The 70,904-nt window shown below is 40.9% G+C and overlaps 6 protein-coding genes across 7 annotated transcripts in view; all 6 read left to right on the top strand.

The window, feature by feature from the left end:
• Window positions 1–3,891, top strand: part of gtpbp8 (GTP binding protein 8 (putative)) — a 9,112-nt gene extending 5,221 nt beyond the window's left edge. The window contains exons 5-8 of the mRNA XM_040027430.1: window positions 1–119; window positions 791–890; window positions 3,247–3,365; window positions 3,651–3,891. The exon at window positions 1–119 is cut by the window's left edge and continues 12 nt beyond it. Coding sequence (XP_039883364.1) covers window positions 1–119; window positions 791–890; window positions 3,247–3,365; window positions 3,651–3,741 — 429 coding nt within the window. The 3' untranslated portion in view covers window positions 3,742–3,891. The remainder of the gene's footprint in view (window positions 120–790; window positions 891–3,246; window positions 3,366–3,650) is intronic.
• Window positions 3,892–15,645: 11,754 nt separating this feature from the next.
• Window positions 15,646–22,499, top strand: LOC120731360 (ileal sodium/bile acid cotransporter-like). The gene is made up of 6 exons (XM_040028372.1): window positions 15,646–16,344; window positions 16,805–16,923; window positions 17,891–17,979; window positions 18,418–18,593; window positions 18,682–18,839; window positions 22,321–22,499. The coding sequence occupies exons 1-6, from the start codon at window positions 15,947–15,949 to the stop codon at window positions 22,497–22,499; spliced, it is 1,119 nt and encodes a 372-aa protein (XP_039884306.1). The 5' UTR covers window positions 15,646–15,946.
• Window positions 22,500–26,192: 3,693 nt separating this feature from the next.
• Window positions 26,193–34,846, top strand: LOC120730861 (ileal sodium/bile acid cotransporter-like). The gene is made up of 6 exons (XM_040027429.1): window positions 26,193–26,656; window positions 27,077–27,195; window positions 27,340–27,428; window positions 27,634–27,809; window positions 27,897–28,054; window positions 33,740–34,846. The coding sequence occupies exons 1-6, from the start codon at window positions 26,259–26,261 to the stop codon at window positions 33,925–33,927; spliced, it is 1,128 nt and encodes a 375-aa protein (XP_039883363.1). The 5' UTR covers window positions 26,193–26,258; the 3' UTR covers window positions 33,928–34,846.
• Window positions 34,847–36,468: 1,622 nt separating this feature from the next.
• LOC120730860 (ileal sodium/bile acid cotransporter-like) lies at window positions 36,469–38,194 on the top strand. The gene is made up of 4 exons (XM_040027428.1): window positions 36,469–36,952; window positions 37,411–37,529; window positions 37,674–37,762; window positions 37,968–38,194. The coding sequence occupies exons 1-4, from the start codon at window positions 36,555–36,557 to the stop codon at window positions 38,145–38,147; spliced, it is 786 nt and encodes a 261-aa protein (XP_039883362.1). The 5' UTR covers window positions 36,469–36,554; the 3' UTR covers window positions 38,148–38,194.
• Window positions 38,195–43,707: 5,513 nt separating this feature from the next.
• On the top strand, window positions 43,708–62,042 carry si:dkey-3d4.3 (leucine-zipper-like transcriptional regulator 1 homolog). 2 transcript variants are annotated; one of them, XM_040027426.1, is made up of 8 exons: window positions 43,708–43,794; window positions 51,369–51,564; window positions 52,183–52,265; window positions 52,365–52,443; window positions 54,401–54,447; window positions 54,915–55,035; window positions 55,557–55,740; window positions 60,597–62,042. In XM_040027426.1, exons 2-8 carry the CDS (start codon window positions 51,402–51,404, stop codon window positions 61,207–61,209), a joined length of 1,290 nt encoding a protein of 429 aa, XP_039883360.1. In that variant the 5' UTR covers window positions 43,708–43,794; window positions 51,369–51,401; the 3' UTR covers window positions 61,210–62,042. The 2 variants fall into 2 exon arrangements, with proteins under 2 accessions (XP_039883360.1, XP_039883361.1); XM_040027427.1 differs by lacking the exon at window positions 43,708–43,794 and having other exon boundaries at window positions 51,418–51,560.
• Window positions 62,043–67,340: 5,298 nt separating this feature from the next.
• The window catches only part of inhbb (inhibin subunit beta B), a 10,302-nt gene continuing 6,738 nt past the window's right edge, over window positions 67,341–70,904 (top strand). The window contains exon 1 of the mRNA XM_040027425.1: window positions 67,341–68,358. Within this exon, the coding sequence (XP_039883359.1) occupies window positions 67,971–68,358 (388 nt within the window). The 5' untranslated portion in view covers window positions 67,341–67,970. The remainder of the gene's footprint in view (window positions 68,359–70,904) is intronic.

The following is a 70,904-nucleotide window of genomic DNA, read 5'->3' as shown; positions in this document are numbered from 1 at the left end:
AAGATGAACTTCTTCAGAGTGGGCAAAGCCTTCACCATCGTGGACATGCCAGGGTATGGACACAAGGCACCCAGAGATTTTGTGGATATGGTAGAGCCTTACCTCTACACACGGAAAAAGTAAGTGATGAAGAGCTGATGAAAGACTTGTTTGTGTTGTTTATTCATGATGTCTATGATGGAGCAATACTGAGGATTTCCTCTGACAGTTAGCCAAAGAAATCATGCTATGAAACTATCCTGAGGGGTTGAGGTAAGTAAGGAAAAGTTGTTTATTGCAGTGAAAAACCAGTTTGGCTAATGCTACCTGCTAATATAAGCCTGTTTAGTTTGCTTTGTAGTGATTGGTCATTGCTGTTGTGATGTTTTTGGCAACAAAGACATGTTCACAAAAATCAGCGCTTTTCTTTCCAAGCTCTTTAGAGTACTATGACCTGGATGACTGAGAACTTTCACAGACAATATATACAAAACTTAAAAGGTGGTTGACAACCAACATTTTAAAAAGGAAAATGTTTAACATTAGTAGTCTTAAGCTTTTAAATGCAGTCTCTTATATTAATTTGATCCTTCCCGCTTATTTAGGAGTTCGTAATAAGTATAAACTAACACTGAAACTAATAAAAACTAAATGGATGTTCACCAGGTCTCAGGTGACACATCTAGGTTTGCGGTGAGCTTAAATGTCACTCAGCGTTTGTGCTCCTGTCTTTCTGATGGTGAGCGACCATGTCTTCCTGGTGCGAACCTGGTGTTCACTAAAAAACCTTGTGTAACATGTCTTCTTTCAGCCTCGTGAGGACCTTCCTGTTGGTCGATGGCAGCGTCGGTCTGCAGAAGGCTGACCTGATTGCCTTGGAGATGTGTGAGGAGACCCGATGTCCGTATGTGGTAGGACTCTGGCTTAATTTCAGTTTTGTAATCATCAGGATGATTTGGTGCGAAAAAAGGTTTTAAGATCTTGCGGTTTGTAGAACAAGTGAAGCCTGGTTAGTTGATTGAAAGTAACTAAATTTAATCAGCTTTCCATCCATCTTCATCCGAGGCCTGGTCGCAGCAGCCTAAGCCGGCACACAATGCACCCGACCCCTATGGCGCCTCCTGGAGGATAGGCCCATGTCTCCTCTTCGGGCTGTGCCCGGCCGGGCCCCTTAATCACCTTTCATGTGGAATATTTTGTGGAATTAATGGTAAATGGCCTGTATTTGTATAGCGCTTTACTAGTCCCTAAGGACCCCAAAGCACTTTACACATCCAGTCATCCACCCATACACACACACATTCACACACTGGTGATGGCAAGCCACATTGTAGCCACAGCCACCCTGGGGCGCACTGACAGAGGCGAGGCTGCCGGACACTGGCGCCACCGGGCCCTCTGACCACCACCAGTAGGCAACGGGTGAAGTGTCTTGCCCAAGGACACAACGACTGAGACTGTCCAAGCCGGGGCTCGAACCAGCAACCTTCCGATTACAAGGCGAACTCCCAACTCTTGAGCCACGATCAAGAGGGTCTCTTTGGGTTTGCGCTCTTTGGTGGAGTTGTTGAACACTAACCAATCAATCAGCTTTATTCGCCACATGCAGGTTGCCCTGCAGTGGAATGGACCCGCCCCCGACCTTACACACACAACACAGACATCCCATGGGGATACAGGTCGGAGATCGGTAACATTACAGAAAACCACTGAAATGTACACTACAATGGGAAAGTACAAGAGGAAAAAAAGAGACCTCTACTCATGCTGGGCTCCTATGGGAGGACAGCATGAGAACAGGAAACAAAAAAACTCCTCTGCACAGAAAGCACATTGGTTGAGCAAACACAGCAGCCATCCTGCCACTGCGCCGCCACTCCAGCGTGGGTCCAGACCCGCCGTGTTCTCCAGGAGGAAACAAGCATCGAAGTGCCTCCCCCTCCGCCTTACATGTGGCTCATTCTTCTTCTCAGTCCTTCATCATTATGTCCACACTGAATTAATGCTGAACGTTCCCACTCAGCTATTTAAAAACTGGCCGTTAAAATGAAGCAGCCCCGCTCGCTGCGCACTCTGCGGTCAATTATTCATGTTCTGAGCTGATTAAACACTGCAACACATTAAGGCTGTGACAGCACAGTCGAAGACAGTTTCAAACTTAAAACTGATATTTCTGTGAAGTTGAAAAAGAAATGGGGAGTGTACACACTTTAAATATGATTACATGGAAGTAGTGGTTGCAAATGATCGGATTCTTTTAATGATTTACAAGGCAAAGGACAGACTTGTCAGTGAAGTTTATTGCGTGTCACATGGTAGTAGGTGGCAGGAGGTCTACGTTCTCTTGCCGATAGATTTTCTTTACAGCTTTTACAGTCAAGGCTGCACCCATTTTAGACTCACCGGGTTCCTCGTTCATTTCTTTGAACTGCAGGAGAACAACAACGAAGTGAATCCTTTAAAATGCTGATCAGGGAGTGCAGTGTTTTTAAGAGACCACCAGGTGTCAGAGCTAGTCTGCTTTGTTAGTTCAAGATGATAGAAGGAAGCATAAAGTGAAAGAGATCCTTGCTAAGGGAGGGTCCATGTAAGGTACCAGTATTTATATAGTGCTTTTCCAGTCTTACTGGGCACTCAATACAGTTTAGAATAAAAAACTATTCTAACCGTGCTTTCGTGCCATTCCAAGCGCTTTCATTTGCCACTTTAAAAGTGCCGGTTAACCTAACGTGCATGCATTTGGCCTGTGTGAGGGTGTCTACATCCAAAGAAAAAAACCACAGGGACATTGGTCAGACTTCACTCAGAGACCACAACCTGGATTTTAACCCAGGATCCTCTGGTTGAGAGGTGACAGTGCTAACACTTCTGCACTAGCTTAAAGTTATCAGTGGATCAGGATCATCTGATTCATAACTTATTTATAACCTTGATCACAAAGAAAAGTTTGAAGCCTAATCTTAAAAGAAGAGAAATTAGAGACTGTTTCTGTGTCCTGAATCCAAACTGGGAGCTGGTTCCACAGCAGAGGGCCTTGTCTCCCATTCTAGTTTTAGAAACTATGTAAGTCAAGTAGGCCGACAGACTGAGATAAGTGGAATAATATGGCACAATTAAGTATTTAGAATATGATGGAGCCGGATTCTTCACAACTCTTAGCCCCGTTAGTATTCTTCTTGCAGTTTTGGATTTACTGAAGGCTTTTTGGGGGAGCCACGGGGACATCCTGTCTGTGCGCTTTTCTGAGGGTTGTACTTTATTGTTCAGATGGTGGTGACAAAGATCGACAAATGTGGGAGTGGCACTCTGCTGACAAATTTGCTGAACCTTCAGGATGTGGTAAAGACAGAGACGACGAGCTGCTTCCCTCAACCGTTTCTTATTAGGTAACTGTCTCACTTCCTCTCACAGACCAAGACTCACACAGTGGGTTTCTTAGTGATGAAAAAATATAAACAGAGCCCTCAATGAGTCTTCTTCCTTTGAAGCTTGAGTGATACTTCCTGGATTTCTATTGTTACATTAAACCTGACTCTGACACATATGTTTTCATTAATTATTGTTTTTGTTCAAACTCAGTGCCTGAAAGCTGATAGTTTTACAGTATAACAATACTTCACAGCATAATAAAATGTCTATATTTCTCCCTTTTTGTGTTCTTTGTGAAACAGCTCAATCCAGTTTGGGGGGATTTACCTGCTGAGATGCTTCATCGCTCATGTAACAGGCAGCATCAGGTTAAAGGAGACGTCACAGAGCTGAAAAGAGGCCGACTCGGTCTCACTGAGAGGGGCAAACGGGCTTCTCTGCTACATTTCTTTAAAAAAACAAAAAAACAACAACAACAACAAAACCTGATATCCAAAAAACTGCTTCAGAGGCTTTTATTTTCTAATAAAATGTGAAAGACTCTCTGGTTTGCTTATCTTCTTACTTTCTAGTTTGACAGACTGTCAAGTCCAGTTTCAGACACTTTACTGCTCTGAATTTGTGTTTTGTGTCTTTAGATTGGAACTCTCAATATTAGGTTGAAAGAAATCTCAGTGCAAGTGAGGAAAGCCACTGTTAGGCTTAATGAAAATAAACATATAGAGATGATGACAATTATTGCCATGGTTATGAAAACCAACTTCACATCATCTAACCAAGTCAGGAACACTATTTAGGAGGTAGTAGGATCACTGTCAAGTTTCCTTCATGATTGCTGTAAACTCTGTTTATTTCTAATGTACAAACCACTGGTTACACTCAATAATGGGAAGGAGAATTTACTGAAAATTTACTGAGGATATCGCTAGTACTTATGTAATTATTAGGGCTGAAAAATGCTAAAAACAATAATTAAAAAACAAATTTGCACCCACACCTACTGAGGGTCTGCGTCTCAGAAAATGATCATAGTATAAGGGTAATATTTTGCATGGCTTCATTAAATATACTGAAGCTGTATGCAGAATATCAGAATTCTCAGGGTCAGATTGGAGGCGATTATTTTTTGATGAAATTATTATTTTTTTTTACATTTATTCTTACATGATGCTGCCAGATGTCTCATTACAATCCCACTTCTCTGTACTGCAAGTGTTTTTATTCAGTTTGTTTTTAAAAATTATGTTTTGTCTTATCCAGAGAGTGTTGTCTAATGAGGTTGGCATGTAGAAGGATACAAAGGGCGAATGTTTGACGGTGGGACTTAGAGTTTCCATGCTGCACCTTGAATGGGCTTTTGCATGGGAAGGCTTTGCGTTGCATAAGGAAAGATGACCGTTTTGGTTAAATATTGAGTGAACGCCATGTCACAGTTGACTTTCCAGTATACAACTATGACTAAGACAATGTCATAACTATAGCCAACAATTGTGAAATACTTCTACATATACAATGTTAATGTCAGGAATTCACTGTTAATTCAAACATAATAAAAAAGGAACCTTATATAACGAGTTGAATGCATTATAATGAATTATATCATTCACAGAACTTGGCTAAACTTTAATATAGCAAGTAAGTGATTATACAACACCATAAAACAGTGAGACTGGCAGCCATTAAGATAATCCTGGACATAAACATTTTAAAGGTTTTCCAGTTTAAGCATAGGCCTAACCTCAGGCCTGTTTTTTCTGTTGATTAAAAAAAAATAAAAACCTCTTAACTAAAAATAAAAATCTAAAACTCATGATGCCTTGATCTCTGTTATACCCTCTTACATTTACCTTTATTTTACCAGGACGTTCCACTGAGATTGAAATCTCTTTTACAAGGCTTGGCAGCTTTGCAAATTTAGATCGTTGGGGTTTAAAATGTCTAAATTTATTGCTGTGTTTCTATTCCTGAAGGTTTTTATCTGTTCCTACTTTTACTCTGACACAGTGAGAAAAGGTGCAAGAACAGACCAATAACTGTTGAACATGTGAATAAAATTTGTTATATTGTTAGAAAAAATCTAAAAGAATCAAACCTTCTCTCCTAATATCACCCCGTTAGAGACCCCCCTTGTTCTAAAGAAATTATTCAATGACTCATCTTCTAGCTGCTGATGTGATCTTGTCCTTTGGAAAACATACGTCTGAATTTAGAGAGAAGTGTTGCAAAAGCTCATCAAAATAACTTACAAGAGTTATCCTATGCTCACAACATGTTGCTGAAGTACTGATTACAAGGAGCTGTTTAAGAATGGGAATCATATCAGAGTCCACAATCTGTTTTCATCAGAAAGCTGAAACTAATGAACTAATTTTGAAAAAGATCAGAATGACAATTGCTCAGACTGGTTTGATTTGTATCCACAAGGCCACATGTAAAAATAATAATTAAAAAAAATACAAATCTTCAGTTTTTAAATGCTGAAATCATAATATGATTGAAAAATTAATAACTATTACAGACAGAACTATTTATTCCCCTTCTTTTTGAGAAAATAGATTGTCATTCATTATAATGTGGGAATAGCCCATTGTTCCGTTTCATTACGCAAGTTTGTACTCTGATAAAATCTAAACAGTAGTTTCGTCTAATTTGTTTTATGTAACATTTCTAACATTAAATCAATTCTTTACAGTTAAACCAGTTAAAGTATCACAATAACACAATAACCGTGGGCCAAGGATTGAACTCTGTTTAAAGTAATTAAACAGAGAGGAAGACAGAAGTTCTTTTCTATCATGTGTTTGTTCTAAAAATGCAACAGTCCCAACATAGCACAGAAGTTTTTCTGAACCACACACCTACTACACAATCGAGCTCTGATTCAGTGTTACAAAACTGCTTTAAGCTTCATGAACAAATAAACAACTAACTTACAAAAAGCAAAACAACAACCAATACCCAGAAAGTTGGTTGTGTTCATCTGGACGTAGCAAACCCCAAAACATGTTGCGTCAGAAATTGGCCCACCCCAAGGATCCTGGCACATACAGAATAATATAGTGTGCACTGTTAAGTGCCAGGAGGCTTGCCATGATTTATACATTAGGGAAACCAAACAACCTCTGGCTAAACGGATAGCACAACACATCAGGGCAGGTCTCTGCAGTCTATTTACACCTACAGGCCAGTAGCCACTTTTTCAATGATGAGGATGTACACATCAGGACAGGGAGGAACGCTGGTTTGAGCAATATCTAAAGAATTGGGGAATGGCTGCAATCACAGCATTGTAAGATGGTAAAAGATGTACCATTAGGCCCCCTCCTTAATTCAGAGATGGTCTTTTCCCTTTTCATGTAAATGGTGCTAAAATCCATTTATCATTGGCCATTGACCAAAGGTTGTTGATCAATGGTCATGTCAGTTTGCATATTAATGATCAAGAAAGTGACCTCACAGTCCATTATTTATGGAAATCTGCAGTCTGCTGAGACATCACCTGGATGAGTAACAAAACGTTTCCTCCACTGAAAACACTACGGCCACATGAACAGAATCAACTTTTTGGAAATTCCTTATCTGGATGACTGAGACAACAACAGAATACTTTTGACTGGGAGGTTGAAGATGGCACAACATGGTACAAATCCGTAAATCCATAAACTTTTCACAGGAACTACTATGCAAAAGACCAGGGCCATAAACTCAACGCAAACTCAACATCTGTTGAGCTAGTTGGCTTCTCCCCAAGCGAGATGAATTCTTATCGCTCTTTTTTCTTTTTTTTAACAGTAGAGCAGTAACTACGGTGTGAATCCTATCAGATTAAATTGTTATCTGCAGACAGATTTGTGGAGATATGACCCAACAAGCCTTCACACGCTCGTTCACATCAGGAGAGAAACCATACTTAAAGTTTACTGCAGTCAGAACGAAGGACAAGTCAGATTGAGCAGAAAAGATAACAGCTGACCCGGATAAAGACTGATAAGACGCCCTCTGAAGACAAACTGTTTTACACTACAGTGGATATGATCCCCTTCCTCATAGCTGATCTGCACACATACCTTTACACTTTATGAGCCGTGAAAACTTTAAAGGTGCCCTATTAAAGTAGTAGGGCTAAAAAGCAGAAGAGATATTATGTATATTTACATACGCCCACTTTATACAAAAACTCATATTCAGCAACATCATTACTCAACTATATGTTACAGTTTATTAAAACACTGGTGCGATCAAAAAAATCCTCCCTCACATGGTAACTTTTGGGCATTTTCAGTGATTTACTGTAAGTGTTCTTTTTTCACAGAGGAATGATTGCACGTCATACATGTTTAATTAACTGAAAAAGTTAGTTTAAATTTAATTTGGGTTTTACCTAATCCACACAGGCTCAAAATTATACATACATGTTTGAATATATACATATGCGATATAATATATAGATATGTATTTTATTAGGTTGTGTTGAAATTTATACAGTGTCTTTTATCTTGGCATGGCCGAGATCTATTAAATTTTTGTTAGTGATAGCCAAACCTTTTATTTTTTTCCACCAGTTACATTTAAAGTTTGAGCTTCAAAAGAAACGATTAAAGATTTAAATCTTTCAGCTGCTGATGTGATCTTGTCCTTTGGAAAACTGAAGCATAGATTAAGAGAGACGTTTTGTAAAAGCTCATCAACATAACTCTCTCACTAGATCCTGACAAAAAGTTGCTGAAGAAGTGATTACAAAGAGGGGTTTAAGAATGGGTATCATATCAGACTCCATAATCTGTTTTCATTAAAAAGCGGATATTAGAAACTACAACTGGCCAGCATAAAACAGATTTATTTGACAGCAATCACTAAATTGACCAATACTCAGAACAATGGAAAAGTCCAAGGCACTCAATGATGGTCTAAGAATGAGAATTGAGCTGAGACTCACACAAGTTAGTAAGGTCTCTTGGAGCCATTCCTAGACAACTGACAACATTTTAAAAAACTAAACTAAAATAAAATGTAACTACAAGTTATATCAGACACTGCTTTGTTTTAATTATCAGTGTTTGCTTTGAAGACTCCCAAAAAGTTGATTCTACTCTGGACGTCCTCTTTTCAGTGGGAGAAATGTTTCGTCGCTAATCCAAGTGACTCTTTCAGTCTCAGCTGAATGCAGGTTTCCCCAAAATTATAAACAGTACGTTTGAATAATGACTGAACCCGCTGACAAATAATAGGCTGTGAGGCCAGTTTATCTCTATCAAGAAAAGGAGAAATTAGGTTTTGATTTCATTTGTTTGTTTGTTTCTCTCACTGAAAATTCTACGTCCAGATGAACAGATTAAACTTTTTGTGATTTCCTTACCTGGATGATTGAGCATGCATGGAAACTTTGAAAACTGTTTACTCAGTTTTACTTTATGGGTTATTTTTCAGGGAGTCTCATAAAAATGTAACACATCAATAACAACTTCTCTCACTAGCAGTTGCACATTCAGTTTCTCCCTGCTATTTCCAAGAGCTTCCTTTAAAAACAATGGCTAACCGAAGTAAAGGTTTCATGCGTCATTGTATTTTTAATGACTTTAGTCATTAAACTCATTAAACTAAAGTGCCACCTGGAGCTTCACTTTTTGAACGACAGTACAATGACACTAGTCACTGGGTTCACCAGAGCATGCTGGTGATTTTGTACTCAGGTTTTTATCCACCTTATGAGCCCACCACTACAAAACATAATTTATCCATTGATCATTACCGCCATTTACTAGTACATACTGTTGCTGCAGTACTGTTTGCCTGTTCATGCTATTATCTGTTAAATGAAAATTATACCATACTATAAGCGTCTGGACTTTGTTAAGTTTCTTATATCATGTATTGATGTATTCCCGAGGTCCACTATGGGAAACTGTTGTGGAGAAATGGTTTTCAGGTTCAGTGAGATTCCTGTCTGAAAAGGTCTTCACCCATTTTTCCTGACCGTCATTGGTTGTGAAGTCTTCCTGTTCTTGTCTGTATTGTGTAGATTTTGACTGTGAAGTACAAGTTTTCGTATGCATCCATTGGAGTATGAATGTGTGTGAATGTTAGCTATGAAGCACTTACAAAAGTGTGCTTGTGTGAATGGGTGAATGCACAAGTTGTGTAAAGCGCTTTGAGTGCTCAGATGAGTAGAAAAGCGCTATATAAGAACCAGTTCATTTACCATGAATGAAGCTAGGACAGCCACTGATGTTTCTTCATTAGTGACAGTTTTCTTGCGTCGACATTTTGGCAAATCCATCACTGAACCAGTGTTGGATTTACAGTTAGCAAAACAGTTTGCTAACTGTAGCATGGGAGATGGGGGGTCTCGTAGGGTGTCTTGCATTGAAATCTGCTGCAATGACCCGGTTACTGCGTTCACCAGATATCAACACAATTTTGATCCGCTCCTCACGTGTTAACCTCTTCGACATGTCAATGGCTGTGAACAAAGAGAAACTTGTAAATAACTCATGAAAGAATAAAGTTAAATTGAAACCAAGCAATATTGTTTTTCTTGTGACATTACCAATAAGTTTGATGTGTCACATGGCCCTCTTCCTATTGAAAAAACAAAGTGGTATCCAAGATGGCCGACTTCTAAATTGCCACCATGGTCACCACCCATCTTGAGGAGTTTGCCCCCTCACATATACTAATGTGCCACAAACAGAACTTTCACCAACCATTCCCATGTTATAACGATGTATCCATATAAATGGCCCACCCTGTAAATCCGTTGGGTATCTTTCTTTGCCTTTAGACAATAATTCTGATGGCAATGGCAAAAGAACCAAACGGGACAGGGGACAGGTGAAAAAAAAGAATAAGAAAAAAAAAGAAATCCCAGCAGTGGCTGGACAAAGCTGGACTGAAGGACAGCACAGAGACACTAATCATGGCAGCACAGGAACAAGCTCTAAGTACAAGATCCAAAGAGGTTGGGGTCTATCACACCAGGCAAGACCCCCGGTGCAGGCTTTGTAAAGATGCCCCTGCGACAATCAGCACATAACAGCAGGGTGCAAGATGCTAGCAGCAGGCCATACATGGAGTGCTATAACCAGAGGTGGAAAGAGTACTCAAAATTTGTACTCAAGTACAAGTACTGTTACACTGGTTAAATTGTACTCAATTACAAGTAAAAGTACTGGTGTTAAAAATACTTGAGTAAAAGTGCAAAGTACTCTTCTCAAAAACTACTCAGAATATTAATTACTTGTTAACAGACTGATGTTTTATTCTGCCATCAATAGCAGGCATTCAACTCGATTCACCAGTATAATGTTCAAAGCACATTTCTCAGATGAACAAGGTATAGAAAGGTAACTTGTTTTGTAAATAAATGTAGATATAAAAGAAGGAATTTTGTTTGTTAAAAGAATGACAAAAATGTTTCTGAACATGCGTCCAACCATTTAAACTTTCCCCCATACACTGAACAACAGGCAGGTAAGTGTCTTAAACTCTTAGCATTTCTGTCACACTCCACTATCAGAACCTTTTGTTCCGTTTCAGCAAGAGCTGCTTTTCTAAATTGACAGAGGCTATCTGGCTTTGTTTGGCTGTGAAGAGTAAACCAGTACAGCTAAAAAGTTGTTCACACACAGCAGAAGCAAGCAGAGCTGTGTTCAGCTTAAGAGAGAGGTTTTTGATTGCTGAGAAGGAGTGCAGCAGCTCCATGGTGTCTGTGGCACAAGCAAGATAACCATCAAGCTCAACTGCACTTTGCAGCCTTCTGGAGATTGGTCTGGAGAAGAATTCATCTTCATCAGATGACTCTCTTTGCTGATCCTCACTCCCATGCTCTATCGTTTCAAGATGTTGTTTGATGTATGTTAAGGCTGTAATTGCAAGTAGATAATACTTAGAGAGCAAAATATGTGTATTTAGCAAATCTAATTTAAGAAAAGGGATCACATACACAAAAATCCTGCCCATACAGCTAACAAATAAAAACAATCCACATTATGTTCTTTAAAAAAATATATCATATTGGGAAACATATAACCCTACTGATCAAGAGCCATGTCACTATGATAGGCCTATATCAGGCCAATGATACTGATCAACTGATCCATCAATCTGGCTCTGGTACATGTCAGCTGAGAGCTGGAAGATTAATTTGAGATGCAGCTCAGCACTATGTTCCAGTTTTTTTTGTTTGTTTTTTTAAATATAGGCCAGCTGATTGTAGGCCTGTGAGTTTTAAATGACTACAAATTTAATTTATTGTAATGACGGTGGTTGTCCAAATAATAAGCTAAAACATTCCTACGAATTGTAGCTCAATTATGCATGTGCACACACATGCACGTTAGCTAGCTCCATCTTATTTTAATATCAGGCTAACCAATGGCGGTGACAATATCTTAGCCAAACTAATAACCTTAACACACATGAAAAATAAGAAAGCAATATTGTACACGTATAGTTCAGTGAAACCTCTTACCTCAAGTTTTAAATGACTACAAATTTAATTTATTGTAATGATGGTGGTTGTCCAAATAATAAGCTAAAACATTCCTACGAATGAGGTCAAACAAAGCTTGCACTGCATCTGGACGCTGTCCCCTTTTCTCCCTCTGTACATGAAAAATTCCTCCAGGTACGGCCACGGGGGGCACTCGTCCTCCGTCTTTTCTACGTCGTTTTCATGGTTGACAGTGTTTTGATTTGATAAATTTAAATTTGATATACCTTTATTAGTCCCACAAAGGGAAATTTCATAAGGCTGCCGACCTATTGCACGCAATGGCGGCGCCATCTTACCCTCCGACCATACATACATTACACAAAACATCACATGGGGAAGACAGGTCAGAGAGGTATAACAATGGAAAATGCACCACATGAGGAAAGATAAGGAGAAAAAAATAACTCCCCCCAGACTGAGCTCCAACAGGGAGATCAGTTTGAGAACAGAAAAAAAACCACCTCTGCACATAGCACATGAAAAAAACTCTTAATACACCAAAGAAACACATGACAAGCGACAGGGGTGGGTAAAGGGTGAGAGACAGCCGAATTAGACAGTACATCCGGGCCTGCGTGCGCTGGTCTCCTTGATCCCCGTCAGCATCGGAAGAGAATAAGTGTCGAAGGCGTTTGGAAAGCGAGGGGGGATGAGTGTGTGCATATCAGTGTATATGTGTGCGTGTCCAGAGTTCAGCTGAGACAGTGTCCTTCGCCCTGCTAGGCTAAGTAAACAGTCTTCCAGCCAACCCAGGTGGCCAGCATGGAATGGGAAGGAACAGACTAAACACAGTCGTTATCAGGGTGTTATTGTTCGGCTCCAGCCTTGAGACCGCAACTGGCGCCAAAGGGGGTATCCGCATAAGTGATAGTGATTTTTACTTTAGTGCGAACAGCTCATATGAATTTCAAAGCAGTTCTACAGTCCAACACTGGTCTTTCAATCTCCCGCGAGCTTCGCCATACTTGTGTTCTGTGATGTTGTCATTTCTTGTGCTCAAGGAGACGATTTCTGAGAACTCACGGCAGTGTGCCTCCCCGAGATGTCATCCAATTTAGAGATGATATTTCGGGCTAGCCCTTCTGAGATGTATCCAGTCTGCAGTCAGAGATCTTATTCAGCAGCCGTAGCCTCTCCAAGATCTTATCCGTGCTGACTCAATGAGCCCATTTTGAGAAACTCACACCTCTCCCATCGTTCCAATCCCAGCGGGCAGCCTTGTGGGGGTTTGAACAGCCGGTTCCGCTTTCTTAATTCTTCGATAAGTCAGGGCCAAGCCAGCTCCGATCAGCCAGAACCCTGTTACCATGGTTCCGAATAGGTAGATATCTTCAGCACTCAGGCTCACCCAAGCTCAAACTTCTCGTTGAGAAAGGGGTGTCAATTGCATTTAGTGACCAGTTGATCCAATCCATAATTCCTCTTTTAGGTTTTAGAGAACAGACTGTGAGAGAATATTCCAGGGAAAAGTAAGTAAAAACACAAGACAAGACAAGGACATAAGAAGCTAAGCAGGGAAGATAAGGGAGAGGAGGAGGAGGAGGAGAGGAGAAAAGTGCGACCGCCTTCGTCAAGAGCAAGAGCAGGGTCCTCTGTCTTCATTTTGGCTTCTTTGTCTCCAAATCGTCCGTCTATAAAGTAGTTTATACTCCACCATTTAGCACCTCTAGACACCTGTGCCTGCTGCTGCAGCGGAGTTTATTCTTTGCTTACGTCTTAAATTGGCGGGGTCGCTATTGCACAGCGTTATTGGCTGCAAAAATGCAGATGAAAGGTTTGAATATTAATTCAAATTGTGGGCGTACTCAGTAGCGACTTTTGATTTTATAAGTAGCCAAGCAGATTACATGGTGTAAGTTGTACTCAAGTATGAGTAAAATTACACACTTGAAAAATTACTCATAAAAGTACAAGTACCCAAAAAATCTACTTAATTACAATAAAGTGAGTATTTGTAATTCGTTACGTCCACCCCTGGCTATAACGAACTGATCGGCATAGTATACAGGAATATCTGTATGGCCTGGAAGTCACGAGGTCAAAATAGGACACTCCCCATAGGGTGGTCAATAGATGTAGCTATACTACATTAGCCTGTGGTAGAGAACCCAAGCTTGAAGGATAGAGTGCCTGAAGGGGCAAGATGGGATTTTTTTGTAATTTTATTTATCATTTTAGCCCATTGCTAGGTAGGAATGTCCTCATGTTCTAGGCAACATGATGGGATTAAAATAAAACATTTATTAATCAGATTTGTAAATATAAACATGGTCTTATTTTGATTAAATTAAACTGATGGGGTGGTGTTGTGGTGCAAAAATGCAAAAACATACTACTTTGGTCCTACTTTTGCTGTCATGCATAAATGAGTTATTGTGGATATAAATTACATTTTACTACCATGAAATGAAAATACCACTGTTGTTTAATAGGATGTTATATGTGCATAAATCATTTTAGTGTCTTGGCCTGGCAACCACGTGGCATCCACTCTGTAGATAAGAGCCTTTAGGGGCCTAAAATGTACCTGTGTGCCAAGTTCAGTTGCTCAACTGTGTTAAGGGAGTTGGTGGATAAAGTAGCAAACACACAGACAGACAGACACTTCATGTGTTAAAGTGAGATGCACTAATGTCAGGATTTAGCATGGAAATGCTTAGTTCCTCAATAACCCGCAATATATTTATATGTAAAACATTCAGTTCAGTTCAAGAATGAAAGTTAGACATTGACATGACCATTATGGACTGATATGGGCATCCAGAGAGGATTTAAAAAGGTATTGCGTTGGTGTGTTTTAGGTTTCTAACCTCATGATGTCTCATGTACAGTACATTACATAGTGAGTGCTTAAAATGAAGACTTTACTAAAATGAAACAACACATGATCTGATTAATATGAAGGAAACCCCTGTGAAAGAATCATAAATTACATAAACTAGTCTGAAAAATAAATGATAGATGAAAAATAATAATAATGGATTGCATTTATATAGCGCTTTTCGGGACCCTCAAAGCGCTTTACAATACCACTATTCATTCACTCTCACATTCATACACTGGTGAAGGCAGCTACAGTTGTAGCCACAGCTGCCCTGGGGCAGACTGACAGAAGCAAGGCTGCCATATCGCCCCATCGGACCCTTTGGCCATCACCAGTAGGCGGTAGGTGAAGTGTCTTGCCCAAGGACACAACGACCGAGACTGCAAAGTTGCATAAAGTCAGTTAGGAAGGCAATAAAATATATATGGAAAATAAAGCCACCAATTAGAGAACAGCCCAGGGATCTCCTGGTGGGTTTAAACATGCTCATGTGGCAGATTTCTTTTCTTCTTTTATTAGGTAAACTGTTTTTATGTTGATGATGCTGGTACTATCCTTGTGATAGCTCTTAAATTTCTATCAGGACACTTTGACTTTTTATTGTTTCCACACCTGGTATATTGACATGAAGTGTCCGTAAACATTTTCATCCTTCTTTCATGTTTTATTGTTTTACAGCATCTTGATTCTCTATATAATTAGACCTATGGCACATAAAAAAAAAGTAAAATCAAAATGCAAAAATGAATGACACCACAGACAAATCACCTCTAGCCCACCCCCAATTTATGTGCTCTTTTCCTAACAATGCAAAAAATATTTCTACACTTTCTTTTATGATTGTGTAAGCTGCATGCCTTTATATTGGGAATGTTATGGGAATTGTGCAAAGAACATGTGCTCTGTGGCTTTTCCTGCATGATGATGCTTGATGACATGAGAGTCCAATAAAAATTTAAAACCCACGTGGCTGTAAAAACTGGAGCCAAGGTCCAATGGCATTTCATATTTCATTGGGATTTTCTTTTTTATATGCATGTGTTTTGAACGCTGACCCCATAAAACATAGACTATTGGTTAATTTTTTATCTTTCGGCCCAATTTTATTTGGCTTTGGAACCGTGGGCATAAAGGGCAGTGATCCAAGCTCACTCCATCTCTTTGTCAGGTCCATTTTCCTGGACAGGGGGAGAAACTGGACTCGTCTCATTTCAAGGACCCTAGCCCCAAAGTGTGTGCAAGTTTTAAGGATCTGCTGATATTCTTCTTCTGCAACAACAATGTCCACGCTGAAGCCAACCACCATGCTGCCAGCTATCTGTGACAATGCTGCCACAGCCTGCTCGGGCACAGACTGCCTTGTTCCTCCCAGTAACTTCAATGCCACCCTGGGAGTAGTGATGAGCACGGTGCTCACCATCATGCTCGCAATGGTCATGTTCTCCATGGGCTGCACAGTGGAGGCTGCAAAGCTGTGGGGCCACATTAAGAAGCCATGGGGCATTATCATTGGCTTCCTCTGCCAGTTTGGCATTATGCCTTTCACAGCTTTTGCCTTGTCACTGGCTTTTGGGGTCCAGGCTGTGCAGGCAGTGGTCATCATCATCATGGGCTGCTGTCCAGGTGGCTCAAACTCCAACATCATCTGCTACTGGTTGGAAGGAGACATGGACCTCAGGTGAGACAGCGGGCAGGTTCAATGCTATTTTTTCTTTTTCCCTTAATGTTAAAGAGCAGACTTCCCTGAGCCTTTTTCAGCTGGTGGTTTCTCCCTGTTAAAAAAGGAACCTTCTTTTTTCCCTGCTATCACCAAGTGCTGCTCTTAGAGGACCACTATGTCTACTCTATGATAACTATTTGTTTCTCTTGTGTATGTAAACTAAATAGAATATTTTCATGTTTTTTGGATCCCAGAACACTCTTAAGCTATATTAAGGAAGACTTTCTTGTTGTGTAGCTACCTGGCAGGAGAACACAATAGAATTAATGTGTCATAAGTTTTTATTGGTTTAGAGTTTTATTTACATTTATTCAATGTTAATGCACTATTTAAATAAAACAGATTGTGTTAGTGTGTATAAGCACAGCTAGGGACAAATGCAGAAATCTCATCAGTGTCCAAATCCTTCGCTCCTCAGTATCAGTATGACAACCTGCTCCTCTCTCCTGGCCTTGGGGATGATGCCTCTCTGTCTTTTAATCTACACCAGCGTATGGACATCCAGTGACACCATCAAGATCCCATATGACAGTATCGGTAAGGAAAGCTTTCAAAGAACTGAAACACCTGTAAGAATTTCAAACAGGTGCCTTTAAGAATGTGTATTATCAGGATGTAACTGTGAAGGCTGTTCCTGCCTCTAAGGCAGTGGTTCTCAAAGTGTGTGGAGCACCCCACTGGTGGGGCACAAGTGACCTGGCAGAAAGGTTATGCGGAACTAACATCAGAATCACTTTTATGGTGGAACAAAGACATTTGTGGCAGCTAGGTTAATATTATGCACATCCACTGCATCCCCTGAAAAGCTGCAGCCGCGTGTGCAAGTCTGTCGGCTGTCGACTTACACATGCGGCTGCAGCTTTTTGGCTACAGCCTACACACATCAACAGTACCTAGTTCATTCTGTTTTAAGCTGGTGAGGTGTGTTTGCGGATGGCGCTCAGGTATGTTCACCTGCCCCGCAGACCACGCCCCGCCAAAGCTCTGCTATCAAAAGCAGGCTCACTGCAGCCACCATTAGTGAGTAGTATTAAACTCTCATTTAAATGATATATTTTTCATCTCTGTTCACAAGTTTCTGGATTCCGTTTTTTTAACTTAGACTGAACATTATTTTTCCATGTCTGATAATGTTCACATTCTGTTTAACTTGTTGCTTTTTTGAAGAAGTGGTGCAGACTAATGAAGCAGTCTAGTGACAAAAGTTACAAGTTGTGAAACTGGGTGATTGGGACCCACACCCAGTTTCACACCTTGGCTCAGGCGATTAGAGGATCATCAGGGGGTCCTTTTGTCCCTCTGTGGGGGGATACTCCCACTAGGTTTATATCTGGGACTCCCCACCATTTGACCTTAGAACTGAAGAAGCTTGTCGGATGAGAGGTGAAATGTCTTCAAGTAACTTAAAGAAGTCCAGACGCTTTTCTTTGCAAACTCCTTTGACTACGATGACCTGGATGACTGAGTACCTTCACAGACACAATCTACTATTTTGCATCATCAGGTATCACTCTGGCAGCCCTAATCATCCCGATTGCTGTGGGAATGTACGTAAAGCGCAGGTGGCCTGAGGTGGCAAAAAAGATTCTGAAGGTAGGAATACTCTACAGCACAGGTGTCAAACTCCAGGCCACGAGGGCCGGTGTCCTGTAGGCTTTAGATGTTTCCTTGATCCAACACAGCTGATTTAAATGGCTAAATGACCTCAACATTTCTTGAAGTTCTCCAGAGGCCTGGTAATGAACTAATCATTTGAATCAGATGTGTAGACCCAGGGAGATATCTTAAACCTGCAGGACACCGGCCCTCTAGGCCTGGAGTTTGACACCCCTGCTCTGCAGTTTATTGAATATAATACTACAGGTTTAATGTTTTCACTTATAACATCTTGTGCCTCTGTGACATGTTTCTTTTTAGAAATAGCATTTCCATCATACATACTGGGGGGGGATGTGATATTTCCATTCTATAGTGCCTGACCAGTTAAATCACCTGGACTGGGTTTTAATGGAGTGTTTATGTTGTGCACAGGTTGGATCCATTGTTGGCTTGGTTCTCATTATTATTATAGCTGTGGTTGGAGGAGTCCTCTACCAGTCGTCCTGGACCATTGCTCCCTCCCTGTGGATAATTGGCACCATCTACCCCTTTATTGGATTGAGCCTTGGGTTCTTCCTGGCTCGCTTTGTGGGTCAACCCTGGTACAGGTGAGGTGACAGCAAAATGTTTCTGACACAGCTACATTTAAAATTTGACTTATTGATGAGGTTCGTCATTGTTCTTTTATTTGTTCAGATGTCGAACCATTGCACTGGAGACAGGTTTCCAGAATGCCCAGTTGTGCAGCACTATCGTCCAGCTGTCCTTCAGCCCAGAGGAGCTGGAAATCATGTTTGCCTTCCCCCTCATCTACAGCATCTTCCAGCTGGTGTCAGCACTCGTCTTTGTGGGATGTAAGACCTTAAAACAAACAACACATACATTGGCCATTTTCTCCTGCATTGCTTGACTTTTTTTTAGTTCTTGGTCAGTGAATGCAGCTTCCTTATTTTCCTTCTTTTCCTCCATTGTGATGTTTTTTTGCTGTGTTGAGTCAACAGATTGAGCCAGGTGCTGTGCCATATAAGGATTAAATGTTTAACCCAAGTTTAACCAGTAATAGAGTTGCAGCATGCTTCATGCTTCTCTGGTGGTTTATCTGTGTCAGAGATCAAGTATCATAACACCTATGACAGCAGCGGTGATGCCCAACTAGCTGCCACACAAATATCAGCTACAGGTACCCCTTTAAAAAGGGCCAAAGGGGCTGCCATTCCCTGATGGAATGAGCTCTCACTCCGTGGGGCAAAGCAAGACCTTCGGTGCTGTACGCCAGTGAGCTTGCTTCTATAATCCAGTGGGACAGCCTTTGTCTGCTTCACCAATCCAGCCAGAGGTAGAGCTCTGTGTAAATATACAGCTGGTAACATAAACACACATTCTGAGTGCTCTCAATGTGGGTACGTAGCACACACACTGGACAAAGAGAATGCATCCTCCTCTGCTCCTCAGATGCAAAAGGAGGGAAGCAAAAGCTCAGCAACTCAAACTCCATTCAGTTATAAGATGCAGGCTTGACCTTGGGAAAATAGGCAGCATTCGGACGCAATACGACCTTATGGCCATCAGGAGAGAACACTGTGCAAGAGGGATGCACTGCAACGCATGTAGGTCACCCACTTACTTTGCTGAAGCCAAAGTGAGAACTGATGCAGTCTTATATGAGAGAAATTTCATATCCACAGACTCAATGGGTTCAAAAGGGGGGCTACATATGCCTCCAGCACTAAAGAAAAGTCCCAAGCAGGGACACTGGACTTAAGCACAGGTCTCAGCCAACAAACCCCTTTCAGAAAAGGTATGGTGAGGGGATGTGCACCTGGTGTCACCCCGTCAAAGCCAAAATGACAAGCAGATATAGCTGCTAAATAAACCTTAATCGTTGAAAATGAAAGGACCTTATCCAGCAGCTCCTGCAGGAATTTCAAAACATTCACAAAAGAGCACTGGAATGGGACAGTGTGGCGGTCCTGGCATCATTGCTCAAAGGCTCGCCATTTCTAACAGTACAAGCCTCTAGTGGATGAGGCCGTAGTGTTCTGAATTGTCGCTATCACACTAGGTAGCAGACCCTTAGCAATCAAGTTTGACCTCTCAGCAGGTAAGCATGAAGACGCCACAGATCCGGGCGCAAATGAATTATTTCTCCTCCCACCTGAGAGAAGAGGTCCCTGCGGAGACTAAGTTGACTAAGTTGCCAAGGACTCACTGCTAGCAGGCTGATTATCTCTGAATACCAAGACCCTGTGGGCCACCAAGGGGCCACTACAATCAGTCAGAGAGACTGCCGACGCAATCTCTCTAAAATTGGAGATATCATTTCCACTGGGGGAAATGCATACAGGAGCATGACTGGCCATTGGTGCGCTAGCGCGTCCATGCCCAAGGTTGCATTGTGAACGATTATTGAGAAGAACAGGGGGCAGTGAATATTTACCCTGGAGGCAAAAAAAGATCTACCTGTGCATTGCCAAACAGATCCCAAATCTGAGCCACTATCAAAGGGTGCAACCTCCATTCCTTCACCAGAGTACCCCCCTTGGGGGAAATGAACACTGCACCATAACAGCAGAGAGCGAGACAGCTTTAATAGGGGAAGGGAGGGTGTCCCTCCCTGACTGTTTATGTAAGAGACTATTGTTGAATTGTCCTTCCTGTATAAGACATGCTGGCCCTCCAGGACTGGACGGAAATGTTTGAGAGCTAAGAACACTGCTAACAGCTCTAAGTGGTTGATGTGAAGATCACGCAGGGCTGCGGAGCAGATCCCTCTCACTGATGCACCCTCGCACAGCGCTCCCCACCCCCTTAGGGAAGCATCTGTGGACACCACCTTGCAAAACAACCCCCTCCCATCTGAGAGCCCTGATGCAGTAGCCTGGGCTCCCTCCAGGGATAGAGAACTAGCATGCACGATGCGGTTACCATCAGCCTCCTCCAGAGATGACGCGATGCACACAGGTGGTGAGAGAGAGTCCAGCATTGAAACACTCTCATCTTTACCAGTCCAAGTGGCACTACAGTGATCATAGATGCCATCGTGCCCAACAAATGTAATATCGTCTGGAAACGCAGTCTCTGTCCCAGATGAAACTGAGCGAAGCTGTGATGAAACGCAGCCACGCAGCCAGGTGCAAGCGTGTCACTGAGGCAACTGAGCAGCCAGCTGGCTGACCTGCAGCATCAATGGCGGGGCGTTGTGTGTCTGTGTCTTTAGCACTGATGCACTGATGCTCTAACATCTATGAACAATTTTAAGTGCAACATCTTCATGAATTTTTATGTCACCCAGGAGTTTTTTTGTTTAGTGGGATGTTTTATTTGCTGTTATTTTTCATCCCTCACTTTTCCTTTCAATTCTACTCTCTTTAGTTTGCAAACCAAAAGGTTCTGTGTTGGGTTTAGGTAATTACAAGTACTTTAAGTAATTTAGAGAGAAAGACTTTGGTTTGGGTTAAAACAAACCCCCTAAAAATAGTAATCCTTCACATTTACCTGTGATGAGATGGACCTAACACAATCTCACTAATGCCATACCCCAGTGCAAATCGGAACACATCCGAAGGAAAGACTTTGCTTAAATTAGCAATGCCTGTGTGTTTGAGAAGATGGGGCTACTTAATGTCACAGACGTGAGAATAGCCTTGAATAAACATAGGTTTTAATGTGTGAAAATGTGGAGTGAGGGGATGGATGGAAGTTAGAGTTCACATTGTTGAAAATGATATGGAGGGCCGTCTTCTGCAGAATACCTTGAAATTTTCACTTTTCTTTCAGTCCTGGGCACCAAACATTTGAGAACAGTGGTTTACAGATTATCATAGATGCTTACTAATTTTGAAACTGAACAGAAAAGAAGACGTAGGATGCTTCATATATTGTTGGAGGCAAGCTACAGTTGTAGGCCACAAGCTGCCCTGGGGCAGACTGACAGAAGCGAGGGGCTGCCATATCGCGCCATCGGCCCCTCTGGCCAACACCAGTAGGCAAGTAGGGTAAAGTGTCTTGCCCAAGGACACAACGACCAGGACAGAGAACCCAGGGATCGAACCGGTGACCTTCCGGTTACAGATGCGATTCCCAACCCCCTGAGCCACGGTCGCCACCGGAGCCACGGTCGCCTGTGTGTTTGAGAAGATGGGGCTACTTAATGTCACAGACGTGAGAATAGCCTTGAATAAACATAGGTTTTAATGTGTGAAAATGAATAGAAAAGCATTTATGGCATCTTGCATAGATGCTTTGTCACTGAAGTCCTGTTTATTCCACTTTTAAAGGTTTTGTCCAAAGGTGTTTGCTCACTGGTTCTGAATCTATGGTTTGTTTCCTGTCCAGGCTTCCAGCTTTACAAAAGATTTTGTGGTGGTGGTTCGTCTGCAAACAGTGACGCTCCGTACTTGGAAGGTCACAATCCTGATCTAGAAGAACAAAAGTACCGCCCACGGGAAAATGGTGGCTTTGAGGGCGATGAGAGCAACAACAGGGATGTGAAGGATAAAAGCACTGAGCTGTGATATTGCAGCCCTGAAAACCAGAGATGTTCGGTTGTTGGTATGAGCAATAAGAACTGCATCACTGAACACACCATTCAGACTCTACTGTGAAGACACAATGCACTCTGCAGGCTGTATGTGCACCACACTAAACCATTTGGAAAAGTTTTAGCTGAACAGGGTTGCACAAATTTCTTCCCCGGGACAGTCAGTATCTAACTTCAAGTGGGAACGTGGTGGGGACCAACTGCTGAATTATGTGTTATTTACTTTTATTCATATGTAAATATTTAGAACCACTTTGCCTGTACATTGTTAGTGTCTCTTAATGAGTGCTTCAGTGGTGGAAAACAGGGTGGTTTTTTGTTGTTGTTGTTGTTTTTTGTAATGTGACAGTCATAATTTATTTGATATTACTGTTATTTCAATAGCAACAAGAACACAGTGATGACAATAAAGAACAAAATGCAATATACTGATGTAGTTACAGCGTAAGAAAAATCTATGTGAGATCCAGTCATGTAAAAGGTGCTGTGGAGTTGTTTTTTTGTTTTTTTCAAAGTGTGTGATTGAAACGACCCTGCCTCATGAAGTGACACTGAGGTACAGTTACCGCAGAAGGATAACTCAGATGTGGGTGGTGGTACATACAAATAATCTGAAGAAACACCAATTTAAAAAACTGAGTGCAACTGTACTTGCTTTGGCAGAGGGGTTGGCAGTTAAATAAATGCAATGGACAAGAAGTAGAAATCAAGTAGGATGTAGAAAACCCAAAAGTATACAGATCAGTTTAAGTTACACAAATACAAGAAAAAATGTAAATAGATTGCTATAACATTAAAGAAAAATGTGACATTTCTTATATAAAAAAAAATATGGTTACCAATAAAGCTGTTAGCATGAATTAACTGTGTAACAGCTCCATAAAAGTAGATAAAGATAAACAGATTTTTATTATTGTTGTTATCTAAACAAGCATATTTGTTGGATGTTATTTATGCCCTGCCGGGCACACATGGGGCGGCGTAACCGAATGTGCAGCTTAGTATACAGGAACATCTGTGCCAAATATGGCCTAGAAGTCCCGTGGTCAAAATAGGACATACCCCGTAGGGTGGTCGAGAATAACCAAGCCAAGATCCTGTTGGACTTCCAGATACAAACAGACAAAGTGATTACGGCTAACCAATTGGACACAGAAGTGGTGGATAAGCAGATTAAGATGGCTGTAGTGATAGATGTAGCTATCCTAAATGACAGCAACATTAGAAAGAAGGAACACAAGAAGCTTGAGAAATACCAAGAGCTGAGAAAAGAACTCAAGGAGATGTGGAGGGTGAAGGCAACATTAATCAGATTTGTAAATCCACCATATAGATATACCTGTAGAGGCCTAAAATGTACCTGTGTGCCAAGTTTGGTTGCTCAACTCTTGATTGTGTAGAGGGAGTTGGTGGATAAAGCAGCAAACACACAGACAGACATTTCATGTGTTAATATGAGATGCACCAGATTTAGCATGGAAATGTTTACTTCCTCAAGAATCTGTATTATGTTTATATGTAAAACATTTAATTTAGTTCACAAATGAAAGTTAAATATTGGTATCACCATTATGGACTGATATGGGCATCCAGAGAGGATAAAAAAAGGTATTACGTTGATGTGTTTTAGGTTTCTAAGCTCATGATGACTCATGTACAGTACACTACACAGCAAGTGCTTAAAATGAAAACTTTAATAAAATGAAACAACACGTGATCTGATTAATTTGAAGGAAACCCCTGTGAAGAAATCATGAATTACATAAACTAGTCTGCAAAATAAATGATAGATGATAAATGATAGGTAATGGCAAAGTTGCATGAAGTGAATTAGGAAGGAGATAAAGACTTTAATAAACTAAAACAACACAGGTTGTACTCAGTGGTTAAGAAAAGCGGTAGAAGCACTTAACAGGACAGTCAGAAAAACTCACGACCACACTGGTACTGGGAATTCCACAGTGCTTGTCCTTTAGTGCACATTCTCTACATCTACCTTACAAGGCCCGCTTATCATACATGAAGCACAACCTGTGTTCCTACAACACAGTGTTCCTACAACATTGCAAGTAGTTAAAGAGGTGAAAGACTTAAGGTCCGTCCGGTCCATACGCTCACGTGCAAGAACGTTGCTCTCACTGCAAAGGGAGGGCATTGGTGCATACTTATGAAGTTACTAACCCTTACCTTGCATTGTCTTAAAGAGAAACCACACCATTGTGACTGTTACAACATGTTCTCATTAATTTGAACAAAACCCCTGTGAAAGAATCATAAATTACATAAACCAGTCTGGAAAATGGCAAAGTTGCATAACGTTAGTTAGGAAGAAGATATAATATATGAAAAATAAAACCACTAATCAGGGAACAGCCCTGGGATCTCCTGCTGGGTTTAAACACACTCACGTGGTGGATTTGTTTTTTTTTTTTAAATTAGGGAGGCTGTTTTTATATTAACAGCATTTCAGATTAAAAATTAACTCATGTTCAAAATGGTTGATCATGCAGACTTTGGGGTGTTAATTAAAGATTATGTCACCATGAAATGATGAGCTTTTTCCTCCATGCCTAGTCTCCTGTACAGAACAGAATGCATTCAGCTTGTCAAATTTACATACATTTTCGATCGCTACAGTGTGACTCTGCAGTGCTGTGCTGTATGTTTGTAAGTTTTCTCCCCAACAAACACAACAATGGCTACGAAACATTTTGAACCGTCAAAGGCAACTGCGGTACCACCCATAAGGCAGAGGAAGACGCTAACCATCGCACAAAAGGTTGGACTTCCGGACATGCTAAAGGAAGGTAGAAGTTACCGTATTTTCCGGATTATAAGGCACACCGGATTATAAGGCGCGTTAAGCGAAACAAAACAGATAAGTCAAACTTAACTCATTCTTCTTGCTTCCTCTACTTGATTCATTGATGTTGAATTCTCTGGCAGCCGCTCTATTCACGTTCTGCACCTGAAACAGGGTTTGGTCTTTGGTTTCATTCTATAATACTGGACTTATTTTTCTACAAAGGTTTGAACTTTGAGGGTGTTTAAACAAGAGAGAAAAGTGTGAAAATGTTCATGCCTGTCTGAGAAAAGTGTATAAAGTGTGTAGTGAGGGGTTTTACAGCTTAAAACATCTATAATAATTTTTTTTTAAAAGCTGACTACTTTGCGGATTTTACCTATCTCGGGTTATTTTTTAGAACATAACTCCTACAATAAATGAAGGACCACTGTACACCTTTATTTTGTTTTATGGGCTCTGGGTTACTCATGTTTAAAAGAATGATTAAGAGACCAAAGACGGCCATATATAATTGTGCAAAGGACATGTATTCTGTGGCTGCTGCCTCTTTGAAACTTTTCCTGCATGATGATGCTTGATGATTGTGAGTTCATTAAAACTTTAAACCCACAAGGCTGTAAAAACTGGAGCCATGGTGTAATGGTATTTCATATTTCATTGTGATTTTCTTTTTTATATGCATGTGTTTTGAACACTGACCCCATAAAACATAGACTATTGGTTATTTTTTTATCTTTCAGCCCAATTTTATTTGGCTTTGAAACCGTGGGCATAAAGGGCAGTGATCCAAGCTCACTCCTTCTCTTTGTCACATCCACTTTCCTGGACAGGTGGTGAAACTGGACTTGTCTCATTTCAAGGACTCTAAGAAGCCCCAAAGTGTGTGCAAGTTTTAGTATCTGCTGATATTCTTCTTCTGCAACAACAATGTCCACGCTGAAGCCAACCACCATGCTGCCAGCTATCTGTGACAATGCTGCCACAGCCTGCTCGGGCACAGACTGCCTTGTTCCTCCCAGTAACTTCAATGCCACCCTGGGAGCAGTGATGAGCACGGTGCTCACCATCATACTCGCAATGGTCATGTTCGCCATGGGCTGCAGAGTGGAGGCTGCAAAGCTGTGGGGCCACATTAAGAAGCCATGGGGCATTATCATTGGCTTCCTCTGCCAGTTTGGCATTATGCCTTTCACAGCTTTTGCCTTGTCACTGGCTTTTGGGGTCCAGGCTGTGCAGGCAGTGGTCATCATCATCATGGGCTGCTGTCCAGGTGGCTCAAACTCCAACATCATCTGCTACTGGTTGGATGGAGACATGGACCTCAGGTGAGACAGCGGGCAGGTTCATTGCCATTTTTTCCTTTTTCCCTTTATGTTAAAGAGCAGACTTCTCTGAGCCTTTTTCAGCTGGAGGTTTCTCCCTGTTAAAAAAGGAACCTTCTTTTTTCCCTACTCTATGATAACTATTTGTTTCTCTTGTGTATGTAAACTAAATAGAATATTTTCATGTTTTTTGGATCCCAGAACACTCTTAAGCTATTTTAAGGAAGACTTTCTTGTTGTGTAGCTACCTGGCAGGAGAACAACAGAATTAATGTATTACAAGTTTTTATTGGTCTAGAGTTTTATTTACATTTATTCAATGTTAATGCACTATTTAAATAAAACAAATTGTGTTAGTGTGTATAAGCACAGCTAGGGACAAATGCAGGAAACTCATCTGTGTCCAAATCCTTCGCTCCTCAGTCTCAGTATGACAGCCTGCTCCTCTCTCCTGGCCTTGGGGATGATGCCTCTCTGTCTTTTAATCTACACCAGCGTATGGACATCCAGTGACACCATCAAGATCCCGTATGACAGTATCGGTAAGGAAAGCTTTCAAAGAACTGAAACACCTTAAAGAATTTCAAACAATTGCTCTCAATAATGTGTATTATCAGGATGTAACTGTGAATGCTGTTCCTGCCTCTAAGGTAACCTTTTTATAATCTACTTTTTTGCATCCTCAGGTATCACACTGGCACCCCTAATCATCCCGATCGGTGTGGGAATGTACGTAAAGCACAGGTGGCCTGAGATGGCAAAAAAGATCCTGAAGGTAGGAATACTCTACAGTTTATTGAATATAATACTACAGGTTTAATGTTTTCACTTATAACATCTTGTGCCTGTGTGACATGTTTCTTTTTAGAAATAGCATTTCCATCATACATACTGGGGGGATGTGATATTTTCATTTTACAGTGCCGAACCAGTTAAATCACCTGGACTTGGTTTTAATGGAGTGTTTATGTTGTGCACAGGTTGGATCCACTGTTGGCTTGGTTCTCATTATTATTATAGCTGTGGTTGGAGGAGTCCTCTACCAGTCGTCCTGGACCATTGCTCCCTCCCTGTGGATAATTGGCACCATCTACCCCTTTATTGGATTGAGCCTTGGGTTCTTCCTGGCTCGCTTTGTGGGTCAACCCTGGTACAGGTGAGGTGACAGCAAAATGTTTCTGACACAGCTACATTCAAGTTTGACTTACTGATGAGGTTCGTCATTGTTTCTTTATTTGTTCAGATGTCGAACCATTGCACTGGAGACAGGTATCCAGAATGCCCAGTTGTGCAGCACTATCGTCCAGCTGTCCTTCACCCCAGAGGAGCTGGAAAAGATGTTTGCCTTCCCCCTCATATACAGCATCTTCCAGCTCGTGTCAGCACTCGTCTTTGTGGGATGTAAGACCTTAAAACAAACAACACATACATTGGCCATTTTCTCCTGCATTGCTTGACTTTTTTTTAGTTCTTGGTCAGTGAATGCAGCTTCCTTATTTTCCTTCTTTTCCTCCATTGTGATGTTTTTTTGCTGTGTTGAGTCAACAGATTGAGCCAGGTGCTGTGCCATATAAGGATTAAATATTTAACCCAAGTTTAACCAGTAATAGAGTTGCAGCGTGCTTCATGCTTCTCTGGTGGTTTATCTGTGTCAGAGATCAAGTATCATAACACCTATGACAGCAGCGGTGATGCCCAACTAGCTGCCACACAAATATCAGCTACAGGTACCCCTTTAAAAAGGGCCAAAGGGGCTGCCATTCCCTGATGGAATGAGCTCTCACTCCCTGGGGCAAAGCAAGACCTTTGGTGCTGTACGCCAGTGAGCTTGCTTCTATAATCCAGTGGGACAGCCTTTGTCTGCTTCACCAATCCAGCCAGAGGTAGAGCTCTGTGTAAATATACAGCTGGTGACATAAACACACATTCTGAGTGCTCTCAATGTGGGTACGTAGCACACACACTGGACAAAGAGAATGCATCCTCCTCTGCTCCTCAGATGCAAAAGGAGGGAAGCAAAAGCTCAGCAACTCAAACTCCATTCAGTTATAATATGCAGGCTTGACCTTGGGAAAATAGGCAGCATTCGGACGCAATACGACCTTATGGCCATCAGGAGAGAACACTGTGCAAGAGGGATGCACTGCAACGCATGTAGGTCACCCACTTACTTTGCTGAAGCCAAAGTGAGAACTGATGCAGTCTTATATGAGAGAAATTTCATATCCACAGACTCAATGGGTTCAAAAGGGGGGCTACATATGCCTCCAGCACTAAAGAAAAGTCCCAAGCAGGGACACTGGACTTAAGCACAGGTCTCAGCCAACAAACCCCTTTCAGAAAAGGTATGGTGAGGGGAGCCAGGTGCTGTGCCATATAAGGATTAAATATTTAACCCAAGTTTAACCAGTAATAGAGTTGCAGCATGCTTCATGCTTCTCTGGTGGTTTATCTGTGTCAGAGATCAAGTATCATAACACCTATGACAGCAGCGGTGATGCCCAACTAGCTGCCACACAAATATCAGCTACAGGTACCCCTTTAAAAAGGGCCAAAGGGGCTGCCATTCCCTGATGGAATGAGCTCTCACTCCCTGGGGCAAAGCAAGACCTTTGGTGCTGTATGCCAGTGAGCTCATCTTTGTGGGATGTAAGACCTTAAAACACACGACATATACATTGGCCATTTTCTCCTGCATCACTGGACTTTTTTTAATTCTTGGTCAGTGAATCCTTATTTTCCTTCTTTTCCTCCATTGTGATGTTTTTTTGCTGTGTCGCGTCAACAGTTTGAGCCAGGTGTTGTGCCATATAAGGATTAAATGTTTAACCCAAGTTTAACCAGTCACAGAATTGCAGCGTGCTTCATGTTGTTTCAGTGGTTTGCCTGTGTCAGCTATAAAGTAGAGATGGTACGATACCACTTTTTTATGTCCGATACCGATATCATAAATTTGGATATCTGCCAATACCGATATGAATCCGATATAGTGTGTTTTTTAAACAAAAAAACTGTTTTTTAATATCGTGCTGCTTTTTGTATAAGTTCATACTCAAGTTAAAAAACAAACACTAAAGCTATTCTGTTATACCTGCATGCAAAAAATACACTGCACCCAAAACATTTCATAGTTCAGCAAAACTGATCAGTCTAACAAACTTAAACCTACTCTATCCTTCCTATTCTGGTATTTTAAAGAGTAAGCAACCTAACTAATAGGGTTCTAAAACTCCCAGCAAAAAATAAATAAATAAATAAATAAATAAAATAGGGAACCACCCACCCTCCACCTCATGATGCTTAATCGACGTAATCAACTTTAATTTGATGCAGTGTGAAAAGAAAATGAAAAATGCACAGAAATCAATTATTTTCCAAAAATAATTAAATAGATTCAACATCTGTCTTCAACAGAATTGCAGACTGCACAGATTGTACCTTCCCAAAAAAAAAAGTACTAGCTTACTAGGGTATATTAGACTTAATAGTTACTATATATAGTAATGGACTTCTATACATTTTACATCAGATTAAAATAATTATTTATTAAAAGCTAGATATTTTAAATGAGAATAAGAAAGAAAAGTATGTCTTTGTGCCCCCTTTTCCCTGTTAATGCCCTATCGGCCCCCCTGGCAAAACTTTGCTAGATCTGCCCCGGCTGCATAGAAAAAGATCCTGGTGTAGAACGTAAATAAATTCCAACAACAGCTTATCAAACTTAAACGTGCTGCTGTTGTTCAGACCCTGGTTTCCTCATTCTCACAACTTCTTGGAGATGAAATGCCGGATTGCTAGCTAGGCTACAAATACACACAGCTGCTCTATCACGTGACAAGCACTGCTGCAACGTGCTACGGTTATGAGCCGAGTTACGCCGTGTGGCAAGTTTTGTGAGGTGCTTTCGTGATATTTAATGGATCAGATTACATTTTTTAAATTTTTCTCCGATATCCGATCCAGTAATTTACGTCAGTATCGGACGGATACCGATACGTAATATCGGATCGGTCCATCTCTACTATAAAGTATCGTAATATCCATGTCAGCACATAGTTTGAATATTTTTTCCACCAGTTTCTTTCGGGAAAATTGGGAAAATGGATGACTTTACCTCACAGTCTTATTACTATTTCTTTGACCATTGAATTGTCTAACTGTGAAAGCAAATTACATAAAGGGGGATGCTGCTCAGAATTCAAGGGCACCAGTCAAGGTTAATTCAAGTGTTTCCCAAGAGGTGTCCAGGTGTGCCAGGGACTTTGTGTAAACCAAACATCATTTTGTAACAGAAAAAAAGTAATGTAAGAAATTGAATTTGACTATATTATTGACTGACGCATTTAAAGCTGTGATTGAGGAGAGCATTGGAGAATGGCGGAAAAAATGAAGAAAAGCACCCCCAACATCACCTACAAAAGCTACCTGTCTTTAGAAACTTCCTCGCATGAAGTAATTAGCAGCAGCTTTACAACCTGAGACTCCTGAATGGCAATGACTTTTCACAACTTCCTGCAACAGTGTAAAATAACAGCTCAAATAGACGTTGAGAGGATTATAAGTGACATGAGAGGACAATATATATGTTATAGGGTTAGCTAGGCAACTGATATCTGAAATATCCAGTAGCAACCAACATCAGAGATGTTAATGGTCATTAGTCCAACTGTGGCATTTGTTGGCAGGAATTAACTAAACATTCTCCTGAGAGAAATACTGGCTTCTGTAAAACAGTGGTGGATTTGAACTACAGGGAGTGCAGAATTATTAGGCAAGTTGTATTTTTGAGGAATAATTTTATTATTGAACAACAACCATGTTCTCAATGAACCCAAAAAACTCATTAATATCAAAGCTGAATGTTTTTGGAAGTAGTTTTTAGTTTGTTTTTAGTTTTAGCTATTTTAGGGGGATATCTGTGTGTGCAGGTGACTATTACTGTGCATAATTATTAGGCAACTTAACAAAAAACAAATATATACCCATTTCAATTATTTATTTTTACCAGTGAAACCAATATAACATCTCCACATTCACAAATATACATTTCTGACATTCAAAAACAAAACAAAAACAAATCAGCGACCAATATAGCCACCTTTCTTTGCAAGGACACTCAAAAGCCTGCCATCCATGGAATCTGTCAGTGTTTTGATCTGTTCACCATCAACATTGCGTGCAGCAGCAACCACAGCCTCCCAGACACTGTTCAGAGAGGTGTACTGTTTTCCATCCTTGTAAATCTCACATTTGATGATGGACCACAGGTTCTCAATGGGGTTCAGATCAGGTGAACAAGGAGGCCATGTCATTAGTTTTTCTTCTTTTATACCCTTTCTTGCCAGCCACGCTGTGGAGTACTTGGACGCGTGTGATGGAGCATTGTCCTGCATGAAAATCATGTTTTTCTTGAAGGATGCAGACTTCTTCCTGTACCACTGCTTGAAGAAGGTGTCTTCCAGAAACTGGCAGTAGGACTGGGAGTTGAGCTTGACTCCATCCTCAACCCAAAAAGGCCCCACAAGCTCATCTTTGATGATACCAGCCCAAACCAGTACTCCACCTCCACCTTGCTGGCGTCTGAGTCGGACTGGAGCTCTCTGCCCTTTACCAATCCAGCCACGGGCCCATCCATCTGGCCCATCAAGACTCACTCTCATTTCATCAGTCCATAAAACCTTAGAAAAACCAGTCTTGAGATATTCCTTGGCCCAGTCTTGACGTTTCAGCTTGTGTGTCTTGTTCAGTGGTGGTCGTCTTTCAGCCTTTCTTACCTTGGCCATGTCTCTGAGTATTGCACACCTTGTGCTTTTGGGCACTCCAGTGATGTTGCAGCTCTGAAATATGGCCAAACTGGTGGCAAGTGGCATCTTGGCAGCTGCACGCTTGACTTTTCTCAGTTCATGGGCAGTTATTTTGTGCCTTGGTTTTTCCACACGCTTCTTGCGACCCTGTTGACCATTTTGAATGAAACGCTTGATTGTTCGATGATCACGCTTCAGAAGCTTTGCAATTTTGAGACTGCTGCATCCCTCTGCAAGATATCTCACTATTTTTGACTTTTCTGAGCCTGTCAAGACCTTCTTTTGACCCATTTTGCCAAAGGAAAGGACGTTGCCTAATAATTATGCACACTTGATATAGGGTGTTGATGTCATTAGACCACACCCCTTCTCATTACAGAGATGCACATCACCTAATATGCTTAACTGGTAGTAGGCTTTCGAGCCTATACAGCTTGGAGTAGGACAACATGCATGAAGAGGATGATGTGGACAAAATACTCATTTGCCTAATAATTCTACACTCCCTGTATAAGAAGCAGGAACAATGCACTCTCAATAAGAGGTATTGTTCAACACCGCTTCCTCGGGTCTGCTTCCTGTGTCTCCCCATGCATGCAGACATCTTTAGCATTACTGCACTGATGCTCTAACACCTATGAAAAACTTTAAGAAGTGCAACATCTTCATGAGTTTTTATGTCACCTAGGAGATCTTTTGTTTTGTGGTATTTTTTGCTTGCTGTTTTTTTTTTTCATCCCTTACTTATTCCTTTCACTTCAGGTTAAAACAAACCTCCTGCACATTTACCAGTGACGAAATGGACCTTCCACAGTCCCACTAATGCCATACCCCAGTGCGTCTCGGAACACATTCAAAGGACAGAATTTGCTTAAATTAGCAATTCCTGTGTGTTTGAGAAGATGGTGCTACTTAATGTCACAGACGTGAGAATAGGCTTGCATTAAAATAGGTTTTCGTATGAAAATGTGCAGTGAGGGAATGAATGAAAGTTATAGTTCACATTGTCTAAAATGACATAGAGGGCATCTTCTGCAGAATACCTTGAAATTTTGAATTCTGTCTGTCCTGTGCACCAAACATTTGAGAACCGCTGGTTTACAGTGTATCGTAGATGCTCACTTATACTTGAAACTGAACAGAAAAGAAAACATGGGAAACATGGGAAAAAATTTTCTTGTTATGGCATCTTGCATAGAAGTCCTGTTTATTCCACTTTTAAAGGTTTTGTCCAAAGGTCTTTGCTCACTGGTTCTGAATCTATGGTTTGTTTCCTGTCCAGGCTTCCAGCTTTATAAAAGATTTTGTGGCGGCTCGTCTACAAACAGTGACGCTACATACTTGGAAGGTCAGAACGCTGATGTAGAAGAGCAAAAGCACTGCCCACAGGAAAATGGTGGCTTTGAGGGCGATGAGAGCAACAACACGGATGTGAAGGATAAAAGCACTGACAAAAGCACTGCGCTGTGATATTGCAGCTCTGAAAACCAGAGACTTTGGACTGTTGGTATGAGCAATAACAACTGCATCAGTGATCACAGCATTTGGACTCTACTGTGAAGACACACTGCACTCTGCAGGCTGTATGTGCACCACACTAAACCATTTGGAAAAGTTTTAGCTGAACAGGGTTGCACAAATTTCTTCCCCAGGACAGTCAGTATCTAACTTCAAGTGGGAACGTGGTGGGGACCAACTGCTGAATTATGTGTTATTTACTTTTATTCATATCTAAATATTTAGAACCACGTTCCCTATACTTTGTTAGACAGGTGTCTTAATCAGTGCTTCAGTGATTGTAAACAGGGTGTTTGGGGTTTTTTGTAAGGTGACAGCCATAATTTATTTCATATTAATGTTATTTCAATAGCAACAAGAACACAGTGATGACAACAAAGAACAAAATGTGATATAATGATGTAGTTACAGCTTAAGAGAAATCTATGTGAGATCCAGTCATGTAAATGTAAAGCTGTTAGCATGAATTAACTGTGTAACAGCTCCATAAAAGTAGTAGTAGTAGTTAAACAGATTTTTATTATTACTATTTTGGTTATTTATTATTAATTATTATTTTATTATTAAAATTGGTCAGTAAATCCTATGGTTAGTTGTTGAGTGAGGAAGTAGCTAAAAGCCAAGTGTGAATGATTGAAATAATAATTTAATAGTCATACATAAATGGTTAATAAGAATGTAATCTTTGAAAGTCTGGGGTTTCAGTGATGAGTTTTTCTGTCCATACTCAAGCATCAGACTTTGAAATCAACATATTCACACTTTAATGTATGAGTCTGCTGTACTGCAAAGGGACTTTGTTTAATGAAGCAATTACAGTTTAATTTCATTTACTTGGACATTTTTTTAAATGATGAACACAAACAGTTTTTAATGAATACATTTCTGTTCTCCGTTGTGTAGTTATAAATAAAGATTATTTGCATGTTATTGTTTTTGTGCAGTTGTTCCAATGTCCTTTGTCTTATTTTTTTTAAAAAAAGACTAAAGCTTGCCTTTGACCGTATTGTGGTAAAATGTGAACAGCTGCACGTAGTCTTGGTTCAAGGTCACAATCATAATGTTATGTAAATAAATAGTCACCAAGTAGTCATGCTAAATGACGGTGGATACTAAGAAGACTGTTGAACAACAAATGCAACCCATGGAAAACAATAAAGGACAAGATAATTATGGCTGGAGTTATTGGATTATGTCAAGTTTCATTCATAACAGTGGCACTGTGTCACCCCTGCCATCTAACACCTCAGTTGCTTCAAGCATAGGCTTAGCATCTACAAATTCAATTTTTCAATTCAATTTTATTTATATAGCGCCAAATCACAACAAAAGTCGCCTCAAGGCGCTTCATAGATAGAGAGAAAAACCCAACAATCATATGACCCCCTATGAGTAAGCACTTTGGCGACAGTGGGAAGGAAAAACTCCCTTTTTACAGGAAGAAACCTCCAGCAGACCAGGCTCAGGGAGGGGCGGGGCCATCTGGTGCGACCGGTTGGGGTGAGAGAAGGAAGACAGGATAAAAGACATGCTGTGGAAGAGAGACAGAGGTTAATAACAGATATGATTCAATGCAGAGAGGTCTGTTAATACATAGTGAGTGAGAAAGGTGACTGGAAAGGAAAAACTCAATGCATCATGGGAATCCCCCGGCAGCCTACGTCTATTGCAGCAATAACTAAGGGAGGATTCAGGGTCACCTGGTCCAGCCCTATATGCTTTAGCAAAAAGGAAAGTTTTAAGCCTAATCTTAAAAGTAGAGATAGTGTCTATCTCCCGAATCCAAACTGGAAGCTGGTTCCACAGAAGAGGGGCCTGAAAACTGAAGGCTCTCCCTCCCATTCTACTTTTAAATTCTCTAGGAACAACAAGTAGGCCTGCAGAGCAAGAGCGAAGTGCTCTAATAGGGTGATATGGTACTACAAGGTCATTAAGATAAGATGGGGCCTGATTATTTAAGACCTTGTACTCTACCACAGAGCGAGCGAACACCAAGTGACAGCGCCGACTACTTTGCGGATTTTACCTATCTCAGGTTATTTTTTAGAACATAACTCCTACAATAAACGAAGGACCACTGTACACCTTTATTTTGTTTTATGGGCTCTGGGTTACTCATGTTTAAAAGAATGATTAAGAGACCAAAGACGGCCATATATAATTGTGCAAAGGACATGTATTCTGTGGCTGCTGCCTCTTTGAAACTTTTCCTGCATGATGATGCTTGATGACATGTGAGTTCATTAAAACTTTAAAACCCACAAGGCTGTAAAAACTGGAGCCATGGTGTAATGGTATTTCATATTTCATTGTGATTTTCTTTTTTATATGCATGTGTTTTGAACACTGACCCCATAAAACATAGACTATTGGTTAATTTTTTATCTTTCCGCCCAATTTTATTTGGCTTTGAAACCGTGGGCATAAAGGGCAGTGATCCAAGCTCACTCCTTCTCTTTGTCACATCCATTTTCCTGGACAGGTGGTGAAACTGGACTTGTCTCACCTCAAGGACTCTAAGAAGCCCCAAAGTGTGTGCAAGTTTTAGTATCTGCTGATATTCTTCTTCTGCAACAACAATGTCCACGCTGAAGCCAACCACCATGCTGCCAGCTATCTGTGACAATGCTGCCACAGCCTGCTCGGGCACAGACTGCCTTGTTCCTCCCAGTAACTTCAATGCCATCCTGGGAGTAGTGATGAGCACGGTGCTCACCATCATGCTCGCAATGGTCATGTTCGCCATGGGCTGCACAGTGGAGGCTGCAAAGCTGTGGGGCCACATTAAGAAGCCATGGGGCATTATCATTGGCTTCCTCTGCCAGTTTGGCATTATGCCTTTCACAGCTTTTGCCTTGTCACTGGCTTTTGGGGTCCAGGCTGTGCAGGCAGTGGTCATCATCATCATGGGCTGCTGTCCAGGTGGCTCAAACTCCAACATCATCTGCTACTGGTTGGAAGGAGACATGGACCTCAGGTGAGACAGCGGGCAGGTTCACTGCAATTTTTTCTTTTTCCCTTTATGTTAAAGAGCAGACTTCCCTCAGCCTTTTTCAGCTGGAGGTTTCTCCCTGTTAAAAAAGGAACCTTCTTTTTTCCCTACTATCACCAAGTGCTGCTCTTAGAGGACCACTATGTTTACTCTATGATAACTATTTGTTTCTCTTGTGTATGTAAACTAAATAGAATATTTTCATGTTTTTTGGATCCCAGAACACTCTTAAGCTATTTTAAGGAAGACTTTCTTGTTGTGTAGCTACCTGGCAGGAGAACAACAGAATTAATGTATTACAAGTTTTTATTGGTCTAGAGTTTTATTTACATTTATTCAATGTTAATGCACTATTTAAATAAAACAAATTGTGTAAGTGTGTATAAGCACAGCTAGGGACAAATGCAGGAAACTCATCTGTGTCCAAATCCTTCACTCCTCAGTCTCAGTATGACAGCCTGCTCCTCTCTCCTGGCCTTGGGGATGATGCCTCTCTGTCTTTTAATCTACACCAGCGTATGGACATCCAGTGACACCATCAAGATCCCGTATGACAGTATCGGTAAGGAAAGCTTTCAAAGAACTGAAACACCTTAAAGAATTTCAAACAAGTGCTCTCAATAATGTGTATTATCAGGATGTAACTGTGAAGGCTGTTCCTGCCTCTAATGTAACCTTTTTATAATCTACTTTTTTGCATCCTCAGGTATCACACTGGCAGCCCTAATCATCCCGATCGGTGTGGGAATGTACGTAAAGCACAGGTGGCCTGAGATGGCAAAAAAGATCCTGAAGGTAGGAATACTCTACAGTTTATTGAATATAATTCTACAGGTTTAATGTTTTCACTTATAACATCTTGTGCCTGTGTGACATGTTTCTTTTTAGAAATAGCATTTCCATCATACATACTGGGGGGATGTGATATTTTCATTTTACAGTGCCGAACCAGTTAAATCACCTGGACTGGGTTTTAATGGAGTGTTTATGTTGTGCACAGGTTGGATCCATTGTTGGCTTGGTTCTCATTATTATTATAGCTGTGGTTGGAGGAGTCCTCTACCAGTCGTCCTGGACCATTGCTCCCGCCCTCTGGATAATTGGCACCATCTACCCCTTTATTGGATTGAGCCTTGGGTTCTTCCTGGCTCGCTTTGTGGGTCAACCCTGGTACAGGTGAGGTGACAGCAAAATGTTTCTGACACAGCTACATTCAAGTTTGACTTACTGATGAGGTTCATCATTGTTTCTTTATTTGTTCAGATGTCGAACCATTGCACTGGAGACAGGTATCCAGAATGCCCAGTTGTGCAGCACTATCGTCCAGCTTTCTTTCACCCCAGAGGAGCTGGAAAAGATGTTTGCCTTCCCCCTCATATACAGCATCTTCCAGCTGGTGTCAGCACTCGTCTTTGTGGGATGTAAGACCTTAAAACAAACAACACATACATTGGCCATTTTCTCCTGCATTGCTTGACTTTTTTTTAGTTCTTGGTCAGTGAATGCAGCTTCCTTATTTTCCTTCTTTTCCTCCATTGTGATGTTTTTTTGCTGTGTCGAGTCAACAGTTTGAGCCAGGTGCTGTGCCATATAAGGATTAAATATTTAACCCAAGTTTAACCAGTAACAGAATTGCAGCGTGCTTCATGTTGTTTCAGTGGTTTGCCTGTGTCAGCTATAAAGTATCGTAATATCCATGTCAGCACATAGTTTGAATATTTTTTCCACCAGTTTCTTTCGGGAAAATTGGGAAAATGGATGACTTTACCTCACAGTCTTATTACTATTTCTTTGACCATTGAATTGTCTAACTGTGAAAGCAAATTACATAAAAGGGGATGCTGCTCAGAATTCAAGGGCACCAGTCAAGGTTAATTCAAGTGTTTCCCAAGAGGTGTCCAGGTGTGCCAGGGACTTTGTGTAAACCAAACATCATTTTGTAACAGAAAAAAAGTAATGTAAGAAATTGAATTTGACTATATTATTGACTGACGCATTTAAAGCTGTGATTGAGGAGAGCATTGGAGAATGGCGGAGAAAATGAAGAAAAGCACCCCCAAAATCACCTACAAAAGCTACCTGTCTTTAGAAACTTCCTCGCATGAAGTAATTAGCAGCAGCTTTACAACCTGAGACTCCTGAATGGCAATGACTTTTCACAACTTCCTGCAACAGTGTAAAATAACAGCTCAAATAGACGTTGAGAGGATTATAAGTGACATGAGAGGACGATATATATGTTATAGGGTTACCTAGGCAACTGATATCTGAAATATCCAGTAGCAACCAACATCAGAGATGTTAATGGTCATTAGTCCAACTGTGGCATTTGTTGGCAGGAATTAACTAAACATTCTCCTGAGAGAAATACTGGCTTCTGGAAAACAGTGCTGGATTTGAACCAGAAGAAGCAGGAACAATGCACTCTCAATAAGAGGTATTGTTCAACACCGCTTCCTGTGTCTGCTTCCTGTGTCTCCCCATGCATGCAGACATCTTTAGCATTACTGCACTGATGCTCTAACACCTGTGAAAAACTTTAAGAAGTGCAAATTCTTCATGAGTTTTTATGTCACCTAGGAGATCTTTTGTTTTGTGGTATTTTTTGCTTGCTGTTTTTTTTTTCATCCCTTACTTATTCCTTTCACTTCAGGTTAAAACAAACCTCCTGCACATTTACCAGTGACGAAATGGACCTTCCACAGTCCCACTAATGCCATACCCCAGTGCATCTCGGAACACATTCAAAGGACAGAATTTGCTTAAATTAGCAATTCCTGTGTGTTTGAGAAGATGGTGCTACTTAATGTCACAGACGTGAGAATAGGCTTGCATTAAAATAGGTTTTCGTGTGAAAATGTGCAGTGAGGGAATGAATGAAAGTTATAGTTCACATTGTCTAAAATGACATAGAGGGCATCTTCTGCAGAATACCTTGAAATTTTGAATTCTGTCTGTCCTGTGCACCAAACATTTGAGAACCACTGGTTTACAGTGTATCGTAGATGCTCACTTATACTTGAAACTGAACAGAAAAGAAAACATGGGATGCTTCAAATTTTCTTGTTATGGCATCTTGCATAGAAGTCCTGTTTATTCCACTTTTAAAGGTTTTGTCCAAAGGTCTTTGCTCACTGGTTCTGAATCTATGGTTTGTTTCCTGTCCAGGCTTCCAGCTTTATAAAAGATTTTGTGGCGGCTCGTCTACAAACAGTGACGCTACATACTTGGAAGGTCAGAACGCTGATGTAGAAGAGCAAAAGCACTGCCCACAGGAAAATGGTGGCTTTGAGGGCGATGGGAGCAACAACACGGATGTGAAGGATAAAAGCACTGACAAAAGCACTGCGCTGTGATATTGCAGCTCTGAAAACCAGAGACTTTGGACTGTTGGTATGAGCAATAACAACTGCATCAGTGATCACAGCATTTGGACTCTACTGTGAAGACACACTGCACTCTGCAGGCTGTATGTGCACCACACTAAACCATTTGGAAAAGTTTTAGCTGAACAGGGTTGCACAAATTTCTTCCCTGGGACAGTCAGTATCTAACTTCAAGTGGGAACGTGGTGGGGACCAACTGCTGAATTATGTGTTATTTACTTTTATTCATATCTAAATATTTAGAACCACGTTCCCTATACTTTGTTAGACAGGTGTCTTAATCAGTGCTTCAGTGATTGTAAACAGGGTGTTTGGGGTTTTTTGTAAGGTGACAGCCATAATTTAGTTCATATTAATGTTATTTCAATAGCAACAAGAACACAGTGATGACAACAAAGAACAAAATGTGATATAATGATGTAGTTACAGCTTAAGAGAAATCTATGTGAGATCCAGTCATGTAAATGTAAAGCTGTTAGCATGAATTAACTGTGTAACAGCTCCATAAAAGTAGTAGTAGTAGTTAAACAGATTTTTATTATTACTATTTTGGTTATTTATTATTAATTATTATTTTATTATTAAAATTGGTCAGTAAATCCTGTGGTTAGTTGTTGAGTGAGGAAGTAGCTAAAAGCCAAGTGTGAATGATTGAAATAATAATTTAATAGTCATACATAAATGGTTAATAAGAATGTAATCTTTGAAAGTCTGGGGTTTCAGTGATGAGTTTTTCTGTCCATACTCAAGCATCAGACTTTGAAATCAACATATTCACACTTTAATGTATGAGTCTGCTGTACTGCAAAGGGACTTTGTTTAATGAAGCAATTACAGTTTAATTTCATTTACTTGGACATTTTTTTAAATGATGAACACAAACAGTTTTTAATGAATACATTTCTGTTCTCAGTTGTGTAGTTATAAATAAAGATTATTTGCATGTTATTGTTTTTGTGCAGTTGTTCCAATGTCCTTTGTCTTATTTAAATAAAAAAAAAAGACTAAAGCTTGCCTTTGACCGTAGTGTGGTAAAATGTGAACAGCTGCACGTAGTCTTGGTTCAAGGTCACAATCATAATGTTATGTAAATAGTTACCAAGTTGAACAACAAATGCAACCCATGGAAAACAATAAAGGACAAGATAATTATGGCTGGAGTTATTGGATTATGTCAAGTTTCATTCATAACAGTGGCACTGTGTCACCCTCTGCCATCTAACACCGCAGTTGATTCAAGCATAGGCTTAGCATCTAATATTGGTAATGATGTAGCCATCAGAGATTAGGATTATCAGTCAAATTCAGGGAATTGTTGATGACACATAAAATAACCTTCAACAAGGCAAAAGGTTAAGTTTAACAGGTCCCTGAATTAAACTTAACTTTCGAGGACCTGACACCTTTGCCTTGTTGAAGGTTATTTTATGAGGGCATCCCCCAACTTACATGAAAACTAGTTGTCTAGACAGTGGCCTGCATGGGTGTCTGTGTTGGTCAACTATACATTTCATTTTTGGATACTTCCGTTGTAGGCTTGTTATTAGTGAGTGAGGCCTGATTAAGAGGTCAAATCAATGCTGCAGATTAAAGGCACAGCTGTCCACAAACAAAAGTGCAAACTGCTCTGATAAAGCAGGGTCATTGCTGTGACTTAAGTGTATGCCTAATTGTCTTTACAATAATTCCCACATGCTTATGTCTGACTGAGTAGTCCTCAAAACACAATTTTGGAGAAGAAGTCACAGTGTCTTTATCCAACTAATTCCACTCCTTTATCAAACACACTAAACCCTATAAACATTCACCACAGGTTTTTGTGAAATTAAAATCTGTAAGAATGCCACAGCAGAGCAACCGGACTGGGATCATTCTGCTGCAATGTTGGAGGCAACCCGTGAATTTGTTTGAATGGCATTCAAATCCTCCATTGACTCAGCAGCAACTTCAGGCAATTCTGACTGAAGAGTGGGCTGCCAACCCACAAAATTACATCTGGAGGTTGTGCCTCTATGTGTCTGAACAGGCATATTACAACAGTGATCAGTGAGGATAGGGTGCACACTAATAACTGATTGTGTATTTTTTTATTTTTGTAATCTGCAGGGTTGTCATTACAACAATATACAGTGCTTATTTTTCTTGTTTTGGTGCTCCTTCTGTTTGTTTTGTCACTGATTAAGTTAGGAAATTCAGTGGTCATTTGCCTGCTATACAAACTACACCCGAGAATTTACTCGTGGTGCATTATTAAATCCTTTGACTGTGTATTTGCTCTCTAAATAGTGTCAAAAAACATCAGATAATGTCGGCTAGATCAGTAGAGACTGATTATTAGCTAAAGTTAGCTTTATCTAGTTTCCACCCAATGAACTGTTTTTATTTTGGTACTGTTCTGGTCGAATTGGGCTTCGTTGTTTATTTTAAATTGCCTTTAAGGAGAGTGAACTTAAATAGTGAAAACAGCCCAGACTTATTGGAAATGCACAATGATATACTTGTTTTTGAATCTTTCATCAAAGCTAGTTCCAGGGTTTCAAATGGCTGGAGTACCTTGCTAAGAATGCATCTTTCTGTTTTGTTTATCAGGTTTTTAGTAAGAATCTAAATAACAACATTTATGAAAGGCGGAGTTAGGAGTTGGCGTCTATTCCAAGGCAGTGTTTACAGCAGATAAAAACAGCACATTTCAAAGTAAAAGTGAAAAAACGGGTACCTACAGCATGTTGTGACCATCACCTGTATGTTAGGGAAGCAAAAAATACCTGATGAGACTGACGAGAGACCAGATGATGAGACCAGAGATGGAAAGTCAGAACAGAACGTTGGCCTTCTGTGTGAAGGAGGGTGCAGTGAAGGAAAGGTTCATGGCCCAAATTTTGATGCTGCATCTACTGCAATTGAGAAACTACTGGTAGAGAAAGGAACTGATCAACTGAAAGTTGAGTCTGTGCAACATAGAATTACCACAGACTTGCAACAGTCATAGATTGGGGCATTTGGGGGTGTGCAATCCCATTTTAGAAAACAGTAACTTGAACTAATATACACTATATTTTCCCTTCATATCTGCTTTGCTATAAACTGTTTATTAGCATCTGGAAAAAATTCTGATAATCATGATTGAGTCGTTCCGTTTTTCACCCAAGAGCACGTGTATTATATTAAAACGGATTTTTTAAAATCATTCTTATACATCATAGTCATCTAATTAGGTTGCTTTTGAAAATAACATTGTAATGTGTATCTAAAATGAGGTTTCATATCTCATCATACGCAGTACATTTGTTTTTTGCCGTCACGGACGCGTGGTCAATCCAAACAAATTCTTTCACTTCCCAGACCTGCGGTGGGAATTTACGAGGTGAAATCGAACGCACCAGCAGCCCGTTAGCAGTAAAGCAACGACCAAAAAAGAGACACTGCAGCGGAGGACTGTGCGTAAGTAAAACATCATTTTAACGCCAAAACTGGCTGTTTTTTTGTTTGTTTTTTTCACATGAAGTGACCTTTTTATAACTATTTTAGAGCTCAGAAGCTTTTCGGCACTGAAGCTCGGACCTGCTTTGGTTCCGTTTTGATCAAACAGACGAAAAAAAAGTTGATCTCATTTCCTCTTCTCGAGCGTTACCGTTATCATTCCTCTGATAGATTTTCCTCGGGTTTTAATATGTGGGAAACCAGTAAGGTATCTTACTTTAGCCAAGTGGCTTTCCTTCGATTACATAAACTACTGAAAGCACGCGGGGTGTCGCTGCTGGAGATGTGAGCGAGTTGTGGGTTCACGGGTCGCATTCCCCCTGATTAAACTGAAGTGTCTAAAGTCACGTTAGGAACGGTTGTACACATCAGACAACTTCACTTTAACAGCCGCCTTGTACAAAAAAGCGCCTGTTGCTACTTATCTAATGTTAAACGGTTAGAAAACACTTTTTTGTCCTGAGTATACACCTAAGATAAAGAAAGAAGGCAGTTAGCGTAGCCTTAGTCACCCAGACAACTTCATGTCTTATTATCTGTAACTGTCCGAGAATTTCAGATTCGATAGGAGTGAAAACATCACTAATGTGGCTTCATGGGAATACAGCGGCTCCATTGTGTGTGCTTTATCTGATTGCACCAGCCTGGGAAAAGTAATATATTACACATTTACCCAGAGGATTGGCAGAGACTGGTTGATTTAAATCTTTACCTCATATTTTAAGTTCGGTACCATCTATAAAGTGCATTTCCTTGGAAAGATTATATTACTGAATTTCTGATTAACATCCTCCCTAACAAGTCAGCTACCAGAATACAATACTGACACTATGTTGGTCCAGTAACTCCACAGATCACTTCCACTGTACTGATGAATGTTTGTAAAGCAGTAATAGCTTACTGTATTTAAAAAGAGGCCATGCAGTCTCTTTTTAAATACTTTTTAATTTGACCCTTTTTTAAAAAAAAAAATCCAAATTATTTGGAGGTGATTATATTAGCTTTTTTTTGCAACAAGCTAACAGTTACTCTGTGTATAGTCCTGAAGTGGCCTCCACACAGTAGCATCCACACAGGAAGTGATTTGGTTGTTTCCTTCCCATAGCATTGTCACTGGCTGTTGGTTGGTAGTGGATAGGATACCAGGCTCTGGTTGCTTAGGTAACACTTGTGTATTTACTCCCCTCGTGTGTCAGTCAATGATATCCTTTGCACTCATTGGTGGTCAGTTCAGTCAGTCAGGACTAAGAAAGGTTTAACTGCCATTAACTTTACTGATCTCTGGTTTCCAGTTTGATTGCAGTCGCTTCCATAGACTCCCGGTCCCACAGAAGTCTGTGGGAAACTAGCCCTGACTTTTGTAAGCACTTTTCAGATTTTGTATCAGGCGACACAGGATAAAATATTTATTTGATCAATTTTGGTCATTTCGTCACGAATTGGTTGCAAAACTCTTCAGTTTGATGCTTCATAACACAACTTGATGAACCTACACCAGAGGTGCCTCTGTCCATCTTTTGCACTGTGTTTTATACTGTATAGAGCAGTGGTCCCCAACCTTTTTTGCGCCACGAGCCGGTTTATGTCGGACAATATTTTCATGGACTGGCCTTTAAGGTGTCGTGGATAAATACAACAAAATAAAACGATACGGTACCCAAAAAAAATTATTCATAACACACGGGAAAAGACCCAGGGAAACCAGAGTTAACAATAAATACCCTGTAAACCATACATTTCACACCCGAGCCTCAACTCTTGTGGCCCAGTACCAAACAAAGTATCAAAGTTGTTTGGTACCAGTACGTGGCCCAGGGGTTGGGGACCGCTGGTATAGAGGACACTCCTTTAAACTAATGGAGATAGTGGATCTGGAGCAGATGCCATGGAGAGTTCAGCAAGGTGATTCACAGGCCTCACTGCACGTACTGTCTGGACTGGACCCAGCTGCGCTCACCAGAAACTGGACTTCGGTATTGAGTTTGTACTGCTGCATGGGCTACAGCATAGAAGAGATCATTTTTTCCCTGATCATTACACTTGTACATGGAGCAGTCTGAATGATCTAGCATCAAAAAACAATAGGAGGACATTTTTTTCTCTTGCTTTGATTTTAGATTGGAGCTTAAAGTGGCTAAGTTTAAAAAGATCTCTTTTTATCTTGTTCCAACTTTGTTTCAGCAAGTGTGCGTGTTTTATAAAGAGCGGCGTTTATGCAGGTGAGCAGCAGACTGAGTTAGTGGAGCTACAGGTTTAAGGTAAAAATGTAAAGAGGATGCAGATTTTTTTACCTGTTCAGCTGATAGCTGTCCACGTATGGTCACAAATTCTGGTCATCTGAATTTTTCATAGTTGCACATGAACATTTCTTCATGCTTGAAGTTTTTTTTTTCTCATCAGTACTGTTGTGTTTTGTCTTTGGGCCCCACATGGTTCTTTACGAAGTATAAGGTGGTGCTTTAATAGGTGCATGTTAAACTCGACTGCGATTGGATGATTTATTGCAGGGGTGTCAAACTCAAATACACAGTGGGCCAAAATTCAAAACTAGAACAAAGTCGCGGGCTAACATTAATATTTACTGAAATATATTTATTCCTCCAGATATAAGAATGAATCTTTTCTTATGGACTCAAACACGTTTTGCTGAAAAACTGAATATGGAACAAGCAAAGCTTAATACTAAACAATATATATATTAGCTGTATAATACCAGTAGGCCAGCTCTAATAGTAATTTGGTATGGCTTCGCGGGCCAAATGTAATTAGGCTGCGGGCCAAATTTGGCCCGCGGGCCAGAGTTTGACACCTATGATTTATTGGGTCAATGGAGCAGATGGGCTAGCGCTAGTTAGAGTATGCTCACAGTTTCGAAACTTTGCAGTTTCGTTAACAGCTCCATCCCGTTTCATTTGTTTGGCTGATATCTTCACATATTGAGAATAAATTCATTAACACAAAGAAATCTATTAGACTTAAATAACCTATGTGAGACAGAAACCAACATAACAACATAGGAACAGTTTTGCTGTGCTATTTTCACCACAGGAGTTGATCATGGTGCTCAAACGTTATTTAAATTCCAGTGGGCAGCATTGCAGCAACCTGAGTTTTCTGCGACTCAGATTTCTGTAATAACATGATTACACATCCTGCTGCAATAACAGTATTTGTTGACTGAGTGAGGTTCAGTCACTGCAGGAGAAAACCTCTTCACTGAAAAAATCCTACGACAAATCTGAAGTCTCAGAGTTGGTTGAATAGTTTAAAAACGACAGTAGAGTTTCTTTTTAGAGTAACTTGTTGTAATAATTGTTGGAACTGTAATCGAAATCAAAATACACAGTTATTTGCACACCCTTAATTAGAGCTGCTTCATTATAGCAAATGATTGCTTTCCATAATTGGACCTCGAAAACCACAGATTCTCTGACTGTCATCTCAGCCTGAGCCGTGAGTGAGTTTTGGCTTTTAGAAAACACTTGAACAGAGGTGCATTTGAATTGTAACAGAAAACAAACGAGTAATCACTTTATCCTAATTATCCTGTTTTATTTAGAATCACTGGAAGACAAAATGTAAAAAGGAATTCCGATTAACCTTTCAGTGCTAGTATAATCACATGCCTGAAATGTTAAATTTAAGAATAAACTGTATTTATGCCAAAAGCTGGAACTTCCTGTGGTATAGTATCCAAAATATTAAAGAATGCCTATCACAGATCAGCTCAAATAAAATAGAAAAGTTCAGTAAAATAAAATCCAATAAGGTAAAATTTACAATCAAGAAGGAGTTCATTTACACAGAAAAGGTTAAATAAGATTTAAAAAAAAGAGCGTCATAAACCAAAATCTATATTAAAAACAGAGCAGGTGCTTGGATTTGTAATAGAGGACAAAAAGAGAGCTTAAAAACAAAAAAGCCATTGTTTTAGCCTGAATATTTTCCTTTTCTGAATTGAAATTAAAATCTCATGAATAATCCAGTTATGTTCTAACCAATATATGAATGAATGATATGAATGTTAAGTTAAGGATGAGGTTGAGTGCTTTTGTTATCAAAAAAATGAAATAAAAACAAAAAAAATATAAGCATTTGTTGCTGTTAGGGGCTCAGTGAATCCAGCATGGTATGGTGATAGGATGTAACGTATGCAACAAGTCTGGTCATACTACTAAATATTTCACAATCAATTATTAGTGTCATTATAACAAAGTGGAAGCGATTGGGACAGACAGTAACTCAGCCATGTAGTGGTAGGCCACATAGAATCACAGAGTGGGGTGCTGAGGCGCAAAAGTCCACAAAGGTTGCTAATTACCTGCATAGTCAGTTGCAACTGACCTCCAAAATAGCGATGGGAATTCCGGCTCTTTTTAGAGAACCGGCTCTTTCGGCTCGGCTCACTAAAAAGAGCCGGCTCTTTCGGCTCCCAACTAGCTCTTCAGGCTGTTTTGTTGCTTTAATTAATTTATTATCAACAACAATATAAAATTATGCACAAAAGGAATTACTAATGTTTTAAAAAAATGTGGTTTTATTTATATAAATATATACGGTGGCCCCTAGAGACAAAGCACGTACAAACTCTGAAGCATGTACAAACTCCAAAACACATTTCTAGCGTTAACTGAACTTCCAAAACAAAGCTACCTAGATCACTTAAAGTACACAATTGAAAGCATATGTGTATTGTTTGTGTATTTATACACAGGCAGTCATATATATTCAAATAATTTAAAAAAATGTTCATTTACTTGGTACTTCGTGGCTTGTGTAACCACTAGGTAACAAAAGCTCAACACTGCCCCTAGCATCCTGGAGCACTTCTGTTGTGTTTTGTACATGTTTTGGAGTTTGTACGTGCAGACTGCAAACCAGGCTTTGTCATCCAACATCAGCGTCTAACCTCACAAATGTGCTTCTGGAAAAATTGTCAGAAATTCCCATAAACACGCTCTTAAACATTATGGAAAGCCTTTCCAGGAAAGCTGAAGCTGTTATAGCAGCAGAGGGTGAGCTGACATCATATTAAACCCTGCGTATTAAGAATTAGATGTGACCCTGAAGTTCACAAGGCAGATGAGCCGATGCTTTAGGAAATATAGAAAACTATGGTGAAAAACAGCTGTTGCTCCATTTGATCCTAGATTTTAAGGACTGCATTCCTGAATATTGCTTTTTTTTCTCCATGAACAACAAAGTTATGGTCCCATTTATTCATGTGACTCTCAAGTATTTGGACAACACTTGGCTAGGTGTGTCACTTAAGTGTTGTGACCTCAGAGCTGTTTGCTCTTGTGACAGCCTGATAAGACAGCGGTCAAGTCAGACTCCAAGTCCAAACAGAGGAAAACTAATGGCTTTGTAAAACTGAGTATACTTCCTCACTTAGAGATGGAAAATTACTGCTCACAGTGAGAAAGAGCAACGCTATTAAAACTCAGCTTACATGTTATGTAAAAGCATCCTTAAATGAGTCACTGGTGCTGTTTAGTGACTTGTAGTAATATAACTGATATAACCAAAGCACCACTGCTTGTTCATGCGTATATTACACAGTAAACCAACCTTATATCCATCTGTGTTCTGACATTTCACGGAATGATTGATTAGCTGACGAACGATAAAATAATAACAACAACAATAACAAAAGTCAGTAATTTCATTGTCCATTGGAAAAAGAACAGCCCTTAATATTTTTTTATGCTGTAAAACTAAATTACATTTAAAATGAGTCAGTAGTTCACGTTTTAAATTTTGGTCTTTTTTATATTTTCAACTTTTTGAAGGTGGCCTTGGGTTAGAATTCACAGGCTGGCTAGGCAATTTTTCTGTATTGAGTTTCCATGTTCTAAATGTGCCTGTTTTGGTTCTCTTTAGTACTCTAGCTTCGCTGTCTCTGCCACAACAAGTATTTAAATATATGTTTTTGAAATGCCAAAAGATCATGTGTGTCATCAGCCATCCAGGACACCATCTATTAAAGCCAGAGAGAACATGCTGAGCGCAGTGTTTCCCATAGCTGTATTAGTTTTTATTTAAGCAGGAAGTGAAACTCTTGAAAAGAAGCTGTTTCAGGATACTAGGAGTAATTCCACCTCCAAGAGAATATATGAAGAAGCCATCCGTCAGGGAGAACATGAGGCTATCTAGTTAGCATCAACTGGACTTTCAAAATAAGAGTGAGGAGGATTATTCATTAGTAAAATAGCTAGTAAATGTGGGAACACAGAGACAGACGGCCACTCATACTCACATCCAGCCCTACATGCACTTCTGAATCACTAGTTAACCTCACATGCATCGCTTTGGACTGTGGCAAGAAGCTGTAGTACCCAAGCCACTTGAGGAACATGCAAACTCTAACCAGTAAGGCCCCAAACAGCTGTTTGATTCAAATTCAGCACTGTAACTGAGTAACATTAAACTTCTTATAGGCTTGAAATTTCATATTTCAAAACTGCAGGAAATTACTGGATAAATGCTTCCCACAGTAGGGGTTCAGTCTGGATTTAGCCTGCTTTCTTTGTAGATGAGAAGCTTGAGTGTCAGTTTGAAGGTTTCTGCTTTGGCTCCTTGTTCAGATGCTGGGTGCTCTCAGTCGGTACTAAAAAGGTATCCAGTTGGTATCCGGGGCTATGGCTCCCCACGCCCTCTAGCAGATCATTACACGAAGGAACCTTTTAAATACAAGCGCGCTCATGCTCACAGGTGTACACACGGGTGCTCACAGACACAAACTACACCCTTTTTGGCTCCTACTTCTCCTCCTGTGTGCTGTCAATCCTACGTGCTGCACAATAATAATTAATATTTAGTATTTACTGTTATATTCACATAGATCATCGCAATGATGTTGTTTATTATATTGCTCTCTCTTTTTTGCTTGTTTTCTCTTTTGTCTTTCTCAACAGGTGATCCAGGTGATTGATATATGTATTTTTTGTCTGTTTGTTTTGTTGGTTTTTGTTTTTTGCCCTTTATCATCATTCCTCTTCCCCGCTGTTTTCCTTTCCCTCGTTCTTTCTCCCTTTTCTTTCCCCCACATTAGCTTAGAAAGTAAAAGGTTGCAGGGTCAGTTCCAGCCACAGACAGGTTAGGAAGGGCATCTGGCGTAAAACTGCCAAATCAAACATGTGGAGCTTGCTGTGGTGACCCCTCGTGAATACGGAAGCAGCTGTTGCTTGGGTTTTTCATTTGTCCTGTCTCCTGTAGTGCAGCCTTTGTTTCATCCACTTTGATCAGGGCCTGTTCACACGGACGGAGATGAAACTCATCTTTTTGCACCGTTTAATAACTTACAGCATCCAGGTGGAGTCAGTCAGCGGCTCTAGTATCTGTAGCGGCAGTGAGAGCAGAATTAATTTTAAAAGATGTAAACTTTTAACAGAAAGAAGGCTATTTAGTCCTGCATATCATCGCACAATGAAGCTAAAAAGGTGCGACCAGTCTGTAACATTTGTTCTTGGCACTTTTTAGCCATGATAGTGGGTCCATATAACGCACGACTGTATACACTTACTTTCTTTTAGAAGATGTTCCAGTGAGAGTGAGGGCTGCCAGGTATGAGTCAGAACAACCCCTGTTTGTGGAAACAGCTCCCCCTGAGAAGCAGCCTGTCCCCGTGCGACCGCTACAAGCACGCCTGCTGCAGCTACAATGCAAACGTCTACGTCCTGGGAGGCAGAGAGAACAGATGCCTGAGGGACTTCTGGAAATACAACGTGGGTAAGGGCCCCCATCCATTAATAGCCATGCATATATAAAGATGCAGATCTATATAAAGACGGATGATAGAATACTTCCTTAGAAGCGATATCCTTGTGGCTGGTCGCAGAATAGCCACTAGAAAGACCTCTTTTTAAGAATTACATATTAGGCAGAGTAGCCAAAAACCATGTTCAGGTACTCATTTACATAAAGCCCTCTCTTCAAATGACCAATTAGTCTACTACTTAAAACAGCACAAAAGAAACAGACAAATGTTATGACTTAACACTTTGATCTTCACTAAGATCTATACTTTCAGGTATGGTTATGATCACCTCTAGCTCTGCCCTGGTGAAGGCTACAATGCTTCAAATCTCCATCTTTTATATGCAGTCTTTTATTAGAAGATAGCACCAACTATTCCTATGGTATTTGGGCAGTGCCTTTGTGCAGATGTAGAAAGTGTTGCAAGTCGTTCAAGTTTATATACACACTGTCATTCATGAAAAAAGATGCAACATTTATTCCACTTAAACTTTGCAAAGGATGTTTTTTGCTGCATTCTTATAAAACAGCCTCCTGTAATATTCTTTTTGTAATCATCAGTTAACAACACTGCTGTGTTCAATATTTCAGTGTCTGATGAATGGACCGAGTTGAGCTGCAGTGGTGAAGCGGCACCAGAGGAGCTAGAGGGACATTCTATGGTAGCTCACAAGGTACCTTCAATTTCTTTAATCATTGGACATAAAGCAGAGAGACCATCATATGACAGCGGTGGGCATGCAGAGTATGTTTAACAGCTTTGAACTCTTCAGGGTTTCCTGTACGTGTTTGGAGGCCTGTTGGACTCTGCATACACCACATGCAGATGTGCTCTCTGGGTGTTCGACATCGGTGAGTTTCACTGCAGTGCAGCATGGGCTGGCAGCCAGTCACACTACTGTTGTAGTCAATTCTCAGGCTCAGCAGGTAAAACATGTTGCTGCATGTCGATCCTCCTAATCCCTGTAAAACGTTTCATTCCTCTGTGTCACTAAAGCTGAGAGAGAAACCTGAGAGGGTCTCCATGCTCATAACAGCAGTGTCATGTGCAATACAGGTTACTGAAGTAACATGTTTTACGTATGTGAACAAAGTCCAGGTGACTCTAAAGACAATTAGAAACAACATAAGAAAAGGTGATTTACCCCAACACATATTTATCAAATGGAGGAAAACTGCAGCTGTGTTCATTTCCTGCTCTAACACTTCCTGTGTTCTTCACTTCAGCTCAGTTTTTATTCTGCTTGTTCCAACATAACCTAAATTCCATCTCATGCACAGTTTTTTTCAATTCTCACCACTTATTGTATATAAAATCATATCACATCTGTAAAAAGCCCCCGAAACCCCCACCCTCAAAATCAATTGGTTCTTTTGTTTTCATAAGAACTATAATATGTTTAATGAAGCAATTGTTTTACACAATTGTTACATTTTACCGAACTTGGATATTTTTAGAAGTATAAGCTCTTGAAGTTTTCGTTCCACTCCAAGTGTCACGATGTAAAGAAAAATCTAGTTTTTGTTCAGCATGATGGGATCTGTCATGACTTGCATAAAATGCAGCAGTTTCATTTCTTTGACATAGAGCAACAGAGACAAGCATTGAAAAAGTGCATTCTGGGTAAACTTTCAAGGTTAATATCCTTGGATAGGAAATAGGTGGATAGGTCAATGTAGCGATAGCTGTGGAGTGGAGAAACAACACTGGTGTTACCGCAATCTTAATAATAGTTAGGACAGATCACACTGATCAAAGCAAATTAAGGTCCTGAAGATGTTTTTCTAAGTATTAGAAGGGTCTCAGGATCAGCAGGTCATCCATACCATTTGTCATTTATAAACACTAACATTCAGCTGCCAGAGCTCATCACCCCCCGACACTCCACGAGTCAACCAGATCAACCCTTTTTGTCCGTACCATTTGCATCAGTCTGCTCTCAATATTTTGCAGTTTTTTGAAAGGCCAAAAAATTTCCACATTTGGGGGTAGGCGGGGTTAGTGGCGGCATGAAGCGTTTTGCAGTTCATGCCAGAGACTATACAACTCACAGTTTTTGTATAATTTTTATCCCTCAGCTGTGAAAGGCTGATGGGGTATTGACACATGCTTATGAATGTAATAACCCCAAAATTAAGCGATGTAACATTGTCAAATTCTTACAATATATGAAAAATCTCAAGGCTAGTTTGAATTTCAGTGACCTGGACCTAAAGGTCAAGGTCAGAAGCAAAGTTTTCTGAAAATCTTATGACTGTTATAATTCAACAAGTAAGTCACCTTGCATCAAGATCAAATTGCTACCATAGGTGTAGTTAACAAAACATCTCGGACAAGTTCGAATCTCAATTGAGTTGAAGGTCAAGGTCTGGGGTCAACTTCTCTTAAAATCACCTATGCTAGGAAGCGGACAGGTAGCACAGGTAGCTGGTGGTATTTTTAAATATGTTATTTATTAAAAATATTTTGCCTGGTTACATTTAAGCATTAAAAACGACAGGATTAGGTTTAAAACTGTCTTGGTTTAGGTTAAAATATAACATTTACCACGTCTTTTAAAGCCTCTCTACTTTGGCCAACTGGACAGTTTGTGTCCCTGTAACAATAGATTTCATAAGACTGGGCTGCACAACAGTGTGTGTCAGTGTATTTCAGAATTATTGCAGAAGTGCCTCTCCTCTTTGTATGTTAGCCTTTACTTACTTTTTTTGTCTTGGAGTAAGGCTGACAGATGTTGTAAAGATATCATATCCATTTTATTGTACGTCACTCTTTTAGTTTAATTTTCTTTTGTCATTTGTGTTTCAGCAAAGCAGAAGTGGGTGCAGTGGCAGGGAAAGAGGAGCTTGCTTCAGGTACTGAGTGCTTTTCATATCTAAATGATAACATGTTCTCTGTCTATAGAAAACAATCAGATGGTTAGATCTCATTATCAGCTTATAACAGAAATAATTAACCGCTCAGTCCTCGTGTGCTGCCGTTTGTTTTGTGTCACGCAGTCACAACACTTGGAAGCACATCAGTGAACACTGTGCACAGTTCCTGCCATCCTTTGCTTGTTTTAGCTTGTATCAGCAGAACAGAAGTCACACACTACCCACATATTTGTTAGAACTTTAAAGGTCAAATAAATTGATTTGCAGTGTTTCCCCACAGAATGGATATAGCTAAGTAGGAAGAGGATCACCAAAGTAGGAAGAGAAAGGTTAGGGTTAGGTTGAAGAAGCCCAAATTTAATGCATTTTTTGTGACTGTTCAATCAAGGTCATAGAAGTAGCTTACCATCTATTCTAAATGTATTTCTCTCTCTTTCTGTGTGCAGACCCAAATGCCGACCAACAGGAAGGGCCACAGCACCGTGGTGCTCGGCTCTGCCATGCTCATGTACGGAGGATTCATTGACATGAAAGGCACCTCCCAGGATTTCTGGAGTTTGGACTTTAGTGAGTTTAAAACTGACAAAAGGGAGAATTCAGTCAGCTCCTTCCATATAAAACTAACCAAATCTTAAAATTCCCACCTCACACCCTCAAAATCAGCTGACCTTTTATGGTATTTGCCAGAGTTACTATCAAAAGATTAATTGTAGCTTTTGTTCAGCATGATTTTTCTATAAGCAACTTTGAGCATTAATATAATGGGATAGATCATAAGTTCAGTAAACTGCATCAGTTTAGTCCCACTTGATGCCAAGCTCATCTTCTAGCTGTGATTCCATCTTGGTCAATATAATTTTATAAACTACTCATATTTACCAGTGTGAATGTAGTTTATAGCTGTGAGATGGAGAAACAAATTGACAATTAAACTGAGCTGAACCGTTTCTAGGAGTGAAATCTCACCCATATTCAGTTAGAGGGCAGCATGTGAACATCATCAGCATTGTGACACATGCAAACACAATGTGAGCTGCAGAATGAGCATTAATTATAGATACTTGTTTGTGTGTGTGTGTTAATGGCAGATACCATGTCTTGGTCCCTGCTGAGTGGCTCTCAGCAGGACTCATTAGGCCCAGGCCCCAGACACAGTCACTCAGCTATAGCCTATCAGGGCTGCGTGTACCTGTTCGGAGGCTTAAAAGGTTTACGGGAGCAGAGAGACTTCTGGAAGTGGAATTCCAGCAGCCAGACATGGAGTTCACTCAAGTAAGTGCGGAGTTTGTCTGTATTTTTGAAAACTGGATGCAGTGAAAAAGATCAGTCTCGACATTAAAACCACTGACAGGTAGTGATGGGCAAACTGAGACATACAAAGTCGTTGTGCCAGCCATGGATCATGGTTTCAAAACAATCTCACAGCCATCTCCACAGCGACACCTGCTGGCTGCTTTTGTGTCAGTACTTGAACAGGCTATTCTGTGAAACAACACAGACAAGCATTGCAGATTTCTAGACAAATCTACATGTTATACCAGACTATCAATAGTTATGATCAATACATGTTTTGGAGAACTTCCTTTACAACAAAATAAGAAATACTTTGGAATGGTTAAAGACAGCGATGACTGCAATGAACTCTGTGTTTCAGCATTTTGCTGTGGTTGTGTTAACGTACATGAGGCTGTTTCAGTTACTTACTAATTCAGTGCAATACAAAACAAGCCAGTTTATAAATAATGTATACTGAAAATAGCTGCTCTGTTCATCATGATGTCCACACAAGGTCTGTGGATTTGACTGCGGCTCACTTTGTAAATAGGTTAAGTAGAGGCCCCAATATCATTTATTCTCTTTGTGACTGAATATAGCTAATTACACTTATGGAAAATGAATAAAATAAGAGAAAAATGAAGCAATACTGTCTACATTTGTCATATGCAAAGATTTTTATTCAAGACATTTTGAGTCTTTTTGGTTTTTCAGCTATTCTTAGGTGAGTCAGATGTTTTTTTATTATTATTAACTGACCTCCCTAACCTTGGAAAAAGTCCATTCACAAGGCACACTTATTGCAGGTATACATAAGTCTTTTTTGCCATGATATAAAGGTGTGAATATGTAACACATCACTCTTGTGAATATACTACTGGATCATATGCCCCTTGAACGAATTCATCTCTGTGGGTTTCACTAACCTGGCTGTCAAAAAGTTCTACAGGGAGTGCAGAATTATTAGGAAAGTTGTATTTTTGAGGAATAATTTTATTATTGAACAACAACCATGTTCTCAATGAACCCAAAAAACTCATTAATATCAAAGCTGAATGTTTTTGGAAGTAGTTTTTAGTTTGTTTTTAGTTTTAGCTATTTTAGGGGGATATCTGTGTGTGCAGGTGACTATTACTGTGCATAATTATTAGGCAACTTAACAAAAAACAAATATATACCCATTTCAATTATTTATTTTTACCAGTGAAACCAATATAACATCTCCACATTCACAAATATACATTTCTGACATTCAAAAACAAAACAAAAACAAATCAGCGACCAATATAGCCACCTTTCTTTGCAAGGACACTCAAAAGCCTGCCATCCATGGATTCTGTCAGTGTTTTGATCTGTTCACCATCAACATTGCGTGCAGCAGCAACCACAGCCTCCCAGACAGAGTTCAGAGAGGTGTACTGTTTTCCCTCCTTGTAAATCTCACATTTGATGATGGACCACAGGTTCTCAATGGGGTTCAGATCAGGTGAACAAGGAGGCCATGTCATTAGTTTTTCTTCTTTTATACCCTTTCTTGCCAGCCACGCTGTGGAGTACTTGGACGCGTGTGATGGAGCATTGTCCTGCATGAAAATCATGTTTTTCTTGAAGGATGCAGACTTCTTCCTGTACCACTGCTTGAAGAAGGTGTCTTCCAGAAACTGGCAGTAGGACTGGGAGTTGAGCTTGACTCCATCCTCAACCCGAAAAGGCCCCACAAGCTCATCTTTGATGATACCAGCCCAAACCAGTACTCCACCTCCACCTTGCTGGCGTCTGAGTCGGACTGGAGCTCTCTGCCCTTTACCAATCCAGCCACGGGCCCATCCATCTGGTCCATCAAGACTCACTCTCATTTCATCAGTCCATAAAACCTTAGAAAAATCAGTCTTGAGATATTTCTTGGCCCAGTCTTGACGTTTCAGCTTGTGTGTCTTGTTCAGTGGTGGTCGTCTTTCAGCCTTTCTTACCTTGGCCATGTCTCTGAGTATTGCACACCTTGTGCTTTTGGGCACTCCAGTGATGTTGCAGCTCTGAAATATGGCCAAACTGGTGGCAAGTGGCATCTTGGCAGCTGCACGCTTGACTTTTCTCAGTTCATGGGCAGTTATTTTGTGCCTTGGTTTTTCCACACGCTTCTTGCGACCCTGTTGACTATTTTGAATGAAACGCTTGATTGTTCGATGATCACGCTTCAGAAGCTTTGCAATTTTGAGACTGCTGCATCCCTCCGCAAGATATCTCACTATTTTTGACTTTTCTGAGCCTGTCAAGTCCTTCTTTTGACCCATTTTGCCAAAGGAAAGGACGTTGCCTAATAATTATGCACACTTGATATAGGGTGTTGATGTCATTAGACCACACCCCTTCTCATTACAGAGATGCACATCACCTAATATGCTTAATTGGTAGTAGGCTTTCGAGCCTATACAGCTTGGAGTAAGACAACATGCATGAAGAGGATGATGTGGACAAAATACTCATTTGCCTAATAATTCTGCACTCCCTGTATGTTTTTTTAATCCTGTGCTGTGGTTATTGTTTTTGCTGCTGCTGACTCTTAAGCTTTCTGGGAGTTTTTACTGTCATTATATTTGGTCTACACTCTGACAATAAAACCTAGAAGCTGTAGGTAAGCCGCCTGTTGAAACTATAGTTAAATGCACCAGTTAGCAATGGACCCAGACCCAGAGTCATTCTAAATTAGCTCACACTGGCTCTTACAGATGGTCAGCCTCTAAAAACACAACTTTGCTCATTAGCTTTTTCAATTTAGGCCCAGTTTATAGCTGTATTGTCCTAATCGCTCCAGCAGTTTAGCAAATTACAAGCTTGCTACATTGCTTTTCATTTTTTAAGTTAAAGTACTTTTTGCTTCCTAATGTTTCTTTATTCACATTTTTTTTTTACCTGTGTTTTAATTTGTGAAACTATATTTTAGTTGTAATTTATTTATTTTTTTAGTTTTGCTTTTAAAGAACTTTGTGTTTCAAATCAAGAAACTAATTTGCTTCAGATGATTTAAATGATTTATTCCAGATAGAGTGGTGTAATGCAGAGTAATGAGGCGTGATGTTCATGGCAAATTGTAAAGGGTGAGAAATGAGTCAAACCTTGTAAAACAAATGCAGTTTTTAGAATAAAGAGTAAAGCAAAGAGCAGGAGGAACATAAAGGGAAGGTCAAGACTCACGAGAAAACTTGACAAGCAGTGTGTTGCAGCTCCTCATCTGAATATTCCCACATAACACAACATGGCAGAAGAACCTGATCCAGTTGATGAGACAGAGAATCCTTCAGCAGCAGCTGAAAAGACTGGGATCACTTTTCAGCCGCTGCTGTCTCGTGCTGACAGGCTGACATGTGAGGTGGAAACACTGATTGTAGTGTGTCTGTTGAAAAAAAAAAAGGAAAGAAAGAGTCCTGAGGAACCGTCTCTTTAATAGTTTAGTAATACGTAAATTTATGTATATAAAGAGCTTCAGATCACTGAGATTTACATCTGGAGACTTGGTTTTCTTTTGTTGTTTTTTTTGTTCTGGATGACTGAATATGTTACATGTAAAGACTTGTGGATAACAGATCATCAGAGTGGACTGATTCGTCTGGCGTTATGAACATGAACAGCAGTTTATCAGGACTAATGATTAGCCGGTCAGCAGCATAGTCAGGACTAACGTCACTTGTTTTTGCCCCCTGAGGCACAGGTATCATACAGCAAATGGAAAAAACCAGACAGACAGTGTGACCCTAATAACACAATGTTACTGGAAGGTCTTGTGTTTTCTAATGGTGATAACCTGACTTTGTAGGTTGTAAACCGTTACAGTTACATTTAAGTAAAGTCTGAGAAAAATATGAGAGCTTAAGATGCAGATGTAATTGTTTGTTTCTCACCTCCCCTCCAAACTTTCTCTGGTTGGTTTAGAGGCGTTTTATGGCAGGGTTCCTGAAATGAACTGACTGAGTGCTGCCAACTTAATTCAAAGACATTATCAGAGGTGCACGTCACAGAAATCACTGCGCATTAGAGCTCTGAAACTGATGAAGGAGACTTGGAAATCAAGTTTGCATCCAGATCAAAGGGAAATTTTACTGTCTGCATATTCTTGGTGACAAACGTACCACAAATAGACTCACTGTTTTTCTAATCTGTGATATATCAGCTTTAATTCCCAAAGTGTGAAAAGAGCTTTGGCAAAAGGAAAGGAAAAAGGGGGCAGGAAGCTTGTAGTGTCTGCTGTGACACACAGATGTATCTGCAGTCAGTTTTTTGGTGTCCTCAAAACACACAAGAGTCAGTATTAAACTCAACACCTCACTTTAAGATGTTTTTCCACAGATCATTCGCCTCACCCCTCTTTTGTGTCCTCAGTTCCTCTCTTAGTGTATTAGTTAGCCCCTCCCTACCACGGAGAGCAGAGGAGGCAAGGAAGAGACACAAGGAGAGGAGTCAAGGCAGCTGGTGTTCAACAAAAAGAGATGTCCGTCCTTCAGGGCCTCCTTTAAATACGATGAGTGACACATCTGTCAGAAATAGATTTATCATCCCAGGTTTAACAGTGCAAATGATGTGTTTTATATCCAGGGGTAATTTTAATAAAGTAACATGGCACAACACGCCATATAGAAATATTATCACACATACGATCACACATGGATCAGCAGATTATCGATTACAGCTCCTGGTGCTCCCAGCTAGTATCCCATTCAGGCACAACTGTGGTCCAAACAGCACTTCCTGTCTGACTAGTCTGTTTAGCTCTGATGTTTTTAGCACTGACTGCTGAACTTATTTGGCATCATTTGGTGTGCTCTTTCCTGCTAACACCACCTGTGGTTGTTTTTTCTCAGGTACGGCCCTCCTAAACTCACAGGACACTCAGCTGTCACCTATAAAGACTCAATGCTCCTTTTCGGTGGAGGCGAGACCCAGGACTCTCCAAAGAACTGCCTGTGGAGATACAGCTTCATCACTCAGACCTGGATGCAGCTCACCACACTCCCGGGCTCCAACCCCCCAGACAAGATCCACCACTGCTGCACTGGTCTGGGTCCCAGCTACAAAACCAGTAGCACCAGCAAGAGCTTCTGCTCAGACTCAGGACTCCAGCCCAGGTTACTGGGAGGGAAACTCAAGCCGTTTAAGAACAAGTGCTTCCCAGCACCAGATAACGCTATAGAGCTGGAGACTTTCACTCCAGACAGAGAAGCCAACAGAAGTTCTTCAGAACTGGAGACCAGCAGAGAGGCCTTAATAGAGATAGATGGTCAGCGTATTGGAAGCTGCCTGACATTTGAGAACAAAGCATTCATGAAACAATGGAGCCGCTCAGAGGAGGAGGCGCTGGAGGGCAAGGATGGAGACATCACTCAGCATCTGCCCGACCTGCTGCTGGTGCTCGGCGGAAAACCTTGTACGAGAACCAGCCCCATCTCCATGTGGCAGGTGACGATGATTGACTGAATAAACGATTCTGTTCTCTGCGTGAGAAGCAGGTTTTAATAGGTGTTACTAGCTTTCTGTGAAAAAGAAAACAACATGAAATATTTTTATACTTTTGTACAGTTTCAGTGTTTTGATTTTTACATTTTTTGCAACATTCAAGTAAATTGTGGGAAAATGGCATTACAGAAAGCTGTGTTCTGTTAACAGTGAATGTGAAAAAACACAGTATCTGTTCTGTGTATCTGTTTATAGTTTCTGTAAGATCAGGGAAGGTATCGGAATCAGATCTTTAGTGAGCATCAGCCCAGAATTTCATAGTCGGTGCATTTGTATGTCTGTGTTGATGTACACAAAGGAACAAAATCTGAGAAAAACAGGGATTTGGCAGTCTGATATTTGACTCAAAAAGCTGAGCTCTGTGTTCTGTGTTTCATGAACTAGGCATCAGCAGTGTGGAGAAGTTAGATACTGCTGCACTGACAGGTTCCTTTGATGTTTGCAAACGTTTTTTACTCCCCAGCAACCGCTGCAAACTGAACCGACTCCACTAAAAGGCTTGGTTTAACACTTTTTGGGAAGCTCTTGCTACACTTACAGTAACATGCTGTAGAGCACATCATTAATATGATTTGCCTTCTCCTGTGTCTGTCTGCTCCACCTTGTGTGTGAGGAGGTGCATCATAGAGACTGAGAGCAGAGAAAGGAGAAACTAACATGACTGTAAATAACTGGAGGAAAGACTCCCACACTGAGCTGTGAGGAGGACAAACAAAGCAGGTCGTCGTTTTATTTATTTTGGTCCTGTAGTCGTTTATTCCTGTATTAATAAAGACAGAATCAGTGCATTTTTATTCTTGGTTGTTCTCCCATTGTACACTTCATTAGGTACACCATGCTACCACCAGGGTGGACCTACTTTAGTTAATTGTTCATGGCACAGATTCACCCAAGTTTCTGCAAACATTCCTCAGAGATTTTGTTCCACATTGACATGACAGCATCACACAGTGGCTGTACAGTGAACTCATTGTCATCTTCATGATACCAGATATGTGGCACAGCATGTTATCCTGCTGGAAGCAGCCATCAGAAGATGGATACACTGTGGTCATACAGATAGGCAACCGCTATACTCAGGTATCTAATGAACTGAAAAAAGAGCAAAACAGAAATAAATGAAAAATAAGCATTATTTAATTAACATTAAAATAAGTATTTGCAGTGTCAGAAGGCTTTGGAGTGTCTGTATTTACCATTGGTACTTACTGAGGCAGGTACATCTAAAGAGTGAGTCAGCTCTTTGTGTTGTGATGGATTATTTTATTCTTCTGACCTCCTTAAATCTGTCCACGATCAATACCACACATCACATGAGACAGAACAGCTAATCTAAAACTGAACACTTCCAAACAAAAAATCAACTGTAATGAGCAAACCTGCTAAGAAATACTCATTTAAAATACACAAACTCCCTTCAGGTGGTGCCAACAAAGGTGAACGTGTGTCTGAGTGAGTTAAGAATATTTCTACTCGAGTAAAAAATATTTGAAATCGTGTTGCATTCGTTCGTCAGCTGAGCTTCTCCCACAGCTCCTTTTAAAATGACCAAAATGGTTTCATTTATGTTCTCATATTTTTATAGAAATATAGCTTCATGACAGAAATTCTTACCTGTTCTATGAAAAGGACATTTAAACAACTCCCATCTGTTACTTCTTACAAAACAACTTCTTTGTTTTAATAAAAGTACAAAAAGTAAACTGAACGTATGTTTGAGTGAATTACAGTATGCTTATATTATTTAAGATGGCGACTGTGCAATACTTTGATAAACAACATATTGCACTGGAGACCTCACAGTCAGGCTCTTTGTTACCTCCATGCTTTACTTTCAAACTAAATCCAAACATCTGGGCTGCAGATGTGGAAGATCGGCAAGATTTTTGACAGAAACAGAAAATCTATAGATCACTCAAATATCTGAAGAGTGTCAAAGTTCATACCAAATTCTCTAAAAGGATTCTTTTTTTTTTTCAAATAAAAAGTATTGCAAAAGTACATCGAAATGTCACCTAAAGGTCAGTGAGGAATATTAGTGAGTTGTAAAATAATAGTGTGCTGAGTGCGTCCTTATGCCAGGACACAAACTTAACAAAAACAAAAAGGAAATTGTGATAAAACTTCGAAACACTGAACCTGCCCGCTGATCAGCTCCTCTTACTGACCACACAGCTGTGACCGTTTGGAAATGTTTTCACCTGCTCAGAAATTTGAACACAGGTCAGCCTGACAATCTTCTAAATCGGTTTGAAGTGCAATCAACGAATGCTTTCACCTAACAGTAATGTCAGCTACACTACACAAGAGGGCGCCACATCTCCACAGACTCCATCAACGAGCTCCAGGAGATGAACTGTTTACCTATGTCTGTTTTCACTTCTGACTAAAAATCCCTTTGGACTCACAGATGGGTTTGATTTCATCTTTAAAAAAAAAAAAAAAAAAAAAAAAGTTGTGTCTGTTTTTAAAAAGAACTGTCATTTACATCATGAATTCATGGCTGTTTAAAGGGGATTGAGCAGGTCATGAAAATCTGAAGTTTTTATTACATTAGATGCAAATATTGTCACCGAGGGGCTCCCGTACCTTCACTGTAACTGATGTAGTTTGTACAATGGTGCTGTTGTGTCCTGTTTGCTGTCTGTGCTTTATGTTTTGAGTAATGTGTAACACTTTAATGTAACTGCCTCAGAGTTACTGGATGTCTAAAAAGATCTCTATATGACCATTGGCGCTTTATTGCACTGAACTTTTATGACTTTTATGATTTTCTAAATTTAAACATGTTTTATGGCTGACCCTCTTTTTCCCCAGAATGTCCTGTTAGAAATGCCAAGGCTTCAAATGTTTTTCTTAATCCACTTCTGTAAATTGTCCCTGTAAAGTGCAACAAATCCTCATGTTTTGAGGTTTGCTAAAACCCACTCTTTAAAAATGAAAAGTTACATATTTTTGAAAAATATCTGTGGACTTCAGGCTGGGTTTACCAAAAAAAAAGGGAAGTCAGAATGTAAACCTCAGAAACTTTGGATTTCCACTTGATTTTACAGAGAAGTTCAGTGAATTTGAACACTGGGTCTGCCTAGAATCTCAGCATTAATAAAATGCTAAATAGAGTTCATGTGGACCTTTATTGATCCAACTTTTATTTTCTCTCTGAAGTACATCTGTTCTGGGATTACTCTGGCTTTGCGTGAGTACACCTGTAGGAGAGTAACTTAATCAGCTATTATGCTGCAGACCAGGCTGCTCTAATCCATCGCCGCCGCTGCTGCTCTTCATTTCTTTTGACCTATTGACCTACATTGCTGCTACACACATGACACACAGACGCTTCTGAAAACTACAACAGGCACTCTTACTGGGACTTAAAGGCTGCACAGTCTAATCTGACTGCTGTGCAACATACTGGCCCTCATTTAGAGCAGCAGGTGCCTTTTCCTTTGGAGATTGTAGTTCTAAAGACCCGATGAAAGCAATCCAACACTGATGTTTTCTTCTTATGTAGTTAAATTGAGAGGTTATTACCAAAAGATCACACACCCCTGTTCTCTGCTGGACATCGGGGCGGGGGGCTGGGAGGAGGTGTTGGCCGTCCGATTGGGATCTGGGATGCGGGGCCTCCCCGCTGCTGCGGAGCCTGGGGCGGTCTGCTTGCCTCCACCCCGGGGGAAAAGGTAACATCTCCTGGGTCTAGGTGCCGTTTCCCCCTCCAGGGGTGAGGGTACCTGGACCTGGGGTATAGAGTTTGTTTGGGGAGTGTGATTGTGCGTACAGTGTCCATGTATGTCTATCCCTACGTTGAGTGAGTGCTGAGTATTTGTATATGTGTGCATGAGGGTGGGAATGCATGTTTGTGTCTGTGTGTGCCTGTTTGTCTGTGTTTCTATGTCAGGTTGGGTCTTACACTCCACCTCTCTGGGAACTCCCAGGCCCTCCAAAGGCCTATCTCCCCTCACCACACTCCCTGCGGGTAACTGATGCCCTCAGGGGTTGGTGCGTTGGTGGTTTTTGGTGTCCGGGGCTGGGCGCTCAGGTAAAGAACCAAATGGGACAGGCAAAAAAAATAAAAAGAGAGTAACTTAATCAGCTATTATGCTGCAGACCAGGCTGCTCTAATCCATCGCCGCCGCTGCTGCTGCTCTTCATTTCTTTTGACCTATTGACCTACATTGCTGCTACACACATGACACACAGACGCTTCTGAAAACTACAACAGGCACTCTTACTGGGACTTAAAGGCTGCACAGTCTAATCTGACTGCTGTGCAAAATACTGGCCCTCATTTAGAGCAGCAGGTGCCTTTTCCTTTGGAGATTGTAGTTCTAAAGACCCGATGAAAGCAATCCAACACTGATGTTTTCTTTTTATGTAGTTAAATTGAGAGGTTATTACCAAAAGATCACACACCCCTGTTCTCTGCTGGACATCGGGGCGGGGGGCTGGGAGGAGGTGTTGGCCGTCCGATTGGGATCTGGGATGCGGGGCCTCCCCGCTGCTTTTAAAAATCCAGTTTACATATTTTTTTAATGCATTCAGCATTAAAAGCTAAAATTTCAGATGTGATATTCAGACTCTTAGTTTTTTCAAAGCCTGTTTGACAGCAGTTACATTGTGGACATCTTGGTTGAGTGTGTACAGACTCTTGGATTTGGGAAGTTTCTCCCACTCTTCCTAGAAGATCATCTCAAGCTTGGTTGGGCTGGATGGGGAGTCTCCTGTCCCTGGAGAAATCGCTGTTGAACATCTAACCTTCAAACTGTGGATATGCTTGGCTGAAATCACCCTAGCAACCATATCTACTAGTTGAGGAATGCCTCCACAGCATGATGCTGCCTCCACCATGCATCACTGCAACGGTGGGCGTATCAAGTAAAGAGCGGGGCCTGGTGTTTTTCCTGGAGTTCTGCCAGTGGGTATAGTTTTTCTTGCATCAGACATGGCAGTATGTTTCCTTGTGTGCTGCTCATGGACTGTACAGCCGCTGTGATGTCACTCATTGGTTTCAGTCTCTATGCTCCGAAGTATCCGCCATGTTTTGTTGGAGTAGAATTCCACATATTTTGAGGCCCGAGGCTCCATAAAGATCATAGTCTGTATGGAAGCATCACACAGATTAGTGTGATGCTCAGTAACATGCAATTGAAATTTTAGAGAATCACTCATTTAAACTGAAGTATAAACTTTTAGGATGGTAGGGTAGGTATTCTGGACGATGGCCGAGAGGACACCCTAGTTTGCTATTGAGGCTGCAGATGACTAGATGACTAGAACTATTCTACATACATGCATTGACAGCTGTAGGGCCAAACAGGCATTTCGATAATACTTAAACTCACTTGACTTTCATTGGTCACTGGTACACTGGCAGCAGGCATGTCATACTTACTGAGTCCACTTTTCTCCTAGAAATACTCAAAGGAAGGCGAGGAGAAGATAACTCAACTATGGATTTTATCACAGAACTCTCCAGAGAGCTCCTTGTCCTTCATTTACTGGGAATTGTGAGATAGTCCTAAATTTAGGAGTGTCTTTCTGTTTGTGTATAGCAGCAGTGTGTAATGAGGTCTTTCTGTCGATAGATGGCGCTGTTTGTCTGATAATTTGTGTGGTTATCAGCCCTGCGTTCTCCTCATTTAAGTTCCTGATTTCATTTATGGTTCCATCCACCTTTTTTTAAAGGTTGCAGTGAAATATAAATTCAGTCTTTAATGAATCTGATTAAAACTATTATTTTTTTCTATAGCTCACAAACACAAGTGAATGATTTAAAGATACTGAAAATGGTTCTGTATGGGCTGTAATCTGTGTGAAGTTCGAATCCTGTGTGGAAACACACGTTTGATGCTTTAAATCTAAAACGTTTAAAAATCTTTAGAAAGTAATAATTAAAATGACTAATTTCGGGGGTCTGACTGTGCGCGGTACCTCCGCTAAAGGGGCCGTTATAAAACTTCCTACATTTGGATATCAGGTGATCACCCACACTGAAGGCTGTAAGTCAAATATTGCCAAGACCTGAGGGAGAAAAAAAAATTATGCAACCGCTCCGGGGCCTCCGTGTTACCATAATAAAACCATGTCCCACAGTCGTGGATCTTTAGACGTAGTAATAATCCCTTGCGCGCTGTTGGTGGAAATCCCCACGTGGTGTACGAATTCCTGTATAAAAACTTTGGGTGTGCGGAGCCCCTGTTGTCGTGATTGCAAAGAGAGGAAAGGGTCTCACTGAGCATAATCTTGCAGGACGCACGGGAGCTTGCCACCCTCACCCGCGCACGGCGCACACACAAAAAGACTCGGGACTCACGGAGCGCTCGCGTTCTGCTTGAAGCTGCGGGACAGGAGTCTCCGCAGCCTGCTTGAATGGAGAGGAGCCGCCTGTACGGGGTTTTATTCACACTTGTGCTCTTTTGTTTTGGCAGATTACGCGTCTGAACGCAGCGTGGTTTGACAGAAGCGCATCAACAATCAGAACTGTCGTGCGCGCCTCTCGGTTACAGAGATGAACTTTTATTTTGTTGCTGGATAACGAGCTGGAAGCACAATGACTGGAATCGTTTAGTCTCCTGGAATACAAACACATGCTCAGTGGATTTATTCACTGGATGATTTCTCCCGGAACTTTAGTAAATGAAAAGTCGCTTAAATTTCGGTGTGCATTTTTAAAAGATTCACAATTTCTTTCGTAGCGTTTGGACTGTAGAATAAACTTTAAAATGAGCTTTTATAGTGTGGCACTGTCTTGTTTAGTTGCGTGCGTGCTGTGCGTGCGCTGCAGCTCGGTGACCGGGACAGAGACTCAAAGCTCACCCCAGGAGTCGTGCGCGTCCTGCGGCTTCAGGGGGCCGGATCAGTCGGAGCGCATGAACATAGATTTCCTGGAGGCGGTAAAGAGGCACATACTGAACCGGCTACAGATGAGAGAGAGACCCAACATCACCCATCCCATCCCGAAGGCTGCGATGGTGACGGCGCTGAGGAGACTGCACGCCGGCAAAGTACGAGAGGACGGCCGGGTGGAGATCCCCAGCTTCGACGGGCAGGCTGCCTTCAACAACGAGGTTCAGGCGGAGACATCTGAGATCATCAGCTTCGCAGAATCAGGTACTAATCAATAATTCACTGCACATGTCTAATTCGACCCTTGCCTGAACTCTTTCACCCTTTGAGTCTTAACAGGCAGCATGGCACCAGGTGAGTTAATAACTGACAATCCTTAGCAGGTGAATATATATATATATATATATATATATATATATATATATATATATATAAGTTGTTGTTTTTTTAAGCGGCAGAGGCAGCCACAACAAACAACCATAAACCAGCCATAAACACGGAATCTGGTGCAGCCGTCATTTTTTCATCATCTTATTACGTCACACTGGCTGCTGATTTAAATCCTCCTGTTCTGGAAATCCAGAAGAAATGAAACCAAAGACAGAGTCCTTAAATTACCCCCCTGTGTTGTCTAGGGGATAAAAAAAGCACCTCTGAATCCAGTTTCATCTCAAAGCTGAGCTCACACTCAATACTCCAATGTATAAAGCCCTCTTTTAAATACGGACAAAGTCCCTCAATTGGCCATTTATCCCTTCCTCTAAGAATGTGTATCTAACTAATTCTCAGAAGTCTAAAGAGACACACACACACACACACACCCTCCTGTGCACGCACACACCCTGACATACAGCCTCAAAAACACACATACACACACACACATATACACAACAAAATCATCGACAGAATGGAATAATTGTCACTTGGTGCTGTGAGTACCACGTCTCCAGCACAAACTGTTAGTTTAAGAGAAAGGAAACATAAAATTAAACTCACAAAAATAAGATGCTTTGTACACACACACACACACACACAGGTTTCTCATTGGCTCTGCAGCTACAATTAGCCTGAATGGACTGTGAGCTCCTGCCTTCCATTGGGAATGATCTGAGCGCCCTCATGACAAGGCAACAAAGGCCGGGCAATTATTATAAGAGCTCTGTGTGTTCACATCATGTCAACATGGAGAAGAAAAACAGCAGCGAAAACAAAAGAAATTGCTCAGAATAATGTATGAGACATCTGAGTCCATGCTGGGTTGGATGAGGTGATGGGACTGTTGGTGCTGTTAGTGTGTCTGTGTGTGTGCCCATATTGCAGCGTTGCAAAGCTTTAAAGGTTCGCTGGGCTCCTTTGCTGCTGCTTCTTCTTCTACTTCTGTGTTTTTCCTCGCTCTATTCTTCCTCACACCTTTGAGCCTTTGTGTGGCATTGTACCATGGAGCTGGCTCGGGTCCCTGCTCCCTAGACCCCGTCTGCCTCCCGGCCAGCTGGCTCGAGGCCCCCCAGATCGGATGCTGCCAGCCAGGGCACGGTTTAGAGGCGAGGTCTCCAGAATGCTCTGAAGCCAGGGGAGTTTGTCCCTCCCCAAAGATGAGGAAGCCTGAATTGTTGTTTTAGAACAAGGCGAGATGGGGGGTGAAGTTGGCATCTGTTTAGCCAACAGAGAGCCAGTAAATGGATGCTGATAGGTGTTTGTGTGCTTTGTTTTTCTGTGGGGTCAGCTTGTGTCCCGTCAGCGCAGGGTTAACCGCGGTGCCTTATCTCCGGTAGCACAGTGGTACAGAGTCTGCCAAGTGGCCTCGGGCAGGTGAGGGAGGGGATGCCAACCTCTCTTCTCCCCTGACATGCTCCCGTGGGCCCTCACTGAGGGATTCGGTGTCCCGTATCCACAGGAGCGAAGCGGGGAACACGGGCAGAGAAGAAGGGAGGGCGAGAGAGAAAGCGCTGGATGGAGAAGTTCAGATGGGCGCTTCTCGATTGCTCGCTGCCACTGCTTGGACCCAGTGAACTTGTGACAAGTGGTCCAAAACTCAGAATTAAGACTTCATTATGGGAGGTCACTAAGTAGTTCCTCCACAGGATCAGGTTGGCAGGTTTACTGCAGGACACTGCTCTTTCATGAGGAGCTGTCAGTCATGGCACTCCTGGACCTGCTCCAGCCATTTTCCACATTCACTCAGCGGGGTGTGTTTCAGTCAGTGGGATCGGCTGCTACTGTATAGCTCCTGATCCTATAAATGATTTATGCACAGTGATTAAAAATTCCTCTGTGGTAAAGCTTTAACAGCAGCAGGTCCAGCACATTTGTGGCTTTAACCTCTGGTCAAGAGTCCAGAGTCTCACGTCCACGCCTCCTCGGTCTGTGTGGAATTCCTTGAGAGCTGAGGCCTGAGGGGTGGCGGCCATATGTCACGTTAGAGCCACGCCGTGTGGTCTTGTCGACAGCATCTTTGAGTAATGAGCTCTGAAGCTTTCTATCTACCTGCCTACTTGCCTGCCTCCATCCACAGCCTCTTCCCTGGCTCGGCAGCGCAGGTGGAGACACGCTGAAACAGCCCACCCAGGTGTCCTGCCTGCTGATAATCACTAACAACGTTTTTCCACTGTGGGGTCAGGCGAGGCGTGTCCAGGCCAGCTCCAAGCTGCTTGTAACACAGCATGAAAAGAACAGTTCATTCCTCCTAAAGAACCTCAGCTGAAATAAGTCATGCGGTGTTCAGATGTGTGCTCTTACAGCGCGAGGATCTATATGGTCCATGACACTGAAGGAGTGATTGTTAGTGCTCCACTCAGAGAATCATACATATG

Source organism: Simochromis diagramma, unplaced genomic scaffold, assembly GCF_900408965.1.
Source record: "Simochromis diagramma unplaced genomic scaffold, fSimDia1.1 OVJJ01000343.1, whole genome shotgun sequence".
NCBI classification, from domain to species: Eukaryota; Metazoa; Chordata; class Actinopteri; order Cichliformes; family Cichlidae; genus Simochromis; species Simochromis diagramma.
The sequence above is the reverse complement of the archived record's forward strand: the minus strand, read 5'-3'. Positions and strand labels throughout refer to the sequence as shown.

Bases quoted from the DNA above. Each gene is read 5' to 3' on its own strand.
- LOC120730860 (XM_040027428.1), top strand. From the start codon at position 36,555: ATGTCCACGCTGAAGCCAACCACCATGCTGCCAGCTATCTGTGACAAT. The intron at 36,953-37,410 runs GTGAGACAGCGG...TTCACTCCTCAG, and splicing joins GAAGGAGACATGGACCTCAG to TCTCAGTATGACAGCCTGCT. The intron at 37,763-37,967 runs GTAGGAATACTC...TGTTGTGCACAG, and splicing joins TGGCAAAAAAGATCCTGAAG to GTTGGATCCATTGTTGGCTT.
- LOC120731360 (XM_040028372.1), top strand. From the start codon at position 15,947: ATGTCCACGCTGAAGCCAACCACCATGCTGCCAGCTATCTGTGACAAT. The intron at 18,594-18,681 runs GTGAGGTGACAG...TTATTTGTTCAG, and splicing joins GTGGGTCAACCCTGGTACAG to ATGTCGAACCATTGCACTGG. The intron at 18,840-22,320 runs GTAAGACCTTAA...TTTCCTGTCCAG, and splicing joins AGCACTCGTCTTTGTGGGAT to GCTTCCAGCTTTACAAAAGA.
- si:dkey-3d4.3 (XM_040027426.1), top strand. From the start codon at position 51,402: ATGAGTCAGAACAACCCCTGTTTGTGGAAACAGCTCCCCCTGAGAAGC. The intron at 52,266-52,364 runs GTACCTTCAATT...TGAACTCTTCAG, and splicing joins ATTCTATGGTAGCTCACAAG to GGTTTCCTGTACGTGTTTGG. The intron at 54,448-54,914 runs GTACTGAGTGCT...TTCTGTGTGCAG, and splicing joins GAAAGAGGAGCTTGCTTCAG to ACCCAAATGCCGACCAACAG.
- LOC120730861 (XM_040027429.1), top strand. From the start codon at position 26,259: ATGTCCACGCTGAAGCCAACCACCATGCTGCCAGCTATCTGTGACAAT. The intron at 27,196-27,339 runs GTAAGGAAAGCT...TTGCATCCTCAG, and splicing joins GATCCCGTATGACAGTATCG to GTATCACACTGGCACCCCTA. The intron at 27,429-27,633 runs GTAGGAATACTC...TGTTGTGCACAG, and splicing joins TGGCAAAAAAGATCCTGAAG to GTTGGATCCACTGTTGGCTT.